General features: G+C 43.0%; 4 protein-coding genes and 2 pseudogenes across 4 annotated transcripts; 2 read left to right on the plus strand and 4 right to left on the minus strand.

The window, feature by feature from the left end:
* Positions 1 to 6,832: 6,832 nt before the first annotated feature.
* LOC133140037 (ornithine decarboxylase-like) lies at positions 6,833 to 15,813 on the minus strand. Its single transcript, XM_061259597.1, has 9 exons — positions 15,708 to 15,813; positions 15,271 to 15,444; positions 12,524 to 12,696; positions 12,039 to 12,255; positions 11,716 to 11,799; positions 11,017 to 11,179; positions 10,809 to 10,921; positions 9,669 to 9,883; positions 6,833 to 6,968 (listed from the first exon to the last, which is right to left on the minus strand). Exons 1-9 carry the CDS (start codon positions 15,792 to 15,794, stop codon positions 6,833 to 6,835), a joined length of 1,362 nt encoding a protein of 453 aa, XP_061115581.1. The 5' UTR covers positions 15,795 to 15,813.
* Positions 15,814 to 20,496: 4,683 nt separating this feature from the next.
* Positions 20,497 to 29,496, minus strand: LOC133129537 (ornithine decarboxylase-like). Its single transcript, XM_061243702.1, has 10 exons — positions 29,421 to 29,496; positions 25,070 to 25,204; positions 24,641 to 24,814; positions 24,193 to 24,365; positions 23,304 to 23,526; positions 22,890 to 22,973; positions 22,230 to 22,392; positions 22,029 to 22,141; positions 20,881 to 21,095; positions 20,497 to 20,690 (listed from the first exon to the last, which is right to left on the minus strand). The coding sequence occupies exons 2-10, from the start codon at positions 25,154 to 25,156 to the stop codon at positions 20,564 to 20,566; spliced, it is 1,359 nt and encodes a 452-aa protein (XP_061099686.1). The 5' UTR covers positions 25,157 to 25,204; positions 29,421 to 29,496; the 3' UTR covers positions 20,497 to 20,563.
* Positions 25,826 to 27,261, plus strand: LOC133131117 (ornithine decarboxylase-like; annotated as a pseudogene).
* A 1,297-nt stretch (positions 29,497 to 30,793) lies between the features above and the next one.
* On the minus strand, positions 30,794 to 32,245 carry LOC133131175 (ornithine decarboxylase 1-like). The gene is made up of 3 exons (XM_061246391.1): positions 32,074 to 32,245; positions 31,873 to 31,985; positions 30,794 to 30,922 (listed from the first exon to the last, which is right to left on the minus strand). Exons 1-3 carry the CDS (start codon positions 32,243 to 32,245, stop codon positions 30,794 to 30,796), a joined length of 414 nt encoding a protein of 137 aa, XP_061102375.1.
* A 1,776-nt stretch (positions 32,246 to 34,021) lies between these two features.
* LOC133140105 (ornithine decarboxylase-like) lies at positions 34,022 to 35,593 on the plus strand (annotated as a pseudogene).
* A 6,991-nt stretch (positions 35,594 to 42,584) lies between these two features.
* On the minus strand, positions 42,585 to 49,412 carry LOC133140173 (ornithine decarboxylase-like). Its single transcript, XM_061259844.1, has 10 exons — positions 49,334 to 49,412; positions 48,879 to 49,052; positions 48,426 to 48,598; positions 46,732 to 46,948; positions 46,269 to 46,352; positions 44,178 to 44,340; positions 43,970 to 44,082; positions 43,524 to 43,625; positions 43,194 to 43,306; positions 42,585 to 42,711 (listed from the first exon to the last, which is right to left on the minus strand). Exons 1-10 carry the CDS (start codon positions 49,337 to 49,339, stop codon positions 42,585 to 42,587), a joined length of 1,272 nt encoding a protein of 423 aa, XP_061115828.1. The 5' UTR covers positions 49,340 to 49,412.
* Positions 49,413 to 53,908: the final 4,496 nt, after the last annotated feature.

Consider the following 53,908-nt stretch of genomic DNA (forward strand, 5'->3'; position numbering starts at 1 on the left):
CTCTGTCAACAGCTCCTTGGAGATATCTGAGAAAAGTCTGTGTTCAGTGCTGATCACATTGCCCCTTTACTTTCTTACTGCTATTCCTAAATTGGCATTAATGATGATGGAGATGCTCTGTGTGTGTGTGTGTGTGTGTGTGTGTGTGTGTGTGTGTGTGTGTGTGTGAAAGTGTGTGTTTACATCTTTACATTTACATTTACATTTTTGTCATTTGGCAGACACTTTTAATCCAAAGCGACTTACAAGTGCATAGGTTCTACCACAAGTCAAAGCATCACATCCATAAGTAGGAAAATACACATGGAATGCTGCTCTAAACATATAGTCATCATAAGTGCCTTTTTTTTTTTTTTTTGGGTAGACAAGGAGGATAGGGATATCAGAAGGGGGGGGGGGCAGGGGAAATCAGGAGGGAGGACTAATGTAGAGTTTGAAAAGGTGTGTTTTGAGTCTGCGTCGAAATAGGGGGAGGGATTCTGCTGTCCTGACAGTGGTAGGCAAGTCATTCCACCACTGAGGAACCAGAATGGAAAACAGGCATGAACGTGCAGCTCGACCGCCAGGTGCACGTAGAGAGGGAACCATAAGGCGACCAGAGCTGGCAGACCGGAGCTGGGGAGTAGGGAGTGATCAAGGATATCTGAGAAAAGTCTGTGTTCAGTGCTGATCACATTTTACTTTCTTACTGCTATTCCTAAATTGGCATTAATGATGATGGAGATGCTCTGTGTGTGTTTTTGAGTGTGTGTGTGTGTGTGTGTGTGTGTGTGTGTGTATGAATGGGTGGGGCTGGTTGGGTATGCATCTGATTATCTGTAATGTGCAAAAGAGGGGATCTCCAGCTGTCTACACCCATTGAGGGTTGTTTGGGTTCCCCCATCTCATTATGTACTCTTGTATCTCTGGGACATACAAGGACATACAATCTCCATGCATTTAGTCAGCTCTTCAGAAATGACAACCAAAAATATATGTTGTAAGACAAAATTTGCTTAGAAGTCAAGCTCTATGCTTCATGGCTCTATGCTTATGCTTCATAATGAGTAATTATGCTGACCAGAGCAACAGCACAGTGCAATGCGTAAGTATTTGGGCAGTGGGACAATTTCTCTTCCTTTGGCTCTGTACTCCAGCACACTACAGCAATATTTTCTTTGGACAGCAATGGATGTCTATGATATCCAGTTCAGTGACATTGGCTAGACGGAAACGTAATCTTTTGTGAAATCGAGGGCGACACTTGCACTTCTCATCCTCATAAAGAGCCGCTCCCACCACGACTTTGCCCCAGGCCTGCCTGCAGCCATACAGCCAGTTCATCCGGTCCCATCGATGTCACTTGTGATTTATTAACCTTAAATTTATATAGGTTATGCTCTTGAGCAGCAACACCCAGTTAATGCCCCGCCCTAAGCAGCCTAATCTGCATCTGCATGCCTGTGTATTGTGGGGGGAAATGGAGTCGGTGGATAAAACACACGCAGGCAGAGAGAGAAGATGCAAACTCCACGCAGAAAGGCCCAGGCTGGGAGTCGAACCCCAGACCTTCTTAGCTGTGAGATGACAGCACCATCCACTGTGCCACCGCGCCTCCCCCACTCATGGGGAAGTAGGCTTGATTTCACAGCTTAACTCATTAGGCTGTGCATATTATACACACTTGTAATGGCCCACAGGCACAGGGACTGCTTCCTGACACAAGCAATTGTACACTCACCGAGAACTTTATCAGGGACATACTAATAAGTAAGTGCTTTTACTTAATTACACCTACTTATTCATGCGATTATCTAATCAGCCAATTGTGTGGCAGCAGTGGAATGCATACAGTCATGCAGATACAGGTCAGGAGACATTACATTAATGGCATTTGGCAGACGCTCTTATCCAGAGCGACGTACAGTTGATTAGATTAAGCAGAAGACAACCCTCCCCTGGAGCAATGCAGGGTTAAGGGCCTTGCTCAAGGGCCCCTACGGCTGTGCGCATCTTATTGTGGCTACACCGGAGATCATGTCATGTACCTTAATCACTACGCAACAGGCCGCCCCCTAATGATTATTGGTGGCAGACTAGTCTCTAGAGTTTGCAAAGAATGGTGCAAAAAAAAAAAAAGTTTAAAAAGAAATCCAATGAGTAGCAGTTCTACAGACAGAAATGCCTTGTTCATGAGCAATGTCAGAGGAGAATAGCCAGACTGGTCAAAGCTGACAGGAAGGTGACAGTAACGCAAATGACCACACATTACAACAGTGGTGTGCAGAAGAGCATCTCTGAACACACAACGCATCATAACTCTGAGTGGATAGGCTACAGCATTAGAAGTCTTAAAAAGTCTAATAAATACCTAATAAAGTGCTCGGTGAGTGTAAGGCCATGTGGCCCGGATCTAGCTGGCCCTTAGCAGCCTTTATGGGCCTATTTCGGGGGTGGAGGCTTGTACAAAGATTGCCCGGGGTGTTTTTAATAAGGTTAATATCACCTGCGTGAGAGTCTGGCCTGGAAGAGAGTTCATGGCCGTTGGCCCTGGTATGTGAGACATGTAGTCGAGCCTATAGGTGAGGTGTCCATTTCCTGCTTTGTCACTGTGAGTGTGAACGGAACAACATAACACGAAACAAACATAAATCATGACATAGTAACTATGACATGAATAAACTATATAATGTGACATGACAAGACTAGGAAATACATTGTAACAAGAACTAAGACAGAGTCTGAATATTTCATTTTCAGCTTGTCCTACAAGTGATACCGACATACAACAACATAGAGTGAGCAATCTTGAGCAAGCTTACAGGACCATACAGGTTTGAGTTCTAGCTAATGTGGCACAGGTTCTTGCGTCGATGGGGGGGGGGGGGGGGTTGTGCAATGATTGCCTGGGGAGCATAGCTTCCTGCAAAACATTATTTTTTGGCTCTGAGATGATGATGCAAAGAGATGATGAGCTCATGCACAGAGTGGTCGCATACCAATTGCAATGCAAAACAGCCTTGGAAAAAAAATAAAAAGAATTTGCACTTACGATGACTGTATTGTTTTGTTTAGAACAGCACTTCGTGTGTATTTCACTAGTTATGGATGGTGATGCTTTAACTTGTGGAAGAACCTATGCACTTGTAAGTCGCTTTGGATTAAAAGCGTCTGCCAAATGACTAAAATGTAAAATGTAAAATGTAACATTCTTTGGACTGATGCGAGTAAAATTGTTCTTTTCAGGTCTAGTGGTCACCGACAATACGTCAGACGACCCCCAGGTACTGAATTCAAGCCACAGTACAGCGTAAAAATAATGGTATGGGGATGTTTTCATACTACAGTGTTGGGTTCTTATACCAGGGATCATGGATCAGTTTGAATACGTCAAAATACTTGAAGAGATGATGTTGCCATATGCAAAAGAGGAAATGCCCTAGAAATGGGTGTTTCAACAAGACCACGACCCCAAACACATGAGTAAGCAAGGAACATCAAACAAGGATTGAGGTAATAGAGTGGCCAGCTCAATCCCCCGACCTCAACCCCATTGAAAATTTGGGGTGACATTCAAAATCCAGTTTCTGAAGCAAAACTTCACAGGAACCAAGCAGGCCTTGGGTCTTGCTCAAGGGCCCAACAGTTGTGTGGATACCCGGGGATCGAACTACTGATCTTGCGGGTCCCAGTCATGTACCTTAACCACTCCGCTAGTTTCTTCATCCTGGGCTGAAATACCTGTTTCTAGGTGAAGTTGGTTGACTCGATGCAACACAGATGCGCAGCAGTCATAAAAAACAATGGTTTTGCAAATAAATATTAGTTCAGTAATTTAAAGTGAAGTAAAATCTTGAGAAATGTCTTCAGTTTATACAGTAATGCTTGAGTTTGATGTGAAAAATGTCGACACTGCCATTTCTTTGAACAGATTAATATTCCTTTTCTTTGCTTCCTGTAAAAGAATAATGCAGACTTGATAAAATGTGTTAATGCTTTGATTTGGAATTAAATGTGTAATGTTCCACTACATTTAAAACGTGGAACTAAAAGCTATTAAAAAATAGTTGCACTTTATTCACTTTTTTTAACACTAGGACTCGGAACCATACTTTCCTCTAGGGTCCTCATTGCACTTGTCCCTGTGTTTGATTTGCACTTCATTGTACGCCACTCTGAATAAGAGCATCTGCTAAATGCCTGTAATGTAATGTAAAGTAGCCACACAGGCAATTTTCACTACAAAGGCAACTTTTGGCAAAGTTAAGGCCCCCCTGTTCTTCAGGACTCAGGCCTTCTTTTCCCACAATTGTCACAATTGTCTCCTAATTTGTTCGGATCAATTAATCTCCCCACAGACACATTATATAAAGGCTTAGAGGTTTGACACGTCGTGTGATCAGATATACACTCCTGTATACCACTGTTGCAGTGTTTGGTTATATGCCAAGTCACATATGCTGCCCAATGAAAAGTTATTACGCCTACAGCATTCTCTGCCTGTTGAAACTAGTAACACATGCTTTGCTGTGTATCGTAACTGTCAACTGCCATCACTCTGGCAACTGTCAACCTGTTAACACTCTGGCCTCCCTCCCCTTGCTTTCCCCTGTCACCTCTGGCAGCAGCACACCTGGAGGATTGTATAACATAACTACGTATCTAGTTTACTAATAAATTGATCGAGGTCCATTGATTTAAGTTTTAGTGAAAGTGTGTCAAACACAATCCCTAACTCCTCCACCATCAATGTCTTCCAAAAACCAGACATCCACCATGTGGTGCCCCAAAGACTGTGGTTTATACCTTTAATTTACTGTCATGTTTTTACCGATTTTAGCATTATTTTATTTTTTTACGGGGAAGGTACACAATGATATATTTTTTTTCAATGTGAATCAATGTATAGCTGCCAGCTTTTTCTGAGGGGTGGGGGCCTCAGTTCTGCGACTTGACTCTTTCAAGGACCAGTTACTTGGTCAAAGCGCAGACTCTGAGCTTTTATTAAAGGGTATTTTCATAAATTTTGGTTTCACCATGTAGTAATTACAGCACTTTTTATATGTACTGTAATCCCCCATTTCAATGTTTGAGACAAATTAACATACTGTCACATAAAAGAGTCATGACATTATGAATTTGGTTGCATATCCTGGTCCTGGACAAACTGTGTATACAGAGATGTTGTGTGTGGTCATTCTGACCCCAGGCTCTGTATAGCTAAATAAAATCTATACAATATACAACCCATTCATTTTAATATCTGTCATGTCAAGATGTTTATATTTCAATCATTTTAATAATTTTGTGTTGGTTTAAACTGACCTCAAACATAAAAGGCATCATAAAATGTCAACATAATATGACTTAATAAGACACCTATTGAAGGAAAATGTACTCTTATAATCCCAGGAATTTCAAACAATTTCTGCCTTCATTTACTTTTATATGAAAACTAGTTCTAATTGGAACTAGACTGACACTAAATGTATCATACGAGATTGGAACCTGAGAACAACTGACTGAGGTGAAATATTGACTGAAGCCTTGAGCAACACATAAGTGATTAATTTGATAGCACTAAGAAAATAAATAACAAACAATGCACAGAATTTACTCTTGCTTAATACACTCTCTCCCCACTCACTCTCTCCCCACTCACTTGTCAAAAATCCATTATGTACAATGTTTCAGCATTGCAACCCTGTCATTTCCCCCTACGTCCACGTAGTGGCAAGTGGCAAGTTTAGAATCTGAGAAAAACTACTGACCAAAAAACTGAAATATTGACTGACGCCTTGAGCGACACGTAAGTGTTTTATCTGACAGTACTTAAGAAACTAAATGACCAACCATGTATAGTATTTCCTCTTGCTTCATAAACACTCCCCCAGGCAGATTGTATCTACTCTGCTGCTCACAGGAGAGTAACAGCGCCACCTCCTGGCGAAGAGGATTTATTTAACAGGGCTTCAGATAAGTAATGAACTCACCGCATCCAGCAGTGCTTCTCAAACTCAGTCCCGTGGGACCACTGTGGATGAAGGTTTTTGTTCCAATCAAATTTTTTTTAAACTATTAGTTTTCTTAATCACACTTTTCATGTTTTGAGGAATTATTTACCCACAGAACTGCAGGTTTGCCTCTCCTGGACTGTAACCTTGTCTCAGTGGAGAAGTTTGCACACCCCCACGACTCCCCTCAGAGCAAAGCCAGTGGGAGTTTATACCCCCGGCAGGTTAAATCAAACTGGAAAGGCAAAGGATTGGAGGCAGATAAAGCAGTCTCGGGTCCTCTGGGTTGAGCGTGGGGCTACATACCCCACCCCCAAGGAAGAATTTTAAATTTTTACATTTTACTTTCTTGTCATTTGGCAGATGCTTTTAATCCAATGCGATTTACAAGTGCATAGGTTCTTCCACAAGTTAAAAGCATCAAATCCATAAGTAGCAAAACCCAAAGTAGCTGTTCTACACAAAAAGACATAATAGTCATTGCAATACTTTTTTATTTTTTTCAAGGGTTAGGGATAGAAGAGGGATATCAGAAGGGGTGGGGGGGGGGGGAATCAGGAGGGAGAACTAAGGTATAGTCTGAAAAGCTGTTTTTAGTCTGCGTGGAAATATGGGGAGGGATTCTGTGGTCTTGACAGTGGTAGGCAAGTCATTCCACCACAGAGGAACCAGAACGGAAAACAGGTGTGAACGTGCAGCTCGACCACCTGGTGCTTGTAATGAGGGAACCAGAAGGCGACCAGAGCTGGCAGACCAGAGTGGTCTTGCTGGGGCATAGGGAGCAATTCAAGATTGTATGTAAAGGGGGGCAGTCCCCTTAGCAGCCTGGAATGCCAACACTAGAGCCTTGAAGCGGCCTTGAAGGTAGTGCTTGGCTGGCTGGTCTCCTTACTGCAGCAGGACAGGGTACGGCTGGGACAGGACTCTTCCACGGGGGCAGGCAGCCCCTGAGCAGAGATCTGCTGGATGCGCTGCCTGGAGACAGGAAAGCAGAGGGAGGGTCACTCGAACTCAGGATCTACAATGGCTTTCAAGCCCACAGCTATGTTCACCACGACAAACATTCTCATCCTTTACTGCAGGGGCGACATGGCTCAGGCAGTAAGAGCAGTCGTCTGGCAGTTGGAGGGTTGCCGGTTCGATCCCCTGCCCGGGCTGTGTCAAAGTGTCCCTGAGCAAGACACCTAACCCCCAAATGCTCCTGACGAGCTGGTGCCTTGCATGGCAGCCAATTGCCGTCGGTGGGTGAGTGTGTGCATGAATGGGTCAATGAGAAGCATCAATTGTACAGCGCTTTGAATAAAGGCGCTATATAAATGCCAACCATTTACCATTCACTGCAAAGGCAGTCAACATGTTACATTTTTAATGGCAGTTTTTCCCTTTTGTGTAATTGATATATATCCATTGGAGCAACAGGGACAGCTGATAAGCGGCTGGTTTCGTGCCTGACACACGCTTACGCACTTCCTGTTTGCGGTGTTGGTGGTGTTGTGTGTCATTTTTTTGCGGGGTTTCGTCCACTTGGAAGCAAATCCTGTTGGTATTTAGTGTGCCTTCAGCGTTACGGTTAGCGTTAACTGTAGTTAATTATAAACGGTTTCCTTATAATATTTTGGGTGTATTTTTGTCCGGAGATAAAAGTACTAGCCAACCAGACAGCAAGCGACTCTGGGCCAGATCTGCCCCTGATGTCAGCCAGTACAGGCACAGATCTGGTCCGGAGTCAATTGATCTGGGTAGTTAGCTAGTTACCCAGTACAAGGGTTCTTTTCTCTTTGAGTTAATGTTAACTGACGGTTATTTCAAGTCTAAAAAACTTTTATTTAGCAAAGCTAGTATAGAATATTTTCCCTAGTTATTCTATGTTTTTCTTATGTATCGGTATGTTTATTTTATATTATTCTATTTATCAGTATCTGCACTAACACAACACTATAGTATACACTGAAGTATGATATTTGCATGTATTGTATTATTTTTATATATTCTCAGCACTGAAGTACACTGCACTGAATTGTATTATTTCAGTTTTTCCTTAAAACACTGGAAGAAACACTCAAAGGTTTTAGGGGTTCAAACACTGGAATGTTTTCTTAAAGTAAAATGTTAAGGGGGAATTGATTAAATGTGGATGAGAAGGTGTAGGACAATCACGAGAGGTGTAAAAGCCAATCAGAAGCAAGTAAACAACTATGGCGTGACTGGAGAAGATGGAGCCGTACCCAGACAGAGGGAGATACCAAGGCCACGAAAACGATATATCAGAAACTGTGTTGCAAAGTGTGTGCGCTCAGCTTGCTCGACTCTGCTCACGCTGTGTGTGCGTGTGCTTGCTGTTCTGTGCGCTGCGGATGCTTTTGTAATTGGATTCCATCTGATGGAATAAAAGCCTATTATTCAACACTTTACGACAAATTGTATACTTGTAATTGGACTGAAAATGTGTTGGTCTGGGAGCCCACAACTTTAGCTGACTATTAACCATATTTATTCCACATCTGGTCATCCTTCTGGGTCAAACTAAGCGTTTAGATAACGTTAAAACGTTAAGAGGCTTTTTCCTTGTCCGGTCTCTACTAAGTTAATTCGCAACGCTAAGTTAACTGAGTATATCGTTGATTTATATTGCTAGCGCCTGGTAGTTTTATTTGTGCAGTTCAGTAGCTAGCTAAACTTATGAAGTTTTTATCTCTTTTTTCTGCTGCTAACTGTTCGGAGCCACCTGGCGCTTTTTTAAGCTGCGTTTTTTGCTTGCATTTGGGCACTCTCACCTTCTTGAGAGTTTTACCAGGGAGGAAGGCATATTCAATACCCAGCCAATATTGCGATAGGGGATAAAGAAATACTAGATAAATTACATAAACTAAAGACAAATAAGGCAGCAGGCCCCGATGGCATATTCCCAAGGGTACTCAAAGAGTTAAGTGAGATCATTTTTAAACCATTGGCAAGTATTTTCAGACAGTCTTTAGAAACTGGAGAAATACCGGATGACCGGAAACAAGGTAATATAATACCAGTATATAAGAAAGGGGACCAGACCGATCTAAGAAACTACAGGCCTGTCAGTCTATCTTGCATCTCATGTAAAATACTGGAATCTATCATTAGGGACAAACTGGAAATATTTATTGACAATAATAACATTCTAAGGGATAGCCAGCATGGTTTTCAGGGTTGGTCATGCCTGACAAACCTTTTGGCATTCTTTAAGGAAGCAATCTAGATTTCCAAAAAAGTAGGTACAGGGGTAGGTAAAGGGAAGCATTGCTGGGCTGAATGGGCTGTTCTCGCTGGGCTGTTAAGATCCTGATGATGAAAAGTTCCTGCTATTTTTAGTCAGTTGATTAGTGTTAATGTTGATATCTTTTTTAGGTGATGCTATGAAGTTGAAGGCTAATTTCTATACTCCACTGTGACTGAGTGATTATTTTGTGACGATTCACTGAACATAATGGATACACTGAAGGTTACATCCAAAAACATTTTGATTCAAAACCACACCACAGCTTTAATGACCAGCAGAAGGAAATCAGCTGCTCAGCGAAAGCTGGCACCTTTGCATTGATGCACCTTGTTTTTGCTGACCATTGTGCCCCTTCACCATACTGTAAATGCTGCAAATCAGGACAGGAAAACGCGACAGAAAACGAAAGGTGTTTGGGGACGTACCACGCACTCCGGGAAATCACATGGTGGATGTCAGGCTTCTGGAAGCCGTTGAAGGTGGTGGAACAGGTGACGGTGTAGGCCCCCATGTTGTGGAACAGCAGCCATTCGCCCACCTGCAAGTCCGGCAGGATGCACTGCTCCACAATGCGGTCCAGCCCGTCGCAGGTCTGGCCCCAGATGCTGCAGGGGTACGTGCGCTTGTCCGGCTTGGGTTTCTGTGAAGAGACGTGGAGAGCTCACTGAGAAGGACACACACACACACACACACACACACACACACAACCTGGCACTGTAGCAAGGTGAGGTTACTTATGAGGACACATAATCCAATATTACCACTTTTACCATCCACTAATCATTGTTCTGTTTCTGCTTTCCTCTCCCTGCTCAAGCACCACAACCTGACCCCAGTTTCAGCTAACCTGCTACTTCTGCCTTCCTTGTGCCAAGAACCGGACCTTCCCAGATAATCATATACATATTTGTTATCTGCATAATTATTATTTGAATAATTATTGATTTCATTTCTTAATTTAACTTATTTATATTGTTGGGAGACAATTTTGTATATTGGACCATTTCACATATACATGGTAATGACTGCTATCAGTTTCAAGGTTCCCCCTCTGGGGATTTTCTACTGGACTCCAGGGGGGAGCGGGGCAAGGCCTCACAACCATTAAGGATTTGAATGGCCCAATCCGAAGTGCTCGGGATAGGTGCAATTCCTTACCTCCAAACCTCCAATCAGGTTACACTTAATTTGTAGACATCATTGGTTTTCTGAACATTGTTCTGATTGTAATAAACTTTCCTGTTTTCTAAAGACGAACATCGGATCTGCTTCTTCCTGTGACTACGGTCATCTTACTGGTTCCAGGTAAAACTTTGTTTTACTAACAATATATTACCTAAAATATTGCTGTTAAACACACCGTTTGCCCATTGCCGGCCAGAAGCAGAAGGATTCCCCCTCTGAGGGGAAGCTGCTCAGAGGGGGTCTCAGGCCTGGGCGCTTTGTAAAGCTGCTTTGTGACAATTTGTGTTGTAAAAAGCTGTATTAAAAGTGAATAAACACAACTTGGCAGCACTGTCAGGACTATGAAGGCACCTTATTGGTGAAGGGCTTTGTGCTCACACCTTGTGCAGACTTGGCATATATCTGGCGCCAAAAAGGACATCGAGGAACGAGCCATAGATCCCATCATTCACATAGTACATCAAGGTCCTCTTGTTGGGCCCTTCACCTTCATCTGTGGGAGTGGGGGAAAATGGAGTCTGATTGGAGCTGGGGTTACAGCTGTAGGAGAAGAAACAGGGCCCATTTCACCCCCAGACACACACTTACCATCACAGGCCATCTGCTCCTCAATCTTCACTTTCTTTGCGATGATGTTGACGGCCAGCGTGTAGGCTGAAGACACATAGTAGCGGCCTGGCTCTGCGATTACTCGGACCCCAGAGTGGGCTGGAAAGTGCTTATCCAGTGCTGGGTTTATAACTGCTGTGAACTGGGGACGAGCATGTACAGGTCAGGGGTGGGTTTCCAGATAACCTTGGATCTTCGGATTAACGGGTGTATAAGAAGGTTCTTTATCAAAGAACGTTCTCCCATTACGTGGCTGTCCCAAACAAACTCGTTAGACCGACTCTTAAGAGGAACTTAACAACAAATTGATTGATTGATTGATTGATTGATTGATTTAAGTCAATGATAGGCCAGCGAATCCACTCACTTGGCATCCTCGGTTAAAACTATTCCCTTTTTGGAGGCAAAGAAAAAAAACTGGCCTCCAAAATCAGATTTTTGCATTGCTAATTTATACATCAATTTCTACTCCAGGTGTCTTTTCCAGTGAGTGTAAGCCCAGCACTAAAAGCCTGATTCAACTATTCAACTAATCATGATTTTGAAACAAGGGTGATTCAGGTGTTTTTAAGCGCTGGGTTAAGACCCATGACCACATCCACATCCGCCTCTTGTCAGAAAAAACCTCCTCTGCACACCCTGTGTGTGATTACTGAGAGAAAGTGTATGAATTATTACCTCCTCAAACTTCAGCTTGGAGCCGTCTGACCCAGGGAATCCCCCGCCAATGTCCAGAAGGGTCATGTTGTAGCCCAGCTCTGCCTGCGAAACAAGCATCAAGTTTCAGCACTTAAATGCTTAAAGATGCACAAATATCGCTGATGACTGCAAGATCAGAAATTAAATGTATTTATTTTTTTTTTTAATTAAAACTACAACCCCAATGGTTGCAATTCAAGCTCAGGGGTTTATTGTCATTGGGTTGTTTTAGAAAATTTTATGCCAGTTCCAACCATAGCTGCCAACTGAGTGAAGCATGTCACGTGGTGTATGGAGCTCACCCCCATGTCGAAGACACGGCGGGCGTCTGAGATGGCCTGGCTGTAGGCCTCTGGGTCAGTGCAGCCACTGCCCACATGGAAGCTAACCCCGATGACGTCGAGGCCCAGCTCCCGCGCCTGCTCCAGGAGCAGAGGGCATGACTCCAGCTTTGCCCCAAATTTGTTGCTCATTGCGAACATGGAACCTGCATCATTCACGGCAATGCGGAGGACCAGCCTGAGGAAGAGGAGGAGGACAGGGTGTCAGCAATTTCTGAGATACTCAAATCACCCTGTCTGGCACCAACAATCACTCCACGGTCAAAGTCACTTCAATCACATTTCTATTCTGACATTTGGTCTGAAAAACAGCTGAGCCTCTTGACCATGTCTGCACGTTACGCATTTAGTTGCTGCCACGTGATTGGTTGATTAAACATTTGCATTAACAAACTGGTGTACAGAGTTACCTAATGAAGTGGTCACTGAGTGTAGCAGTCACTCACTTGGGGTTTTCATAGCAACGGGCGACCTTCATGAGCTCCCCCTCGCTGTCGAAGGTCATCATCTGGACCCCGTGGGCAGAGGCGTACTTCATGTGGGACATCTGCTTGCAGGGGTTGGCGTAGATGATCCTGCTGGGGTCCACCCCGAGAGACTGCACCAGCTGGATCTCAGTCTGAAAAAGGGGGCCGGGACACAGGCATACCAAGAGGTTCAGATTAGGACAGGAAATGTTTCAATGAAGTCTAATCTAGGAATTAACTGGGCCTGTACTAATAAGCAGTAATGAGCCAATACATTAATCACAAAAACGTTCTTTGAAGAAAAATCTTTGCAGTTGCCAAAAGCCTCAAAAGACAGGAAAATAAATTGATCAACATCAGCCTACTATCTATCAAGATGCATCAGCACAGATCTTTGACAACTGCAGCAGCCCTGTATGTCTGCTGGACTTCAAACATGTACTGTCCACTGGGCAGATACGATTCAAACCTTCTCTCAAAGAACCTAAATCATGCTCTTTGTGTAGTGCTCAGTATATTATATTGACAATTTTTTATTTTAAAATTGGGTCCAGACCGGGACTAAATGGTTGCTTTGTGCAACATTTCGGTTGATTCCAGTTTGAACATTTTTAAACCTCACTTTTGGTTGTGGGCCACTTGTGGGTATCTGGGAGCAGGTGACAAATTCCGGGAGGGGTGGGATGTACATTACATGATGCGGCAGATATAGCAACAGATACACTTCTCATCTGACGCCTACATGATACAAAAAGTAATTCCTGACAGATTCATTTGATAATGAGTCAATCAGTGTGCATATATATATATATCATATCAATTAAATTGCAACGTATTTATCTGTATGATGTTGAGTTATTTATTTTATTTTTTTCGGTTTTTATTGGACAGTATAGTATAGAGAGACAGGAAGAATGGGAGCGAGAGGGAAAGATATGCAACAAATGCCAGACGGTCGGATTCGAACCGCCGACGTCGCGGCTCGCAATGAGCATGTGGTCAGTGCTCTACAGGCTGCGCCACCGAGACATCCCTGATGTTGAATTATTTAATAGCTAAGATAGGACCATAGTTGTGGAACAGACAAGTTATATTGTGCATTCAAACGAGCTTGGTTCAGCAAATGAAAATGGCGTGGCGTGGCAGAGAGTGATAGCGTTTTTCTTGTGTTTTTTTGAAGGCCCTGGAAGAAAAAAACAGATTAGTGAAGACTCTATGAGTCTTGCCTCACCGCAAGGAGGTCCTGGGTTCGAATACCGGTCGGCCGTGGCCTGAGAGGCTGATTTGAGAGTCTAATTTGCCTGTGGGTATGATGGGTATGATGCATGAGTCTTTTTAAAATCACATATACTAAAATTGTCATGTGCATATTTGTATACGATCATGTATGCTATGTGCAAAAAAAATTTGTTGCAATAGACTGGCAGAATTATTATGGCATTCTTATTATGGAAGAACCTTATTTTGGAAGAACCTATGCACTTGTAAGTTGCTTTGGATTAAAAGCGTCTGCCAAATGACTAAAATATAAATATAATTATTATGGCATTGCAGTCAATGTCGTGGGTACGCCCTGGTGTAAAATCCGACTTCGACAAGCTTGAAATACCAGCTGTTTCAAAACAGCTTGAGCAGGGGGTAAAAACCCTCATGTTTTACTCAGTGCTTTCCAGTGTCCTGTGTGTGTTATTGTTGTTGCTGCTGCTTTTGGTTTTGTTTTGCTTTTTCATCTCTGGTGAATATGTATATACTGGCCCTGGATACAAACCAAGCTTGCTTTTCTTTGGATTTAGGTGGGTGACACGGCACTGGCCTGATCTTATGACAGGTGCTTGGCAGTGTATGCATTATATTTGCCTAAATATACAATTTTCTTACTACTACTACTACTACAGGACACAGCGTTTTGTATGGAGAGAAACTTCAAAACGTTGCGCAAGTGGTGTTTGTCATGTTCTTTTCGTGGGTACATTACGTCATGTTTTTAGTACTGTCGGCTATTATTGCAGCTGAAAATGGACTTGGTAGGTAGGCAAGAAAAACTCTCTTGACTTTGTGTTGTAGATACCAAAATTGTGGTTTCATTTCCTGTGCAAGAACCTGAAATATCAGTGAAAAGAATGGACTTGCCTGGAGCCAAAACCATCAGCTTCATTTTTCTCATACGATACTTGTTGCGATAGTTATGCGACGAGTATAAATCAGGCTTTTTTTTTAAAGATATTTTTTAGGCCTTTTTCAACTTTATTGGACAGTATATAGTATAGAGAGGCAGGAAGAATGGGAGCGAGAGAGAGGAGAAGATGTGCGACAAATGTCGGACAGTCGGATTCAAACCGCCGACGTTGCGGCTCGCAATAAGTATGCGGTCAGTGCTCTACAGGCTGCGCCACCGAGACACCCCATAAAGCAGGCTTAATGGTAGTTATCACAACACAGCTGTGCCGTTGCGCTGTATTCCAAAGACGCGAGGTCTTGGAAAAAACAACTTGTGAGTGGTAATATAGTACCATTACATAACGTTAAGAAAGAAAACACAGGCTTTTTAGAAGGAGACCAATACTATCAATGTATTGAATGAACCTTCAAATTCACGACAGTGCTGTTTTTCTGGCAATCAAAAGAACCAAAAATCGTCGATTCACAATAGGAGCGACTATCGTTTCGTCCCTACTACAGCACCCCCAATTTAAAACGTGTTCCCACGGCCCTGCCAAGGACAGTACCTTGCTGGCGCAGTCGAACCCTGTCCCCAGGGTGGCAAGTGTCATGACAACAGGATGGCAGTCGTTGCACTTGACGGCGTAGAAGGGCGTGACGCGAGGCATGGCACACACCCACCTCAGGTGCTTCTGCAGCACGTCCCCCAGGTCCGCCACAAAGACGGCATCTTCAGAGTCCTGAGGAACGGGACGTCAAAGACCCCAAGCACAAAACACAAACGACAGGCACAACATTGAACAGAGTACATCCAAATAAAGAGGAAAGATGCCAATTGTGGATCTCAAATTCTGGTTCGGGAGATCGCCAAGTGTCTGCTCTGATTTCAAGTGCTTACTACAAGAGACTAAAGTCCACACAGTTTGCTTCAAAGGCCTGAACTGGCTGCTTATTGAAAGGAAACCTCTGACAAAGATGCTGCCTTCCAGAAAAAGAATCTCACCTTCATCTTCTGCTCAATGAAGTCCTGGGCACAAAGCCCTTCCTCCAGGACAGTGAGGTCAAAGTCCGGTGGAGTGAAAGAGGTCATGGTCTTGCAGGTTCTTTCATTTGTTTCTTTTTTTCAAAAACAGGTCTAAAATCTTATAAATGTCGCAAAAATGTTCAAAGGCCTTAGCAATGACGGAATCACTTTCTAGACTAGAGACCTCTGCCTGCTGTATGATTGACTTAAATGCTAGTCAGTCGTGTGGAACTACTATATGTAAATTCAGAAATGTGCTGTCAAATGTAGCCTGAAGGTATTTACATGGTTGAGAACTATAGTTATGCAAACTGTATCCGGTACAGAGTAGCCAAGGCAGTTCCCCAGTGAGGTGGAAAGGGCTTGAGGACCGGACCACAAGCAGAAAAATGCTGGATAGTACAGTTGAAACACATTACATTACATTATTGGCATTTGGCAGACGCTCTTATCCAGAGCGATGTACTGTTGATTAGACTAAGCAGGAGACAGTCCTCCCCTGGAACAACGCAGGGTTAAGGGCCTTGCTCGAGGGCCCAACGGCTGTGCGGATCTTATTGTGGCTACACTGGGTTTCGAACCACCTGTCCCAGTCATTTACCTTAATGTTTCATGGCAAAGTCAGTTGAGATAATATTCATGTTTGGTATTATTCTCATTGTTTCAGTGCGACTGGTGCAATGGTGTAATTTCTGCAACAGCAAACCGGAACCAAGGGGAAACTGGGTGGAACTCACTGTCCCAGTGAAAGCCATGTGCCTCAACCCCCCGATCAAATCTTGCTGCCTGGGGAGGCCTGGTTCCAAATTCCAAATGGTTATAAACGCCAAATGGTTCATTGCGGACCCATTTTAATGGTCAACATCAAAGGCCTGATTTTGGATTTAAGGAGACCAAACCAAGCAATCTGGGAGGATGCAATCAGACTCCCGTGCACACTGTGCACGTAGCTTCTAAGTACAGGGTGTCTATAGCCAGACCCCCATTATGTAGTCTTTATTACCATGTATAATTTTTAAGACTCCATAATTTTCCTTTGTAATACTTTTACGTATATTTTATTTGTAATTTAATGTAATTAAGTATGTAACCTGCCTGGTAAAATAAATTGTTAAAACTTGATCTGTGTGGTTTCGCTTTCTGAGCACTCAATGTTATACAGGGAATGCTTCGTTACCCCCTCGAGTTGGTCTAGGGAGGATGTAAATTTACGCTGAATGTATCACGGTGTAGGGCATTTTACATAGTCAGGTCCATAAATATTGGGACATCGACACAATTCTCCTCTTTTTGGCTCTATACACCACAACAATGGATTTGAAATGAAACGAACAAGATATGCTTTAACTGCAGACTTTCAGCTTTAATTTGAGGGCATTTACATCCAAATCAGGTGAACATCAGCACGGCCATTGTTGTTACCACTATCTTGTGACTCTTTATTTGATGATTTGTTGTTTTTCCTGTAAACACTGGGTATACAGAGGGAAATGTGGAATAGTTTGAGGAGACTCGCTAATACGATCATTTGCGTAGTCATTCATATTACAACTTGTAATTCTTATAACACATTCTCATTCTATTTCTGCAATGCACATTGTTCAATAAATTGTATTCATTTGAACCTGCATCCTCTCGACTCGCACCACTATACACTTAGCAGATTGGAGTCCTAACAGACATAGACAACCTAGGATACCTGCACCCCGTAGTCACGGCCTATACACCAGTCCTGTCACAAGATACATACTAAGGGTATCATTGTAGGCTATACAGGCCACAGGCACGTCCGCGTCTATACAAATAGATAGCGATAATATAGAGCCACTCTTTTGGCGGACATTTGCAGTTCCTTTTGTTGAACTGTTAGAACAGAGGAGCAGTTGAACTTATCTTTTCGAGTCAGATAAACGAGAACAAAATTAAATGAACCCTGTTCCAGTAGCATTGGTCAGACTACACGTGTTTCCTTCACCTCTCGGATACTTCCGCCTTTTGGTGTATTTGGGGGGTTTCTTACAACGGTGTATTGCACCCGTAGACCTCTGTCGGTAAATCACTCGCCTCCGCGTGGTAGTTCATTCATGTCGAGAACAGTTGTAGCTAATGTTGGTCTTCTTGGGTCCCTGAGCTGCAAACAGACATACCCAAAAGTAGCTATTCCTGCGACCTCTGAAATGACTGCAGATATCTAGCCAGCTTGTGAGATGTGCACATAACGCACGATGTGAAATGCGGCGGTACCAGCAGAGGACTGTTCAGGGAGCCCGTTACGGTACAGGATTCCTGTAGTCCTCAAGTCCAAATTATAAATAAGACATCTACCAAAGGTAGATAAGTAATCTAAATTATTATTCAAATGGAGTCAGATAACGAAGGTGAATGTATTAGCCCTATTGTGGAGATTCTTGGTCAGCCCGGACCAGTAGAAAGCGGAAGGCAGAGTGGAACGACTGTCTTTGTATCGTGGTTTATTTATTGGCTGATCTACACTCTCTGCATAGCGGCCACTAATATTTAACCCTACTAACATTCTTTCAGCAACACCAGAAGGCCAAGCACGCATATACCTTTGCCCTCGCTAAATTCTTTTGTAAAATTGGGTTTGTGATTTAAGCCATGTTGTGCACTTGTACCAACCCAAATGTTAAAATGCTATAGTTAAAGAATGAAGCAACCAACAGGACATTTTTTTTATTTAAAGTTACAATAGCTCATTTTGGACTTCTAACGGTCAAGAGAGGAATTGCAACCTCACTGGGGAAGCGCCTCAGCTTCTCTGTACCGGATACAGTTTGCATAATTATAGTTCTCAACCATGCAAATACCTTCAGGCTACATTTGACAGCACATTTCTGCATTTACATATAGTAGTTCCACACAACTGACTAGCATTTAAGTCAATCATACAGCAGGCAGAGGTCTCTAGTCTAGAAATTGATTCCGTCATTGCTAAGGCTTTTGAACATTTTTGCGACATTTCCAAGATTTTAGAACATGAACGTGAAAGACAAACATCAGTTGCGATGAAGCTGCTAAGAGTTGTCGGGAATGTTTTGAAGTTTCTCTCCATACAAAATGCTGTGTCCTTGTAATAAAAATGTATATTTAGGCAAAAATAATGCAAACATATTATTCGTAGCAACAGAGACTGCCAACCGCCTGTCATAAAATCAGGCCTGTGCTGTGTCCAAAGAAAAGCAAGCTTGCTTTGTATCCAGGGCCAGTATATACATATTCACCAGAGATGCTAGAATACAAAACAAAAGCAACAGCAACAACAATAACACACACAGGACACTGGAAAGCACCGAGTAAAACATGAGGGTTTTTACTATCAATTCACCCCCTGCTCAAGCTGTTTTGTATTTCAAGCTCGTCCAAGTTGGATTTTACACCAGGGCGTACCCATGACATTGACTGCAATGCCATAATAATTACATTTACATTTTAGTCATTTGGCAGACGCTTTTATCCTTCTATCCTGTTCTTATCTTTAAATTGGTTTCATATTCACAACTTCACCTTGAATTCTTTACACTACTGTTGCAACTGCCTGTTCGCAATTTCACAGAAAAAAGTTTTTCAATGCTGAAATCATCCTAGGCCACACATTACACAATTTAGCCAACATAGCCAGCTTCTCTATTTTGTACGGGGTGACAGCCAAAAAAGGAAGATTATAGATAATTGAGCACTGTCCGTTTACAAACCACCATTTCAGGACCTCATATAGCTAGAAACGTCAGCAATCTACCAAAACATTACAGAGCTTATGGCGATTACCTATCTGGATGCAAAGCCCAGTCTCCACCAAACAGCCAAAAGTCTTTAAAAGAAAGTTTTATCGGTGAGAACTGTCCAGTTTTAGAACATTGGCTCTCTGCAGGCGTTTCAAAAACTGAGCATGTCAAGTCTTAAGCCCATTGTTTTAAAACAATTAGTGATTTAACATAATGGTCAACTTGGGTCCTCATGAAAACAGTTGTTTATTTGTTAACTCGGCGTTTTGGTGTGGACTGCCAAGTTTTGTGATTTAAACACGGATGTTCCGAGATTTCTCTAGTCTTGTCTCGGCTGTCTCTTGGAGACTGGGCTTTACGTTACGGTACTTTACAAAACCATTTATATCAGATGCCATTTCACAATTTTGAAATGCAAATAACGTTAATAATAATAATAATAATAATAAAAACCTGTTTAACTTGGCTTTGGTCTGTCTTCCAGCAGCGTATTCATGTAGAACAGTGAATAGGCTTGACCTGAGGTGGGTTCAAGACGGTGAACGTTAACGGCTTGTTTACAGCAGTTACTGCTGAAAGATTTTAAATGAGCATTCCATTTAGTTCGCCACCAACGCATTTTAAATACAAATGGATGCCAGCTAGCTGATTCGTTGCTTCTTTGTAATTATTTATTTGAGGTGAGAACAAATATCGCATTGATTAAAGTGTATTATAATAGTTATATTATATTATATAGTTTTCTTTTTGCGCGTCTGCCCCATCGGAAGCCATTTCTGTCGGCGAACAGAAAAAAGTTTGAATATGTTCGCGAACGTTAGCGATCTTGAACGCACCTCTGGACTACCTGCCAAAAGTTGAAGCATTATACCAATTTAATCAACACCTAATATCCAAACAGAATCAGGAATTCACCCAGACCATGGTATAAGCTGAGTATACGCCTACAAGGCCTCTAACAGATATACATAGCGTTTGCTGCCAATAAAACCTATAGCTAGCACTAGCCAAAGAACCGTGTGGATCAGTACTTGGTAACAATTAGGTACATTTTTTTTAGGTACACAGAAGCATTAATGAATGGAAACCAACTCAAAGGCAGGGCTTGGCTAGAAGCTCCAGGCTGCTCTCCCGACTCCAGCAGGATGGGGTACGGCTGGGACAGGACTCTTCCACGGGGGCGGGCAGCCCCTGAGTGGAGATCTGCTGGATCCACTGCCTGGAGATGGGAAAGGAGAGGTGGGGCCTTAATCATTTTTTTAATGATGAGGCAATTTTTTTTTTCACTGTGATTAATTGACTATTTATTTTGTGAAAATCATAGAAACCTATGTTGATACACTGACGGTTAGGACCAAAAACTATTCAGGGAAAACGCGACAGAAAACGAAAGGTGTTTGGGGACGTACCACGCACTCCGTGAAATCACATGGTGGATGTCAGGCTTCTGGAAGCCGTTGAAGGTGGTGGAGCAGGCTATGGTGTAGGCCCCCATGTTGTGGAACAGCAGCCATTCGCCCACCTGCAGGTCCGGCAGGATGCACTGCTCCACAATGCGGTCCACCCCGCTGGAGGTCTGGCCCCAGATGCTGCAGGGGTACATGGGCTCGTCCAGCTTGGGTTTCTGTGAAGAGACGTGGAGAGCTCACTGAGGAGGACACACACACACGACCTGGCACTGTAACAAGGTGAGGTTACTTATGAGGACACATAATCCAATATTACCACTTTTAGCATCCACTAATCATTTTTCTGTTTCTGCTTTCCTCTCCCTGCTCAAGGACCACAACCTGACCCCGGTTTCAGCTAACCTGCTACTTCTGCCTTCCTTGTGCCAAGAACCGGACCTTCCCAGATAATCATATATATATTTGTTTTCTGCATATCTGTGGCGATGGGGTGGGCAGGTCTAGGCTATTTTCCCAAAACACGCTATGACAAAGCCTGTGGAAAGGAGAAGTGCCTACTGTTGTTAACATCAGAGTCTACTAAGGAAGTGGTACTCCTGGAACTGGGAGGACCGGATTGAAGAGGCCAACGAGCGCAAAAGGGCCAAATATGCGGAACTCATCACAGAATGCTGGAGCGACGGCTGGAAAGCCCGCTGTGAGCCAATTGAAGTTGGGTGCCGGGCTTTGCTGGCCAATCACAACAGCGAATTCTCAAACTCCACGGAGTGAAAGGACTGCAGTCTAGGAGAGCCATCAAGAACATCCTGGAGTACTTATTTGCATAATTATTGATTTCATTTCTTAATTTAACTTATTTATATATGATATAAAATACTGCTGTTAAACTCACTGTTTGCCCATTGCTGGCCAGAAGCAGATGGATGCCCCCTCTGACCCTGGTTCTGCTCAAAGTTTCTTCCTGTTAGTCAGGGAGTTTTTCCTTGCCACTGTGGCCCTAGGCTTGCTCCAAGGGGGTCTCAGGCCCCCAACCAATGGTCTCAGCTGCTTTGTGACAATTTGTGTTGTAAAAAGCGCGATACAATAAAACTGAATTTAATTTAATAAACAGAACTTGGCAGTATTGGTGAAGGGCTTTGTGCTCACACCTTGTGCAGACTTGGCATATATCTGGCGCCAAAAAGGATGTTGTGGAACGAGCCATAGATCCCGTCATTCACGTAGTACATCAAGGTCCTCTTGTTGGCCCCATCACCTTCATCTGTGGGAGTGGGGGAAAATGGAGTCTGAGGGGGTTACAGCTGTAGGAGAAGAAACAGGGCCCATTTGACCCTGAGACACACACTCACCATCACAGGCCATCTGCTCCTCAATCTTCTCTTTCTTTGCGATGATGTTGACGGCCAGCGTGTAGGCTGAAGACACATAGTAGCGGCCTGGCTCTGCGATTACTCGGACCCCAGAATGGGCTGGAAAGTGCTTATCCAGTGCTGGGTTTATAACCGCTGTGAACTGGGGCATGTACAGGTCAGGGGTGGGTTTCCAGATAACCTTGGATCTTCGGATTAACGAGTGTGTAAGAAGGTTCTTAATCAAAGGACGTTCTCTCATTATGTGGGTGTCCTGAACACACTCGTTAGACCGACTCTTAAGAGGAACTTAACAACAAACTTCTGATTGACCGATTTAAGACACTGATCGGCCAGCGACTCCACTCACTTGGCATTCTAGGTTAAAAATATTAAAAAGCAAAGAATAAAAACTGGCCTCCAAGGTCAGATTTTAGCATTGCGAATTTATACATTAATTTCTACACCAGGTGTCTTTTCCAGTGAGTGTAAGCCCAGCACTAAAAGCCTGATTCAACTGATCATGATTTTCAAACAGGGTGATTCAGGTGCTTTTAAGTGCTGGGTTAAGAACAATGACCACATCCACATCAGCCTCTTGTCAGAAAAAACCTGCACACCCTCGGCGTGATTACTGAGAGAAAGTATATAAATTATTACCTCCTCAAACTTCAGCTTGGAGTCGTCAGATCCAGGGAATCCCCCACCAATGTCCAGAAGGGTCATGTTGTAGCCAAGCTCTGCCTGCAAAACAGGCAGATATCAGTCGTGAGAACAAATCCTTTACACAACACACACAAGTTCACAGTGCATGATGAAAAGCAATGATGTCAAAAGCATGTAATGAGCTGACAGAAGTTAAATCCCTGATAAGTCACCACATCTGGTTTCAGCACTTAAATGCTTAAAGACGCAGTCTTTTTTTGAAAAGTAAAACTACAACCCCAATGGTTGGAATTTAAGATCTCTAAGCTCAGGGGTTTATTGTCATTGGGTCGTTTTACAAAATTTTATGCCAGTTCCAACTGTAGCTGCCAACTGGGTGGAGCATGTCACGTGGTGTATGGAGCTCACCCCCATGTCGAAGACACGGCGGGCGTCTGAGATGGCCTGGCTGTAGGCTTCTGGGTCTGGGTCAGTGCAGCCACTGCCCACATGGAAGCTAACCCCGATGACGTCGAGGCCCAGCTCCCGCGCCTGCTCCAGGAGCAGAGGGCATCTCTCCAGCTTTGCCCCAAATTTGTTGCTCATTGCGAACATGGAACCTGCATCATTCACGGCAATGCGGAGGACCAGCCTGAGGAAGAGGAGGAGGAAGAGGAGGACGGGGTGAGATGCGCAGGTCAAGGATGAGAATTTCAAAAGCAGGTATGGAAACTGAAGCATTGTAGGACCGGTAGAGCATCAACAGGAAAAGTTATCCAGTGATGTTTATGGGTTGTAGATCAGGCAGTGATTGACTGCAAAGGATTTGCAATGAGATATTGAATATGATGGTTTGTGTTCATTTGTCCAATTACTTTTGGTCCCCTAAAACATATAAACTATGTTTAATAATGGCTTTCTACATGGTTCACCCAATATGGATGTAAAAACCCTCAAATTAAATCTGTAACTCCTGGAGTACAGAGCGAAAACAACAGAAACGTGTCACTGTCCTAATATCTATGGACTGCACTGTATGTTCAGTTCAGTGCAGCTGCTGCTCACTGGAAATTTTTTGTTTTTCGCACCATTGTCTGCAAACCCTAGAGACTAGTGTGCGTGAAAAACCCCAGGAGTGGGATCCCAGGAAAAATCCCAACTTGATGAACAGTGGTTCATCAGGTTACTGATATTGTACTACTATTTTCTTCAACACAACTGTAGTTGCTGCCACGTGATTGGCTGATTAAACATTTGCAATAACAAACTGGTGTACAGTCACCAAATAAAGTGGTTACTGAGTGTAGCAGTCACTCACTTGGGGTTTTCATAGCAACAGGCTACCTTCATGAGCTCCCCCTCACTGTCGAAGGTCATCATCTGGACCCCGTGGGCAGAGGCGTACTTCATGTGGGATATCTGCTTGCAGGGGTTGGCGTAGATGATCCTGCTGGGGTCCACCCCGAGAGACTGCACCAGCTGGATCTCAGTCTGAAAAAGGGGGCCGGGACACAGGCATACCAAGTGGTTCAGATTAGCACAGGAAATGTTTCAAGTCTAATCTAGGAATGCACTGGGCCTATACTAATAAGTGGTCATGAAACGATACTCGTTCATTAATCACAAAACGTTCTTTTAAGAGAAATGTTTGCAGTTTCCAAGTACTTCAAACAACATGTACTGACCACTGGGCAGATTGATTAAAATGCAAACTTTCAGCACCCCCAATTTAAAACGTGTTCCCACGGCCCTGTGTAGGACAGTACCTTGCTGGCGCAGTCAAACCCCGTCCCCAGGGCGACAAGCGTCATGACAACGTCTCGGCTGTCGCAGCACTTGACGGCGTAGAAGGGCGTGACGCGAGGCATGGCACGCACCCACCTCAGGTGCTTCTGCAGCACGTCCCCCAGGTCCCCCACAAAGAAGGCATCTTCAGAGTCCTGAGGAACGGGACGTCAAGACCCCCAAGCACAAAACACAAAGGACAGGCACAACATTGAACAGAGTTCATCCAAATAAAGAGGAAAGATGCCAATTCTGGTTTGGGAGATCGCCAAGTGACTGCTCTGGTTTCAAGTGCTTACTTCAAGAGATAAAATGGCTAATGAGTCCACACAGTTTGTTTCAAAGGCCTGAAATTGCTGCTTATTGAAAGGAAGCCTCTGAAAAATTTAGATCTCTGTGCACACACTCACCTTCATCTTCTGCTCAATGAAGTCCAGAGCACAAAGCCCTTCCTCCAGGAAAGTGAATTCAAAGTCCGCTGGAGTGAAAGAAGTCATGGTCTTGCAGGTTCTTTTATTTGTTTCTTTTCAAAAATGGTGTAAAGTCTAGGAAATGTTGCAAAGAAAATAGCTGCGGTTATTTTAAAGCACTTCAAGGCCTTAGCAACAACAGAACAACTTTCTGACTAAAGACCTCTGCCTGTACAACCTTGTGTGACTGCCTTAAATGCTAGTCAGTTGTGTGAAACTACGATATGCAAATGCGGAAATGAGCTATCAAATGTCGCCTAAAGGTATTTACATGAGAATGAGCATAATTGGAATTGGAATTATGCAAACTATCCGGTATTCACACTTTTCTTGCAATAAGGAGGTAGTCCAGTCATAAAAAAACTTCACTACATCCAATTGCACAGAGTCAGGGTATGCTTAGGGTAGCACAGGATTATTTAAACTAAGGACTTAGGGGGCAGGGTGGATAGACAGTGAAAAGGGCTGGGAGGCACAGACTGCCCAGACGGGAATCAAGACTACATTCAGAATAATGTACAAATAAAATATTTTTAAAGCAACATTTTTGTAATGGTGGCTTGGGATAGCAGGAACAGGAGAGGATGTGTAGAAGCAACCGTCTGAAATGCTAGAAGTATAAATAATACATTTTTGAAATCAAAACGTAATTTCTTTTTCAAGGGACAGCCAACATGGTTTTCATAAGGGTAGCTCATGCCTGACATTTTGGCATTCTTTGAGGATGCTACCAAGTGCAGTTAGCAGGTCTAGATGTGTGGTTTGGCGTCTTGCCTCGGAGTTGGTGTTTTGATGAATCTTAATAATAAAATAAAAAAGTGAACATCCTGTTTTCTTTCTTTCCCTCGGTAGTTGAGCCTGGAGAGACATTTTTGTGGGCGTGTCCGCTCTTGTGATTGGATCGATTTTTTGGCACTTATCTAGCTGGCAGGTCTGCAGGTGGGTGTGTGCCTTGCCTCGTATCATACCCTTCTACCCCATCAAGTGCAAAAACAGCCGTCCTGTTGTCATGACACTTGCCACCCTGGGGATAGGGTTCGACTGTTCAGCAAGGAACAGCCCTATATGTTACAGCAGTTTTCCTGGCAGAGGATAGTGTATGGATGCTTGGGGGGGGGGGGGGAATTCAAATAAAACAATTGACAAGTGTCAGATGCCATGCTAATTTGAATTAATATCAGTTCATGTCATCAGTCCAATATCAAGAGAGAAAACACCCACAAAAACGCCATACGCCATACCCTCGCCAGGCTCAACCAGGCTGTATACATGGCGATGAAGTATACATGGAATTTAAATTAAATTTTCTGAAAAACCGAGGTCCTTTCCCTTCACATAATTATTTAATGGATCATCTACGCCAACCCCTGCAAGCAGATGTCCCACATGAAGTACGCCTCTGCCCACGGGGTCCAGATGATGACCTTTGACAGCGAGGGGGAGCTCATGAAGGTTGCGCGTTGCTATGAAAACGCTAAGTAACAAGGTGATATATTCTTTTGCCATTTTCTGTTTCAGTCCACAACACACAATAAATAAATACCTTGTTGTACTGGACAAACCATCCAATCAGATTAATACAGTACCAATATTTAACAACTTGTAACCTGGATGTTGGTGAATATGTCACCAAGATAGTTTATCTTATTGTTGGCTCATTAACTGGAAGGCAGCTGGTTTTAGGGGCTGTGGGTTTTTGGGCCTGCAGCAGTTTAAGGTGTTGTGGCGTTTGAATCCAGGAGTGTCCAGTTTCAGGTGTGGAGAACCTATTTACAGATGGATTGATGAATGGATGGATAACTAGAAATGTAGAAACGCGGGTCTTCGGATGACAGTTTCCATGTGCATCAGCTGTGGAAAATCTCACCCTTAAGCCGCCCGCCCTCTCCTTCTTTCTCCTCTTGCTCAGGCTAGTGCTGCGCCTCGCCCCGGATGACTCGATGGCCACACTGTGTCTTAGCAAGAAATACGGGGCGACGCTGAAGACCAGCCAACTGCTCCTTGAGCGCGCACGGGAGCTGGGCTTCGACATCATCAGGGTTAGCTTCCACGTGGGCAGCCGCTGCACTGACCCCAAGGCCTACATCTCAGATGCCCGCCATGTCTTCGACATGGGGGTGAGCAACACATGAAATGCTCCACTTAGTAGGGATGGAGAATCTATCCCAAAATTGTTCTTAATTCAAAGCATCGGTAGTCCCAAAATGTTATTCAAAGTCTCGAAATCTACCGAAAAATACACAAGTCAAGTTAAAATGTTTTCTCATTGAAGTGTGAATTGATGTATTAAAAAGGAAAAACATATTTTTGTTATTGTTAGGGATTGAATTAAGGGACAGAGTATTTGTAAGTACAAATCCCTCAAAATAGTACTTACTCAATCACTTTCCACCCCTGGTCATTTGGAATTAAGTGTTGTAAAACTACCTGTCCTGACTGTCAACTTTTAGCACAGAGAGGATTTCAACCCTGGTTGTCGTGTTTTCATTAAAATTGCTTTTAATCTTTCCCTCAGCAGCCAATGTAGGCACATAAAACAAGGTGTGGGACCTTGGCAATAAAAATGACTTAAATTAAGCAATGCAATCACCTACAGTCAACGATGTTTGTGTGTCTTTAGCTAAAACACACAAACATTATGGAACGCGAACCTGTGGTATATCGTGGATACTGGCACAGCTAGCAGGGTGGTTAGACCAAAGTGCACCCCCTAGTAATGCTGCCCTCACACTATATGCAGAACTAGACAGCTAGCTTACAGTTATGAGTCTTCAATAAGGCTCATATGTTCCCACATTTGTTAATTGAAAACTTCAGAAAACCAGAGACTAATTGAAAATACATTGAACTGTATATAATTACAATAAACATTTATGCATGTGTTGTTCTTATCCTTCTTATCTTTAAATTGGTTTCATATTCACAACTCCACCTTGAATTCTTTACACTACTGTTGCAACTGCCTGTTTCACAGAAAAGTTTATCTCCGCTGAAATCATCCTAGGCCACACATCACACAATTTAGCCAACATAGCCAGCTTCTCTATTTTGTACGGTGTGACAGCCAAAAAAGGAAAAGATTATAGATAATTGAGCGCTGTCAGTTTACAAACCACCATTTCAGGACCTCACATCGCTCGTAACGTTAGCAATCTACCAAAACATTACAGAGCTTATGGCGATTACCTATCTGTCTCCACCAAACAGCCGAAAGTCTTCAGAAGAAAGTTTTATCGGTGAGAACTGTCCAGTTTTTGAACGTTGCCTCTCTGCAGCAGGCGTTTCAAAAACTGAGCATGTCAAGTCTTAAGCCCAGGGTTTTATAACAATTAGTGATTTAACGTAATGGTTAACTTGGGTCCTCATGAAAACAGTTGTTTATTTGTTAACTGGGCGTTTTGGTGTGGACTGCCAAGTTTTGCGATTTAAACACGGATGTTCTGAGATTTGTCTAGTCTCGGCTGTTTGTTGGAGACTGGGCTTTACGTTACTGTACTTTACAAAACCATTTATATCAGATGCCATTTCACAATTTTGAAATGCAAATAACGTTAGCTTTATTGACATAACAAATAATAATAATAATAATAATAATAATAATAATAATAATAATAATAATAATAATCTGTTTAACTTGTATCGCAGTGTGGCTTTGGTCTGTCTTCCAGCAGCGTATTCATGTAGAACAGTGAATAGGCTTGACCTGAGGTGGGTTCAAGACGGTGAGCGTTAACGGCTTGTTTACAGCAGTTACTGTTGAAAGATTTTAAATGAGCATTCCATTTAGTTCGCCACCAACGCATTTTAAATACAAATGGATGCAACTTAGATTTAACAATGCCAGCTAGCTGATTCGTTGCTTATTTCTATTTTTTTTTCCTTTTTTTTTTCCGAGGCGAGAACAAATATCACAATGTATTATAACAGTCAAGTTATTTTTTGGTTCTCTGCGCGTCTGCCCCGTCGGCAGCCATTTCTGTCAGCGAACAGAAAAAAGTTTGAATATGTTCGCGAACGTTAGCGATCTTGAACGCACCTCTGGACTACCTGCCAAAAGTTGAAGCGTTATACTAATTTAATCAACACCTAATATCCAAACAGAATCAGGAATTCACCCAGACCATGGTATAAGCTGAGTATACGCTTACAAGGCCTCTAACAGATATACATAGCGTTTGCTACCAATAAAACCTATAGCTAGCACTAGCCAAAGAACCGTGTGGATCAGTACTCGGTAACAATTAGGTACATTTTCATAGGTACACAACATTGATAAACCGAAAATACTCACAGACAATAATAACCAAGAAGCAACCGTTGAAAAAAAAAAAAAAAAGCCGAGTTGCCATATTGGAACTAAAGGCAAGGGTTTACCTGTGTGTCGAAATCATTCACTAGTTATCTTCATTTTTGGAGAACGTCTTTCTCTTCGTGCCATTTTACAGCGGTTTGAAAACTAAGATTTGTGCATTACCGCCATCTACTGGATGTTTTACAGCACAACGCAATAGAGCTGGGTCCCGGTACTACTGCAACTCTAGCCATGTGATATCACACCCTGTTTTAAACAGGAGATTAACAGCGCCACCTTCTGGCGAAGAGGATTTATTTAACAGGGCTTCAGATTAGTAATGAACTAACCGCATCCAGCAGTGCTTCTCAAACTCAGTCCCGTGGGACCACTGTGGATGATAGTTTTTGTTCCAACCAAAATTGCAATCCCAGAAATAAAGTTTAGAGTTTTCTTAGTCACATATTTCATGTTTTGAGGAATAATTTACCCAAAGAAGCCATTTTGTCAGAAATACAGTGCATCCGGAAAGTATTCACAGCGCTTCACTTTTCCCACATTTTGTTATGTTACAGCCTGATTCCAAAATGGAATAAATTCATTTTTTTCCTCAAAATCCTACACACAACACCCCATAATGACAACATGAAAGACGTTTTTTTTTTTTTTTTGCAAATGTATTTAAAAAAAAAAAACTAAGAAATCACATGTACATAAGTATTCACAGCCTTTGCTCAATACTTTGTTGATGTACCTTTGGCAGCAATTACAGCCTCAAATCTTTTTGAATATGATGCCACAAGCTTGGCACACCGATCTTTGGGCAGTTTCACCCATTCCTCTTTGCAGCACCTCTCAAGCTCCATCAGGTTGGATGGGGAGTGTCGGTGCACAGCCATTTTCAGATCTCTCCAGAGATGTTCAATCGGATTCAAGTCTGGGCTCTGGCTGGGCCACTCAAGGACATTCACAGAGTTGTCCTGAAGCCACTCCTTTGATATCTTGGCTGTGTGCTTAGGGTCGTTGTCCTGCTGAAAGATGAACCGTCACCCCAGTCTGAGGTCAAGAGCGCTCTGGAGCAGGTTTTCATCCAGGATGTCTCTGTACATTGCTGCATTAATCTTTCCCTCAATCCTGACTAGTCTCCCAGTTCCTGCCACTGAAAAACATCCCCACAGCATGATGCTGCCACCACCATGCTTCACTGTAGGGATGGTATCTGTCTGTTGGTCATTAAAGCTGTGGTGTGGTTTTGAATCAAAATGTTTTTGGTCCTAACCGTCAGTGTATCAACATAGGTTATTATGATTTTCACAAAATAAATCGTCAATTATTCACAGTGAAAAAAAATTGCTTCATCATTAAAAAAATGATTAAGGCCCCGCCTCTCCTTTCCAATCTCCAGGCAGTGGATCCAGCAGATCTCCGCTCCACAATGCAGTCCAGTTACAGGTCTGGCCCCAGATGCTGCAGGGGTACATGGGCTCGTCCGGCTTGGGTTTCTGTGGCGAGACATGGAGAGCTCACTGAGGAGGACACACACACACGACCTGGCACTGTAGCAAGGTGAGGTTACTTATGAGGACACATAATCCAATATTACCACTTTCACCATCCACTCATCATTGTTCTGTTTCTGCTTTCCTCTCCCTGCTCAAGCATCACAACCTGAACCCGGTTTCAGCTAACCTGCTACTTCTGCCTTCCTTGTGCCAAGAACCGGACCTTCCCAGATAATCATGTACATATTTGTTATCTGCATATCTGTGGCGATGGGGTGGGCACGTCTAGGCTATTTTCCCAAAACACGCTATGACAAAGCCTGTGGAAAGGAGAAGTGCCTACTGGTGTTAACACCGGAGTCTACAAAGCAAGTGGTACTCCTGGAACTGGGAGGACCGGATTGAAGAGGCCAACGAGCGCAAGAGGGCCAAATATGCGGAACTCATCACAGAATGCTGGAGCGACGGCTGGAAAGCCCGCTGTGAGCCAATTGAAGTTGGGTGCCGAGGCTTTGCTGGCCACTCACAACAGCGAATTCTCAAACTCCTTGGAGTGAAAGGACTGCAGTCTAGGAGAGCCATCAAGAACAGCCTGGAGTACTTATTTGCATAATTATTGATTTCATTTCTTAATTTAACTTATTTATATATGATATAAAATACTGCTGTTAAACTCACTGTTTGCCCATTGCTGGCCAGAAGCAGATGGATACCCCCTCTGACCCTGGTTCTGCTCAAAGTTTCTTCCTGTTAGTCAGGGAGTTTTTCCTTGCCACTGTGGCCCTAGGCTTGCTCCAAGGGGGTCTCAGGCCCCCAACCAATGGTCTCAGCTGCTTTGTGACAATTTGTGTTGTAAAAAAATAAAACTGAATTTAATTTAATAAACAGAACTTGGCAGCATTGCCAGGACTATGAAAGCACCTTATTGGTGAAGGGCTTTGTGCTCACACCTTGTGCAGACTTGGCATATATCTGGCGCCAAAAAGGATGTTGTGGAACGAGCCATAGATCCCGTCATTCACGTAGTACATCAAGGTCCTCTTGTTGGCCCCATCACCTTCATCTGTGGGAGTGGGGGAAAATGGAGTCTGAGGGGGTTACAGCTGTAGGAGAAGAAACAGGGCCCATTTGACCCTGAGACACACACTCACCATCACAGGCCATCTGCTCCTCAATCTTCTCTTTCTTTGTGATGATGTTGACGGCCAACGTGTAGGCTGAAGACACATAGTAGCGGCCTGGCTCTGCGATTACTCGGACCCCAGAATGGGCTGGAAAGTGCTTATCCAGTGCTGGGTTTATTACTGCTGTGAACTGGGGCATGTACAGGTCAGGGGTGGGTTTCCAGATAACCTTGGATCTTCGGATTAACGAGTGTGTAAGAAGGTTCTTAATCAAAGGACGTTCTCTCATTATGTGGGTGTCCTGAACACACTCGTTAGACCGACTCTTAAGAGGAACTTAACAACAAACTTCTGATTGACTGATTTAAGACACTGATCGGCCAGCGACTCCACTCATTTGGCATTCTAGGTTAAAAATATTAAAAAGCAAAGAATAAAAACTGGCCTCCAAGGTCAGATTTTAGCATTGCGAATTTATACATTAATTTCTACACCAGGTGACTTTTCCAGTGAGTGTAAGCCCAGCACTAAAAGCCCGATTCAACTGATCATGATTTTCAAACAGGGTGATTCAGGTGCTTTTAAGTGCTGGGTTAAGAACAATGACCACATCCACATCAGCCTCTTGTCAGAAAGTTCATCCAAATAAAGAGGAAAGATGCCAATTCTGGTTTGGGAGATCGCCAAGTGACTGCTCTGGTTTCAAGTGCTTACTTCAAGAGATAAAATGGCTAATGAGTCCACACAGTTTGTTTCAAAGGCCTGAAATTGCTGCTTATTGAAAGGAAGCCTCTGAAAAAGATGCTGCCTTCCAGAAAAAAATTTAGATCTCTGTGCACACACTCACCTTCATCTTCTGCTCAATGAAGTCCAGAGCACAAAGCCCTTCCTCCAGGAAAGTGAATTCAAAGTCCGCTGGAGTGAAAGAAGTCATGGTCTTGCAGGTTCTTTTATTTGTTTCTTTTCAAAAATGGTGTAAAGTCTAGGAAATGTTGCAAAGAAAATAGCTGCGGTTATTTTAAAGCACTTCAAGGCCTTAGCAACAACAGAACAACTTTCTGACTAAAGACCTCTGCCTGTACGACCTTGTGTGACTGCCTTAAATGCTAGTCAGTTGTGTGAAACTACGATATGCAAATGCGGAAATGAGCTATCAAATGTCGCCTAAAGGTATTTACATGAGAATGAGCATAATTGGAATTGGAATTATGCAAACTATCCGGTATTCACACTTTTCTTGCAATAAGGAGGTAGTCCAGTCATAAAAAAACTTCACTACATCCAATTGCACAGAGTCAGGGTATGCTTAGGGTAGCACAGGATTATTTAAACTAAGGACTTGGGCAGGGTGGATAGACAGTGAAAAGGGCTGGGAGGCACAGACTGCCCAGACGGGAATCAAGACTACATTCAGAATAATGTACAAATAAAATATTTTTAAAGCAACATTTTTGTAATGGTGGCTTGGGACAGCAGGAACAGGAGAGGATGTGTAGAAGCAACAGTCTGAAATGCTAGAAGTATAAATAATACATTTTTGAAATCAAAACGTAATTTCTTTTTCAAGGGACAGCCAACATGGTTTTCATAAGGGTAGCTCATGCCTGACATTTTGGCATTCTTTGAGGATGCTACCCAGTGCAGTTAGCAGGTCTAGATGTGTGGTTTGGCGTCTTGCCTCGGAGTTGGTGTTTTGATGAATCTTAATAATAAAATAAAAAAGTGAACATCCTGTTTTCTTTCTTTCCCTCGGTAGTTGAGCCTGGAGAGACATTTCTGTGGGCGTGTCCGCTCTTGTGATTGGATCGATTTTTTGGCACTTATCTAGCTGGCAGGTCTGCATTTGCTTACGGACTGGCAGCTAAGTCAGTTATACAGGGTGGTACAACAATAGGTCTTTAGTCTAGTTTCCTTGTGACATTTCCCTTGTCTCTATTTTTTTTAAAAGAAACATATTTAAAGAACCTGCAAGACCATGAACTCTTTCACTCCGGCAGACTTTGACCTCACTTTCCTGGAGGAGGGGATTTGTGCCCAGGACTTCATTGAGACGAAGATGAATGAGTCATCCATGTTGGTGAGTGAATGTGGGAACAGAGATCTCCAAGAGGGCTACAGCATCTGCAAATGTTGCCTTTCAATAAGCAGCCAGTTCAGGCCTTTGACTCTTTAGCCACTCAGTCTCTTGAATTAAACACCTGAAGCCTGCAGACACTTTCAGATCTTCCTGACCTGTGGTTTGGTGTCTTGCCTCGTAGCCTGTTGGTTTGCATTTTGTGCTCAACGTCCCCACTCGTCATTCCCCAGGAATCTGAAGACGCCTTCTACGTGGCGGACCTGGGGGATGTGCTGCAGAAGCACCTGAGGTGGGTGTGTGCCTTGCCTCGTATCATACCCTTCTACCCCATCAAGTGCAAAAACAGCCGTCCTGCTGTCATGACACTTGCCACCCTGGGGATAGGGTTCGACTGTTCAGCAAGGAACAGCCCTATATGTTACAGCAGTTTTCCTGGCAGAGGATAGTGTATGGATGCTTGGTATTATAACAGACAAATTGACAATTGTCAGATGCCATGCTAATTTGATTTAATATCAGTTCATGTCATCAGTCCAATATCAAGAGAGAAAACACCCACAAAAACGCCATACGCCATACTCTCGCCAGGCTCAACCAGGCTGTATACATGGCGATGAAGTATACATGGAATTTAAATTAAATTTTCTGAAAAACCGAGGTCCTTTCCCTTCACATAATTATTTAATGGATCATCTACGCCAACCCCTGCAAGCAGATGTCCCACATGAAGTACGCCTCTGCCCACGGGATCCAGATGATGACCTTTGACAGCGAGGGGGAGCTCATGAAGGTTGCGCGCTGCTATGAAAACGCTAAGTAACAAGGTGATATATTCTTTTGCCATTTTCTGCTTCAGTCCACAACACACAATAAATAAATACCTTGTTGTACTGGACAAACCATCCAATCAGATTAATACAGTACCAATATTTAACAACTTGTAACCTGGATGTTGGTGAATATGTCACCAAGATAGTTTATCTTATTGTTGGCTCATTAACTGGAAGGCAGCTGGTTTTAGGGGCTGTGGGTTTTTGGGCCTGCAGCAGTTTAAGGTGTTGTGGCGTTTGAATCCAGGAGTGTCCAGTTTCAGGTGTGGAGAACCTATTTACAGATGGATTGATGAATGGATGGATAACTAGAAATGTAGAAACGCGGGTCTTCGGATGACAGTTTCCATGTGCATCTGCTGTGGAAAATCTCACCCTTAAGCCGCCCGCCCTCTCCTTCTTTCTCCTCTTGCTCAGGCTAGTGCTGCGCCTCGCCCCGGATGACTCGATGGCCACACTGTGTCTTAGCAAGAAATACGGGGCGACGCTGAAGACCAGCCAACTGCTCCTTGAGCGCGCACGGGAGCTGGGCTTCGACATCATCAGGGTTAGCTTCCACGTGGGCAGCCGCTGCACTGACCCCAAGGCCTACATCTCAGATGCCCGCCATGTCTTCGACATGGGGGTGAGCAACACATGAAATGCTCCACTTAGTAGGGATGGAGAATCTATCCCAAAATTGTTCTTAATTCAAAGCATCGGTAGTCCCAAAATGTTATTCAAAGTCTCGAAATCTAACGAAAAACACACAAGTCAAGTTAAAATGTTTTCTCATTGAAGTGTGTATTGGTGTATTAAAAAGGAAAAACTTATTTTTGTTATTGTTAGGGATTGAATTAAGGGACAGAGTATTTGTAAGTACAAATCCCTCAAAATAGTACTTACTCAATCACTTTCCACCCCTGGTCATTCGGAATTAAGTGTTGTAAAACTACCTGTCCTGACTGTCAACTTTTAGCACAGAGAGGATTTCAACCCTGGTTGTCGTGTTTTCATGAAAATTGCTTTTAATCTTTCCCTCAGCAGCCAATGTAGGCACATAAAACAAGGTGTGGGACCTTGGCAATAAAAATGACTTAAATTAAGCAATGCAATCACCGACAGTCAACGATGTTTGTGTGTCTTTAGCTAAAACACACAAACATTATGGAACGCGAACCTGTGGTATATCGTGGATACTGGCACAGCTAGCAGGGTGGTTAGACCAAAGTGCACCCCCTAGTAATGCTGCCCTCACACTATATGCAGAACTAGACAGCTAGCTTACAGTTATGAGTCTTCAATAAGGCTCATATGTTCCCACATTTGTTAATTGAAAACTTCAGAAAACCAGAGACTAATTGAAAATACATTGCACTGTATATAATTACAATAAACATTTATGCATGTGTTGTTCTTATCCTTCTTATCTTTAAATTGGTTTCATATTCACAACTCCACCTTGAATTCTTTACACTACTGTTGCAACTGCCTGTTTCACAGAAAAGTTTATCTCCGCTGAAATCATCCTAGGCCACACATCACACAATTTAGCCAACATAGCCAGCTTCTCTATTTTGTACGGTGTGACAGCCAAAAAAGGAAAAGATTATAGATAATTGAGCGCTGTCAGTTTACAAACCACCATTTCAGGACCTCACATCGCTCGTAACGTTAGCAATCTACCAAAACATTACAGAGCTTATGGCGATTACCTATCTGTCTCCACCAAACAGCCGAAAGTCTTCAGAAGAAAGTTTTATCGGTGAGAACTGTCCAGTTTTTGAACGTTGCCTCTCTGCAGCAGGCGTTTCAAAAACTGAGCATGTCAAGTCTTAAGCCCAGGGTTTTATAACAATTAGTGATTTAACGTAATGGTTAACTTGGGTCCTCATGAAAACAGTTGTTTATTTGTTAACTGGGCGTTTTGGTGTGGACTGCCAAGTTTTGCGATTTAAACACGGATGTTCTGAGATTTGTCTAGTCTCGGCTGTTTGTTGGAGACTGGGCTTTACGTTACTGTACTTTACAAAACCATTTATATCAGATGCCATTTCACAATTTTGAAATGCAAATAACGTTAGCTTTATTGACATAACAAATAATAATAATAATAATAATAATAATAATAATAATAATAATAATAATAATAATAATAATCTGTTTAACTTGTATCGCAGTGTGGCTTTGGTCTGTCTTCCAGCAGCGTATTCATGTAGAACAGTGAATAGGCTTGACCTGAGGTGGGTTCAAGACGGTGAGCGTTAACGGCTTGTTTACAGCAGTTACTGTTGAAAGATTTTAAATGAGCATTCCATTTAGTTCGCCACCAACGCATTTTAAATACAAATGGATGCAACTTAGATTTAACAATGCCAGCTAGCTGATTCGTTGCTTATTTCTATTTTTTTTCCCTTTTTTTTTTCCGAGGCGAGAACAAATATCACAATGTATTATAACAGTCAAGTTATTTTTTGGTTCTCTGCGCGTCTGCCCCGTCGGCAGCCATTTCTGTCAGCGAACAGAAAAAAGTTTGAATATGTTCGCGAACGTTAGCGATCTTGAACGCACCTCTGGACTACCTGCCAAAAGTTGAAGCGTTATACTAATTTAATCAACACCTAATATCCAAACAGAATCAGGAATTCACCCAGACCATGGTATAAGCTGAGTATACGCTTACAAGGCCTCTAACAGATATACATAGCGTTTGCTACCAATAAAACCTATAGCTAGCACTAGCCAAAGAACCGTGTGGATCAGTACTCGGTAACAATTAGGTACATTTTCATAGGTACACAACATTGATAAACCGAAAATACTCACAGACAATAATAACCAAGAAGCAACCGTTGAAAAAAAAAAAAAAAAGCCGAGTTGCCATATTGGAACTAAAGGCAAGGGTTTACCTGTGTGTCGAAATCATTCACTAGTTATCTTCATTTTTGGAGAACGTCTTTCTCTTCGTGCCATTTTACAGCGGTTTGAAAACTAAGATTTGTGCATTACCGCCATCTACTGGATGTTTTACAGCACAACGCAATAGAGCTGGGTCCCGGTACTACTGCAACTCTAGCCATGTGATATCACACCCTGTTTTAAACAGGAGATTAACAGCGCCACCTTCTGGCGAAGAGGATTTATTTAACAGGGCTTCAGATAAGTAATGAACTAACCGCATCCAGCAGTGCTTCTCAAACTCAGTCCCGTGGGACCACTGTGGATGATAGTTTTTGTTCCAACCAAAATTGCAATCCCAGAAATAAAGTTTAGAGTTTTCTTAGTCACATATTTCATGTTTTGAGGAATAATTTACCCAAAGAAGCCATTTTGTCAGAAATACAGTGCATCCGGAAAGTATTCACAGCGCTTCACTTTTCCCACATTTTGTTATGTTACAGCCTGATTCCAAAATGGAATAAATTCATTTTTTTCCTCAAAATTCTACACACAACACCCCATAATGACAACATGAAAGACGTTTTTTTTTTTTTTTTGCAAATGTATTTTTAAAAAAAAACTAAGAAATCACATGTACATAAGTATTCACAGCCTTTGCTCAATACTTTGTTGATGTACCTTTGGCAGCAATTACAGCCTCAAATCTTTTTGAATATGATGCCACAAGCTTGGCACACCGATCTTTGGGCAGTTTCACCCATTCCTCTTTGCAGCACCTCTCAAGCTCCATCAGGTTGGATGGGGAGTGTCGGTGCACAGCCATTTTCAGATCTCTCCAGAGATGTTCAATCGGATTCAAGTCTGGGCTCTGGCTGGGCCACTCAAGGACATTCACAGAGTTGTCCTGAAGCCACTCCTTTGATATCTTGGCTGTGTGCTTAGGGTCGTTGTCCTGCTGAAAGATGAACCGTCACCCCAGTCTGAGGTCAAGAGCGCTCTGGAGCAGGTTTTCATCCAGGATGTCTCTGTACATTGCTGCATTAATCTTTCCCTCAATCCTGACTAGTCTCCCAGTTCCTGCCACTGAAAAACATCCCCACAGCATGATGCTGCCACCACCATGCTTCACTGTAGGGATGGTATCTGTCTGTTGGTCATTAAAGCTGTGGTGTGGTTTTGAATCAAAATGTTTTTGGTCCTAACCGTCAGTGTATCAACATAGGTTATTATGATTTTCACAAAATAAATCGTCAATTATTCACAGTGAAAAAAAATTGCTTCATCATTAAAAAAATGATTAAGGCCCCGCCTCTCCTTTCCAATCTCCAGGCAGTGGATCCAGCAGATCTCCGCTCCACAATGCAGTCCAGTTACAGGTCTGGCCCCAGATGCTGCAGGGGTACATGGGCTCGTCCGGCTTGGGTTTCTGTGGCGAGACATGGAGAGCTCACTGAGGAGGACACACACACACGACCTGGCACTGTAGCAAGGTGAGGTTACTTATGAGGACACATAATCCAATATTACCACTTTCACCATCCACTCATCATTGTTCTGTTTCTGCTTTCCTCTCCCTGCTCAAGCATCACAACCTGAACCCGGTTTCAGCTAACCTGCTACTTCTGCCTTCCTTGTGCCAAGAACCGGACCTTCCCAGATAATCATATACATATTTGTTATCTGCATATCTGTGGCGATGGGGTGGGCAGGTCTAGGCTATTTTCCCAAAACACGCTATGACAAAGCCTGTGGAAAGGAGAAGTGCCTACTGGTGTTAACACCGGAGTCTACAAAGCAAGTGGTACTCCTGGAACGGATTGAAGAGGCCAACGAGCGCAAGAGGGCCAAATATGCGGAACTCATCACAGAATGCTGGAGCGACGGCTGGAAAGCCCGCTGTGAGCCAATTGAAGTTGGGTGCCGAGGCTTTGCTGGCCACTCACAACAGCGAATTCTCAAACTCCTTGGAGTGAAAGGACTGCAGTCTAGGAGAGCCATCAAGAACATCCTGAAGGCAGCAGAAAAGGCCTTGCGGTGGCTGTGGATCCATAGGGGGGATCCGTGGAGTAGAGCGGCACTTGGACACAAGCCGGGGGTGATCTTGGACGCCTGGCTGGGTCGCCCAGGCGAAAGTGTCTGATGATTAAAGACCCGAAACACCCTATGACCTGGGTCCATCACTGATGACGTGTCCAAGTAGCACCTGAAGGTGTATTCAATACTTATTTGCATAATTATTGATTTAATTTCTTAATTTAACTTATTTATATATGATATAAAATACTGCTATTAAACTCACTGTTTGCCCAATCCAGAGGCAGATGGATTCCCCCTCTGAGCCTAGTTCTGCTCAAGGTTTCTTCCTGTTAATCAGGGAGTTTCTCCTTGCCACTAGGCTTGCTCAGAGGGGGTCTCAGGCCTGGGCTCTTTGTAAAGCTGCTTTGTGACAATTTGTGTTGTAAAAAGCTGTATTAAAACTGAACTGAACAACTTGGCAGTGTTGCCAGGACTATGGAAGCAGCGTATTGGTGAAGGGCTTTATGCTCACAACTTGTGCAGACTTCAGCCGTCCAGAAAGCAGACTTCATATCAGCATATGCCTCCCACCTCAACCTTGACTTTCTTGCCTTAACAGAAACGTGGCTCTCACCAGAGAACACAGCCACCCTGGTTGCCCTTTCCTCTGCCTTCTTTTTCCCATATGCTCAGAACCTCTGGCAGAGGAGGTGGCCCAGGTCTCCTAATCTCATCCTCATGGAGATCTAGTGTCTTCTCCTCATTCTTCTCCTTCTCCTCTTTTGAATTTCATGCAGTTTCTGTTATTTTCCCATGCAAACTCTTTACCGTTTTTGGCCCCCCGGGTCCTCTGGGGAGCTTCTTGGATGAGCTGGACATCCTCCTTAGCTCCTCACCAGACAATGGCACTCCCCTGATCCTCCTGGGTGACTTCAACCTCAACTCAGTCGACCCAGTCTACCTTTCTTTCCCTCCTTTCTTCTTTTGACCTTACCCTCACACTTTCCCCTCCCACCCAAAAAGCAGGCAACCTTCTTTACCTGGTCCTCACAAGGAGCTTCACAACAACCAACCTCTCTGTAACACCACTCCAGCTGCACGTTCACTTCCGTCTTCGGTTCTGGTTCCTTAGAGGTGGAATGACTTGCCTACCACTGTCAGGACAGCAGAATCCCTCCCCCTATTTTGACGCAGACTAAAAACACACCTTTTCAAACTGTAACTTAGTCCCCCCCACCCCTTTCTGATATCCCTCTTGTCTAACCCCAAAAATTATTTGTTTAGAACAGCACTTCATATGCATTTTACTAGTTATGGATATGATGCTTTAGCTTGTGGAAGAACCTATGCACTTGTAAGTCGCATTGGATTAAAAGCGTCTGCCAAATTACTTAAATGTAAATGCTTTTAAATCCATAATAAATAATGAAAGAATGGAAAATTAGACTGGAATATATTGACCTATATATTAGTATAGAGTGTTTTCTGGTTCATATTTGAATTAAATGTTAAATTCTATTGGTTGCTTCATTTCAAAATTGGCTATAGCATTTTAACACCGTGCCAACCTGTGTTGGGGCTGAAAAGGGGGGGGGGGGGTAATATGGGGAGGCATACACTAGGTATAACTGAAGTGACTGCAAAATAAGTACATTACATATGGACACTTAAAACGTTTTTCTGAATGATGATACTCCGCTGATGGAGGACGTGATGGCCTATTCCTTACTGTCCTTCACGATTGCTTGGTCCTGATGATCATATGTTTAGTGAATCCAATGATCTATACAGTGGGCTCAAGAATTATTGGCACCCTTAGAAAATTATATATTGAATATGGCTACATTTTATTACATGTTCAAACATACAGGAAAACAATATACTTTTATTTCAATAAGGTGCCAAAATTATTGGCACCCCTAACAATTATTGTAAATAAAATCAAAGTGAAATTGGCAATAAATGGTAAATGGTTGGCATTCATATAGCGCCTTTATCCAAAGCGCTGTACAATTGATGCTTCTCATTCACCCATTCATACACACACTCGCACACCAACGGTGATTGGCTGCCATGCAAGGCGCCGACCAGCTCATCAGGAAACATTAGGTAACAAGTGTTACGACTAGGAATTACACACACTGACATTCCTTTCTTTTGGTTTTTCTTTTTTTGTTTTAGCACTTGCTGTGACGTCAGGCAGCAATCCCAGTGTGATTCTAAGAGTAAGAGTTAACTGGTTAATCTGTTGGTCCGATATGGTCGGATACAGGGTTATGGGGTTCAATGTTTATATTTAAACACTGATCCCATAGCCGTAGGTCTAATGTATGGTTACAGTTGTGAGTGGCCCCACAGGCATTCTGTACAAAACCAATAGATTCAGTCATAGTTGCAAAGGCTGTTCCTAGGGGATCATCATGGTTGTCAATGTGTATGTTCAAATCACCAAAAATCACAACCTTATCTACAGAAATGGCAAGGTATGACAATAATTCTCTTTATCAGTCGACTTTGAATTTAACCCCCAATTGTGGAAAAAAGTTTTTTAAAATTCTTACTCTGAACCGTTTTAAAACAGGAAATTAACAGCGCCACCTCCTGGCGAAGAGGATTAATTTAATGAGCTATCCGCATACAGCAGTCTCGGGACCTCTGGGTTGAGCATAGGGCTAAATACCCCACACCGCAGGAAAAAAAGTCAGTTACAGAAGCATTAACGAATGGAAACCAAGTCAAAGGCAGGGCTTGGCCAGAAGCTCCAGGCTGCTCTCTCGTACACAGCAGGGTGGGGTACGGCTGGGACAGGCCTCTTTCATTGAAACGGGGAGCCCCTGAGCAGAGATCTGCTGGATCCACTGCCTGGAGACATGAGAGGGAGGGGTTAGCAGAGGAGGGGGGGGGGGGGGGGCAGGGCGGTCACAGGAGGTCAGGATCTACAATGGTTTTCAAACTCACAGCTGTGTTCACCAGGACAAACATTTTAATCCTTTACTGCAGTCAGAATGCATAACTTTGCATAATCGATATTAAGATTCTGATGACAGTTCCTGATATTTTTTAGTCAGTTGATGAATGTTAATGTTGACCCATTTTTTTTTAATGATGTTATGGTCAAAGGCATAATTTCTATACTCCACTGTCAATGACTGACTTTATTTAGTGAAAATAATAGAAACCTATGAAGATACACTGAAAAAAATTTGGATTGAAAACCACACCACAGCTTTAATGACCGACAGACAGAATTCTGTTTTTGTTGACCGTTGTGCACCTTCACTGTAAACTAAATGTTACAAATGAAGGAAAACACAACAGAAAATGTAAGATACTTGGGGACGTACCACGCTCTCCGGGAAATGATATAGTGGACTTCAGGCTTCTGGAAGCCGTTGAAGGTGGAGGATACGGTCACAGTGTAGGCCCCCATGTTGTGGAACAGCAGCCATTCGCCCACCTGCAAGGGGCGACATTGGCTCAGGCGGTAAGAGCAGTTGTCTGGCAGTCGGAGGGTTGCCGGTTCGATCCTGCCCGGGGTGTTTCGAATTGTCCCTGAACAAGACACCTAATCCCCAGATACTCCTAACGAGCTGTTTGTTGCCTTGCATGGCAGCAAATCGCCGTTGTGTGAGTGAGTGTGTGAATGGGCGCTTGTGTAAATTCCAACCATTTACCTGCAGGTCCGGCAGGATGCACTGCTCCACAATGCAGTCTGTCCCATCACAGGTCTGGCCCCAGATTTTGCAGTGGTACAAGCGCTCGTCCGGCTTGAGTTTCTGTGACGACACGTGGACAGCTCATATAGGAGGGCACACTCACACTCACTCACACTCACACTCTCACACACTCTCACACACACTCTCACACACACACACACACAACCTGGCACTGTAACGAGGCTGTAACGAGGCTACTTATGACGACACATTATTTACCATGTCCGTTCCTGTTTTCCACCTCATTATTCCATTAGCACGGATTTTTCAGGCCTGGGTTGCTTGCTTTGTGAAAATTTGTGTGGTAAAAAGCGCGATGCAAATGAAATTGAATGGAACTGAATAAACACATGTTGCCAGGACAATGAAAGCACCTTACAAAGTGAAGGGCTTTGTGCTCACACCTTGTACAGACTTGGCAAATAGCTGGTGCCAAAAAGGATGGCGAGGAACGAGCCATGGATCCCGTCATTCACATAGTACATCAAGGTCCTCTTGTTGGCCCCATCACCTTCATCTGTGGGAGTGGGGGAAAATGGAGTCTGATTGGAGCTGGGGTTACAGCTGTAGGAGAAGAAACAGGGCCCATTTCACCCCCAGACACACACTTACCATCACAGGCCATCTTCTCCTCAATCTCCACTTTCTTTGCGATGATGTTGACGGCCAGCGTGTAGGCTGAAGACACATAGTAGCGGCCTGGCTCTGCGATTACTCGGACCCCAGAGTGGGCTGGAAAGTGCTTATCCAGTGCTGGGTTTATAACTGCTGTGAACTGGGGACGAGCATGTACAGGTCAGGGGTGGGTTTCCAGACAACCTTGGATTTTCGGATTAACAAGATTCTTAATCAATGAACGTTCTCATTACGTGGATGTCGCGAACAGATTCGTAAGAGGAACTTAAACTTCTTTGCCAAGCAAAAAGGCATGAGTAGATCGTCAATCGATGTTGAGTTTCACGTCACTTGTTTCTTAGCCAATCACCACTGAAAAATGAAGTGCTCAAAACGTGAGAATATATATATATATATATATATATATATATATATATATATATATATATAGCTACTAAATAAGAATAAGATAAAAAAAACCAAAAGATTCCAAGATACACCACATAATGACGGAAGAATTCCCATTCCCATAGACTTAACATGGAGGAGACACAGGCTAATTGACGTACTATTCTTCAACGGACAAGAGAATCACGAGAGACCGTTATGTTCAGCAACTGCATCATTTAGCACACTGAAAGTAGCTAGCAGCAGCCAGCCTGACGGACTGTCCTAAAGTGGCAAGCAAGCACTCAATTCATGAAAACAGTGCAGTAATTATTTATTTTATTGTTTCTTTTGCAGGGACAGCGCACAATTAGAAGGTAATTGCATCATAGTTTGCGATCATTTGTATTGCTTTACCTTTATCGGATACAGTAAGTAAGTTAAAGCGAGGGCGGCCAAAAAGAGGCCAGCTAGTTTGGTGTACATAAACAGAAAACTTACAGCACTCCTGGATGGCGTACTCTGAGCTGCACTCCTTCGTCAGGGACCTCTATCTTGCTAATGTAATGTGGCTAGCTATATTGGCTACCATTAGTAAAGATGAAGTACGGGGTATCCGGTTTCCCGACCTGCACTGTATGAAATTAAACACAAACTTATGAAAGGTCCCCCTAATTTTGCGAGCCAGTTCAGTGAGATAACCGTGCGACGTTAGCGAACTAGTCAGCTAATAACGTATTTGTCTGCAACGTTAGCTAGAATAATACATGTAACTACCGTATGTGTCACTGAATGTAACCGCTAGCTCTAAGCTAACTGTTATATGGTGTGATCTTGGGTGACTATGGTTATCTTCAGCAGGACATTCATGGCTAACTCACATCTAGCTAGATTAGATAACTAGCTATAACTTCATATGGCCAGTACCTACGGCGAAGCTTAACAGTTTATTAAATGTTCACTTTCATAATTAGTTTGTGTTATCCAAATTCTGTTCGCTAGCACTATGATAAGTTGGTCTGTCTTGTTCAACTAGCTAATGTGTTGCATTCATTTTTATGAGTAAAGTACAGCGTAGCTAGTAAGTAACAGTTAGACCTAACAACAGCCATTCTACCTATATTAGCTAGAATTACTATATTACACACTCTCAAAGCATGCATCGTTATGCATACTACATTACATTACATTAATGGCATTTGGCAGACCTACTGCAAAGTGCATACCCATAACCAGGGATAAGTGCGCTGAAAGACCGTCGAGGGAAGTACAATTTCAACTGCCACAACAGTACAACAAAGTAAGGACTAGGGCCTATTTGATCATTCAGATTTGTTTTTTTTTGTTTTTTTCAATACCGCACCACGCAAATATTTGAATAAACAACTTACTCAGCCAAACAAAACTAGCAAAGGTATCACCCTACGGATACTAGCTATGGAAATAAAACAGAACCTAGACTTTGGCTGCCAGCTGTATTGAACAGGTTCTTCGCTCTGAACAAGTGATCGTGTTTGCTTGTAACTTTACGAGGGAACTAAAGAGACAGCTTTTTTTTATTTTTTTTTTTACAAATGTGTTCGGGAAACCCACGTTATTTTAAGACTGATCGTAAGATGCATTTCATGAAGTTACTAGCTTTAAGAGGCTTTTGGGTGATTCAGCTCTCTGATTACTGAGAGAAAGTGTATGAATTATTACCTCCTCAAACTTCAGCTTGGAGTCGTCAGACCCAGGGAATCCCCCGCCAATGTCCAGAAGAGTCATGTTGTAGCCCAGCTCTGCCTGCGAAACAGGCAGATATCAATCATGAGAACAAGTCCTTTACACAACACACACACAAGATCACATTGCATGATGAAAAGCAATGATGTCAAAACCATGTAATCAGCTGACAGAATGACAGTTCCTGATTTGTCACCACATTGGGTTTCAGCACATAAATGCTTAATTTGTTATTAGGCAAAGACACAAACATTGCTGATGACTGCAAGATCAGAAATGAAATAAAATACAATTTAAACTACAACCCCAAAGGTTGGAATTTAAGATCTCTAAGCTAAGGGGTTTACTGTCAGAATGGGTTGCTTTACAACTTTCTATGCCAGTTCCAACTGTAGCTGCATGCTGTAGTGAAGCATGTCAGGTGGTGTATGGAGCTCACCCCCATGTCGAAGACACGGCGGGCGTCTGAGATGGCCTGGCTGTAGGCCTCTGGGTCAGTGCAGCCACTGCCCACATGGAAGCTAACCCCGATGACGTCGAGGCCCAGCTCCCGGGCCTGCTCCAGGAGCAGAGGGCATCTCTCCAGCTTTGCCCCAAATTTGTTGCTCATTGCGAACATGGAACCTGCATCATTCACGGCTATGCGGAGGACCAGCCTGAGGAAGAGGAGGAGGAGGAGGAGGACAACAGGGGGAGACATGCAGGTCAAGGATGAGAATTTAACGATAAAACCAAACGATAAAACCAATGTTTCTTGAGCAGTGGAGTGTTGGATTCTTGGAGTCTTGACAATCCAGTTAAGCATGCGTTTTCACCTACTCAAAACCACACCGAAGGCAAATAGCCTTTGAAACAAACAGGAACTGAAGAGCGCTGCATTGTAGGACCAGAAGAGTATCAATAGGAAAAGATATCCAGCATCTGGTGATGTTTATGGGTTGTAGAAAGTGTAGGCAGTGATTGATTGCACAGGATTTGCAATGCAATATTGAATATGATGACTTAATTTTAGTTTGTGTTAATTTGTCCAATTACTTTTGGTCCCCTAAAATTGGGGGGACTATGTTTAATAACGGCTGTCATTTCTACATGGATGTAAAAACCCTCAAATTAAATCTGTAACTCTGTTTAGACCGGTTTACTCTGCTTTGTTTTATTTAAACTGTTTGCTGGAATACAGAGTGAAAACAACAAAAATGTGTCACTGTCCTAATACCTATGGACTGCACTGTATGTTACATTAATTACATTACATTAATGGCATTTGGCAGACGCTCTTATCCAGAGCAATGTATAGTTGATTAGACTAAGCAGGAGACAATCCTCCTCTGGAGCAACGCAGGGTTAAGGGCCTTGCTCAAGAGCTGTGGGGATCTTATTGTGGCTACACCAGGGATCAAACCACTGTCCAAACCAGGTCCCAGGCATGTACCTTAACCACTATGCTACAGGCCACCACTGTTCAGTTCAGAACTGCTGCTCACTGGAAGCTTTTTGTTTTTTGCATCTGCAAACTCTAGTGACAGGTGTGCGTGAAAAATCACAGGAGATCAGCAATTTCTCAGATACTCGAACCATCCTGTCTGGCACCAACAATCACTTCACGGTCAAAGTCACTTAGATCACATTTGTATTCTGACATTTGGTCTGAAGAACAGCTGAGACCACGTCTCCATGCTTTTACACATTTAGTTGCTGCCACGTGATTGGTTGATAAAACATTTGTATTAACAAACTGGTGTACAGAGTTACCTAATAGAGTGGTCACTGATTGTAGCAGTCACTCACTTGGTGTTTTCATAGCAACGGGCAAAAATGTGTCACTGTCCTAATACCTATGGACTGCACTGTATGTTCAGTTCAGTGCAGCTGCTGCTCACTGGATGTTTTTTGTTTTTCGCACCATTGTCTGCAAACCCTAGAGACTGGTGTGCCTGAAAAATCCCAGGAGTGGGATCCCAGGAGAAATCCCAACTCGATGAACAGTGGTTCATCAGGTTACTGATGTTGTCCTGCTATTTTCTTCAACACAACTGTAGTTGCTGCCACGTGATTGGCCGATTAAACATTTGCAATAACAAACTGGTGTACAGTTACTTAATAAAGTGGTCACTGAGTGTAGCAGTCACTCACTTGGGGTTTTCATAGCAATGGGCGACCTTCATTAGCTCCCCCACGCTGTCGAAGGTCATCATCTGGACCCCGTGGGCAGAGGCGTACTTCATGTGGGATATCTGCTTGCAGGGGTTGGCGTAGATGATCCTGCTGGGGTCCACCCCGAGAGACTGCACCAGCTGGATCTCAGTCTGAAAAAGGGGGCCGGGACACAGGCATACCAAGTGGTTCAGATTAGGACAGGAAATGTTTCAATGAAGTCTAATCTAGGAATTAACTGGGCCTGTACTAATAAGCAGTAATGAGCCGATACTCGTTCATTAATCACAAAAACGTTCTTTTAAGAGATATCTTTGCAGTTGCCAAGTACTTCAAACAACATATACTGACCTCTGGGCAGAGTGATTAAAATGCAAACCTTCAGCACCCCCAATTTAAAACGTGTTCCCTCGGCCCTGTGTAGGACAGTACCTTGCTGGCGCAGTCGAACCCCGTCCCCAGGGTAGCAAGCGTCATGACAACGTCTCGGCTGTCGCAGCACTTGACGGCGTAGAAGGGCGTGACGTGAGGCATGGCACGCACCCACCTCAGGTGCTTCTGCAGCACGTCCCCCAGGTCCCCCACAAAGAAGGCATCTTCAGAGTCCTGAGGAACCAGACGTCAAGAACCCCAAGCACAAAACACAAACGACAGGCACAACATTGAACAGAGTTCATCAAAATGAAGAGGAAAGATGCCAAAAAGATCTCAAATTCTGGTTGGGGAGATCTGTGAGTGTCTGCTCTGGTTTCAAGTACTTACTTCAAGAGACAAAATGGCTAACGGGTCCACACAGTTAGCTTCAAAGACCTGAACATGCTGCTTATTGAAAGGAAGCCTCTGAAAAAGATGCTGCCTTCCAGAAAAGATTCTGTGCACACACTCACCTTCATCTTATGCTCAATGAAGTCCTGGACACAAAGCCCCTCCTCCAGGAAAGTGAATTCAAAGTCTGCTGGAGTGAAAGAAGTCATTGGTGTAAAGTCTGGGAAATGTTGCAAAGAAAATAGCTGTGGTTATTTTAAATCACTTCAAGGCCTTAGCAAAGACAGAACAACTTTCTTGACTAGAGACCTCTGCCTGCACAACCTCACATGACTGACTTAAAGGCTAGTCAGTTGTGTGTAGCTACTACAGTAAATCCTCAAATTGTGTCCGGGATTCTATTTGAAGCCGGGCCTCGGATAATAGCCTGGGGCGTGGCCGATTCGGACAAATAAAGGCCGGCCCCCAAATACAAGCCGGGGTAATATTGGCTATCAGTCCATGAGCACTAGAAGACATTGTTTCGATTTAACTCAATTAAATAAGAGCTCTTCTTAATATTTTATATTGTCGGTTGGTTTAATACAGCTGCCAATGAAAAGTCGTTGTCCTACACCAAGAGTCTCCAACACCTTGCTCTCAAGCTACCACTCGCTTGCCGCCCCCTTCTGAGTAGCTTGCCAAAGGCTGAAGCAGTATACATTTAAACACAATTGTTGCCGCGAGGCATTCCAGCCTACGAATTTAATAAAAAGTAAATCAGGCAAAATTAAAAATTAACTCAATTTTGGCTACTTGGCTACGCAATAAGGTTTCCATGTATTTACAGCACAGCGCACGTTCAATGAATGAATGAAAGCGGCTTCCTTGGCTCGCAATAAACAGACGGGTGGAAATCCTGACACTCTTTCAACTACATAAAACTTAACAGTGAACCATCAAATCCCCCCCGATTTCAGTGCCCATCAGTCCCAACATTTAGCAATAGAATCAAACAGACCAAAAGTAAATTAAATCCCAAACCAAAGCGAAAATCTTTTGATAGCCTACCGGTATGCTTGCTGCGAAACGCATGTCTCGCAATAAAACGCACTTTCGGAAAAAAATATCCTTAACTTGCTGTTATCTACGCTAATTTGTTATTGTTCATGAAGGCGTGTCTGGCAAGTTGTTATTTTATGGATTCTGGACTTGCATGTGATTTATTGCGTTTGAGAATATTTGCAATAAACTAAGTCTGTTAAGACTGACATATGACACTATGACTTACCAAACGGTGTTTCCTGATTAGCCTACACTAATTGATTTCTGAACGGTTACAGGAAGTGTTGAACAGTGTTGGCCCACTTTAAGTGTAGCCTTTTACTTTATTTCTAAGAATAAAATTCTACAACAGAAGCCAAATAAGAAATAAAGTCCTGCCTCGAATACAAGCCTGTCCCAAATAAAGCCTAAGTAAATAAAAGACCCCGGACACAATTTGAGGATTTACGGTATATGTAAATGCAGAAATGTCTAGTCAAATGTAGCCTAAATGTATTTACATGAGAACAAGCTGTAATTATGCAAACTGTATCCAGTATTCACAGAGTCAGGGTATGCTTAGGGTAGCACAGTATTATTTAAACTAGGGACTTGGGGGATAGAGAGGATGTGTAGAAGCAACAATCTGAAACGTTTTTCTTTAAATGCTCGAAGTATAAATAATACATTTTTTAACTCAAAACTTCTTTTTTTTAAAGGGACAGCGAACATGGTTTTCATAAGGGTAGCTTATGCCTGACAAACATTTTGGCAATCTTTGAGGATGCTACCAAGTGTTGTTAGCTGGGCTAATGATGATGTTTGTTTAGATTTCAAAAAAAGTATCAATAAGGTACTCACAGGTAGATTCCTTGGGAAAAGGGTCAAGATATTTTTCTTCACCAAATGTTTTAACAACCATAAAATATTGGCTATATAATGCCAAACAATTTCATATATTGACAAACTAATTTAGACATATCTACTTAATGTAGTAGGTAAGTTCATATTGATATTACAGCAGTGGTTTACAAAGGTCCCCCCCCCCCCTTTTTTTTTTATTTTTTATTTATTTTTATTTTTTTTACCTGACATTTTTTAAATACATTGCATACGTAACGTTAACATTAGTTACATAGCTGTAAAGTTATCTAGCTTCAACAGACAACGCTAATGATACCCTATGTTAATTTACTTATTCCCTCACAATTGCTACTTACTTTTATTAACCGTCTTATCATATACGTTTTCTAAACGTTCCTTTGATACGTACAATTTAAGGTGTAATGAAGCGGGGTCAAGATCACAATAACATAATCCATCGACCATCTAGAAGCAGTTGTCTGTCGTCACCATAGACTGTGGTCGTAACACAACAATGGCAACAATGGCCGTGGAGGCACACATCGTAAATAGTCATTAAGTCTCACCTTGCGCCGCACTTCAGAGAGGAGTTATCGAAGAAGATATCGGCGAATCTCCTTACTGCCAGCTGTATTAAACAGGTTCTTCGCTCTGTACAAGTGATCGTGATTGCTCGTAACTTTACGAGGGAACTAAAGAGACAGCTTCTTTTTTTTTTTTTTTTACAAATGTGTTCGGGAAACCCACGTTATTTTAAGAGGGATCGTAAGATGCATTTAAATAAGTTACTAGCTTTAAGAGGCTTTCTCTCTGATTACTGAGAGAAAGTGTATGAATTATTCTGTCTTTCTGTGTTTTTTGAGTGTGAGCAGTAGGTAAAAAGGAAACCTTGTTAGTCTATCAGCTGTTGTAGACTTGTCAAATTGCTGCTTTAGTTAGACCAGTTGCATTTTTGTTATTAGTCATCGAATCTAGCGTGTTTTTCACCAGCCGCCGGCAGTTTCGCTGGGTTCTGTTATTCTGATTAGGTGATCAGAATCAGTTAGATACTTTGGACGCTGCAATTGTTAGGATAATTATTAGATCGCTAGTTTGCATTAGTAATTAGCGGTTTATATAGGCGTGCTCAGAGCGAGGTCTAGAACCCCACTCTAGACCCCTCCTGCATTCAAAACTACCGTCCGGTATCTCTCTTTTCTCTATCTTCCTTTTCTATCCAAATCCATTGAACGAGCTGCCTCCAACCAACTCTCTTCCTTCCTCTCACAGAATAACTTGCTGGACCCCCACCAGTCCGGCTTCAGACCTGGCCACTCGACGGAGACTGCCCTCCTCTCTGTCAATGAGTCCCTTCAGGCTGCATGAGCAACCTCTCTCTCCTCTGTCCTGATCCTTCTTGATCTCTCTGCGGGCGGCGTTCGACATGGTCAACCACTCCATCCTCTTGGCCTCCCTGGTGTAAAACCCCACGCTAACCCAATGATGGAATTTAGCGGGGGCCGAAGGGGGTTTTGCGTGCTTGTCCTTCTGGCGTTGCTGGGAGAACATTAGTAGGGTTAATTATTATCCTCCATACAAGAACAGAGCACAATTATGTTTAAGAATATACTGGGTCCGTTTCCATGGGTCGGATATGGATTGACCTGCCCCATATCCCGCTTATAGCTGGCCAGAAACGGATCAGTACAATTCTTAATATTCTCCGTTCTCAAACGGGGCTGTATTGTACGCTTAGTGGTTACTATAGTTTTACTCGTTTATCTGACTCCATTTAAAATATAATTTAGAAATTTGGGTTTGCAACTTACACGGACCTCGGGAGTGATTACATTCGACTTGTACCTGCGCCACGATTACTCAATATATGCTCCCAGGATTAGCATTACTGCTGAAATCTCAGTTCGGTGGAGAACTCAGAGGCTGAGGGTCCAGTCAACACAATACATGCAAACCTGCCATGATAGTTGCGAGCCCAGGTCGGCGTAGCATTAACTGGGCTCCTTAGAGCTAATTTGGCAGGAACCAGCGCCGTAACGCCCAAGGGTTCCCTTCGCACCAAATCACAAGAGCCGTGCCTCACCCGACCCTTTAAGGGACAGAAGTTGCTGGCCTCACAGCTTAGAACTACCACAGCTGTACCGCCCCGCCGATCGGTCGGTCTTTGGCCACCATTTCCCCCTGAGTATTCAGTTGTAATTTAGGCTGAAAAGGTACAAGATGAATTAGAGTCATGGAGATCACGGAAGTTACAAACAAAAATAGTTTATTTGCAGACAGGTAGGTTATTAGCTTTAGAATATCACAATCAATTACAATCAATATGCCTTTCTGATACTTACATACACGTACAATATGCTGTGTGGGAAGTCGAATACGATCTTCCCAGATTGGTCTGTCTCCCTTGCTTTTATGCCAAATCATATGTTTGGAACCAGGCGGCAGTGCCATAAATCAACCTGGAGGGGTGGTCAAATCTGGAATTTAGACCCCCACCGTTGGGGGTTGTTGAGTAGGGAAAATGAGATGATTACCAAGAGAGGACGTGTAGGTTTTCCCTTAGGATACTGAAACTATAGTTTATTAAATTCCATTTGGTATGAAATGTATCTCATCCGATTCCTTGATTTTATCAGATCACATCCATACCAAACAGATTACCCTTATGTTTTATTATGTTGCAGTTATCATGAAACTTCCCTCCTGATTATCCATTTTACATGCAATTCCTGTTACCATTACATAAGACTTAATGCAATAATACAAGGATCACATGGGCAATGTTTTCAAGGTGTTACCGGGTCTATTTACTA

The sequence above is a fragment of the Conger conger genome, chromosome 1, assembly GCF_963514075.1.
Source record: "Conger conger chromosome 1, fConCon1.1, whole genome shotgun sequence".
Classification (NCBI taxonomy): Eukaryota; Metazoa; Chordata; class Actinopteri; order Anguilliformes; family Congridae; genus Conger; species Conger conger.

Excerpts from the sequence above, each read along its gene's own strand:
- LOC133140037 (XM_061259597.1), bottom strand. The coding sequence starts at position 15,794 with ATGACCTCTTTCACTCCACCGGACTTTGACCTCACTGTCCTGGAGGAA. Across the intron at positions 11,800-12,038 it reads GCCGTGTCTTCGACATGGGG|GCAGAGCTGGGCTACAACAT; the intron begins GTGAGCTCCATA and ends CTTGTTTCGCAG. Across the intron at positions 10,922-11,016 it reads GGAGCAGATGGCCTGTGATG|ATGAAGGTGAAGGGCCCAAC; the intron begins GTAAGTGTGTGT and ends CCACTCCCACAG.
- LOC133129537 (XM_061243702.1), bottom strand. The coding sequence starts at position 25,156 with ATGACTTCTTTCACTCCAGCGGACTTTGAATTCACTTTCCTGGAGGAA. Across the intron at positions 23,527-24,192 it reads TGTTGCTATGAAAACCCCAA|GCTGGTCCTCCGCATTGCCG; the intron begins GTGAGTGACTGC and ends CCTCTTCCTCAG. Across the intron at positions 22,142-22,229 it reads GGAGCAGATGGCCTGTGATG|ATGAAGGTGATGGGGCCAAC; the intron begins GTGAGTGTGTGT and ends CCACTCCCACAG.
- LOC133131175 (XM_061246391.1), bottom strand. The coding sequence starts at position 32,245 with ATGCCCCAGTTCACAGCAGTAATAAACCCAGCACTGGATAAGCACTTT. Across the intron at positions 31,986-32,073 it reads GGAGCAGATGGCCTGTGATG|ATGAAGGTGATGGGGCCAAC; the intron begins GTGAGTGTGTGT and ends CCACTCCCACAG. Across the intron at positions 30,923-31,872 it reads ATATGCCAAGTCTGCACAAG|AAACCCAAGCCGGACGAGCC; the intron begins GTGTGAGCACAA and ends GTCTCGCCACAG.
- LOC133140173 (XM_061259844.1), bottom strand. Across the intron at positions 44,341-46,268 it reads CCAAGCTGAAGTTTGAGGAG|TTCACAGCAGTTATAAACCC; the intron begins GTAATAATTCAT and ends GCTCGTCCCCAG. Across the intron at positions 43,307-43,523 it reads GCATCCTGCCGGACCTGCAG|GTGGGCGAATGGCTGCTGTT; the intron begins GTAAATGGTTGG and ends CGCCCCTTGCAG.